The sequence below is a fragment of the Passer domesticus genome, chromosome Z (assembly GCF_036417665.1).
Source record: "Passer domesticus isolate bPasDom1 chromosome Z, bPasDom1.hap1, whole genome shotgun sequence".
NCBI lineage: Eukaryota > Metazoa > Chordata > Aves > Passeriformes > Passeridae > Passer > Passer domesticus.
This window is the reverse complement of record NC_087512.1, coordinates 50,992,635-51,047,558: the sequence shown is the minus strand read 5'-3', so window position 1 is coordinate 51,047,558 and position 54,924 is coordinate 50,992,635. Positions and strand designations below refer to the sequence as shown.

The 54,924-nt window shown below is 44.3% G+C and overlaps 1 protein-coding gene and 2 long non-coding RNA genes across 4 annotated transcripts; 1 reads left to right on the top strand and 2 right to left on the bottom strand.

The window, feature by feature from the left end:
- Positions 1–8,549: 8,549 nt before the first annotated feature.
- On the bottom strand, positions 8,550–27,664 carry LOC135290757 (uncharacterized). Its single transcript, XR_010353549.1, has 3 exons — positions 27,444–27,664; positions 22,580–22,642; positions 8,550–8,871 (listed from the first exon to the last, which is right to left on the bottom strand). It is a non-coding gene; the product is annotated as an uncharacterized LOC135290757 (long non-coding RNA).
- Positions 27,665–28,471: 807 nt separating this feature from the next.
- LOC135290756 (uncharacterized) lies at positions 28,472–29,924 on the bottom strand. Its single transcript, XM_064404708.1, has 2 exons — positions 29,861–29,924; positions 28,472–29,612 (listed from the first exon to the last, which is right to left on the bottom strand). The coding sequence occupies exon 2, from the start codon at positions 29,542–29,544 to the stop codon at positions 28,510–28,512; it is 1,035 nt and encodes a 344-aa protein (XP_064260778.1). The 5' UTR covers positions 29,545–29,612; positions 29,861–29,924; the 3' UTR covers positions 28,472–28,509.
- Positions 29,925–38,841: 8,917 nt separating this feature from the next.
- LOC135290973 (uncharacterized) lies at positions 38,842–43,400 on the top strand. Of its 2 annotated transcripts, XR_010353813.1 has the most exons (4): positions 38,842–39,546; positions 40,387–40,553; positions 41,542–41,662; positions 42,753–43,389. It is a non-coding gene; the product is annotated as an uncharacterized LOC135290973 (long non-coding RNA). The 2 variants fall into 2 exon arrangements; XR_010353812.1 differs by having other exon boundaries at positions 40,387–41,662; positions 42,753–43,400.
- Positions 43,401–54,924: the final 11,524 nt, after the last annotated feature.

Here is a 54,924-nt window from a genome sequence, read left to right as displayed (position 1 = left end):
GCAGCTACATCGTGTGTTTGTCCATCAGCAGTGTGGCAATCTGCAAGAAATGCCATTTGTCAGCTGCGATGGGGGTTTTGTGATTTGTGCTACCCCAAGCCGTGAGCAGATGGAAATGCTGCAGGATTTGGGCCATGGAAATCTCCGGCCACGGCCAGCACATGCCCCACCTGCACTCAGGCTGGGCACGGGAAGGGCAGATTTGGGATGGCAGCAGAGCCACACGTTGGCTCAGCACTGGCTGCCAAGGCCTGCTGAGAAAACTCCGGGACTCCACTGGGAGCAGAGCTCCTGCTCTGTGGATATGCAGATAATTCAGTCCATGTTTGGTTCTTTACAGACATACACACACAGAGAGCTGTAGGCAGCGCTCAGTAACCCGTGACATACTCGATTGTGGGAACTGAAATGGATATTTCTCTGTTTAGAGATAGGGGCAGCAGAGTGGTGCCATTCTGCAGCCATCTTGTATCAGGCAGTGGTCGCTCTGTCTAAGCAGTGCAGTTGCAGCAGTCTGTAATGAATTTCCCTTTTCAACTGACATTGGCTTTGGGGCACTTCTCGTTTCCGTGATGAGCGACCACATCAATGTTTGTCCCTATTTCTTCACTGATCCTGAAGCTTTGACGAGTGTGTGACAGGCCGTGGCACCCAATTCCTCACAGGTGTGTCCAGCTGTGGGTAAGAGACCTGTCTTGTCTGTGAAACATCCGTCTGAGGGTATTTGTCTGAGAGTTGTGGTCCATCTCCAGAACCCCCTCAGGCAGCACCCTGGCTAGGGAGGGGAAAAATGTAAGGGGATTTATGGCATTTCTTCTCTTTTATCATGTATTTGCATGAAGCTGTAGCCTAAACTTAGTAAAGCAAAGGATAGACTTTGTTTGGTCATGCCGTGTGGAGCAAATGGTGCAGGAACAGCCACAAGCCAAACTGCAGGAGCAGCTTCTTCTTGGTCCTAACAGGACATTGTGTACAAGAAAGCACCACAATCTTATTGATTCGATGTTGGGAAGGATGAAAATTTGACAAGAAAGTCTCACAGATACGTATGCTTAGCAGAAAGATTTTTGAATGTAGAAGCTGAGGAAGGAATAGAGATGGAAGCAAGTTTTGATATAGAAGAAAAGAATTGCTGAGCCAGTCTTCCTGGATAACCAAGGAGGCAAAGGATATGTTAGTTAGAAGGGGTTTTTATGACTTAGAACAAAGGATAAGCCCACCTCAAACAAGAAGATGTTTTTACTAAGCAGAAAGATAGCACAGGCAAACAAGTCAGCAAATGTTGCAAGTAGAAAAAAGGTGTCAGAATTTTCCACTGCAAGAAAACTGAAAAACAACTTCTGGCTTAAACTGTAAACACATTTAGTGATTGGAGAATACTAACATGAATATGGTAATTGTAGTAGTTATGATAGGCTATAGATAAAAGTTAAGGTATAGATTGGTTCTACTGTATTAAGATGCTCAGCAAAGAAAAGTATATAATGCGTTTGTAACCTAAAGGAAGGCTCTCCAGGCCTGCCTGCAGATGCAGCTGACAGCTCTAGGCACAGGCTCTGTCGCCCACGACCCTGGACTGCTCTAACGTCTTGCATGTGATAAACTGCGTTTTGGAAGAGCCGCCTGGAGTCCCGCATCTCTCATTTAGGCTCTTACAATTCACCTCTTAGGTAAAACCACAGTGATTCACCGTGTCAAACTAGCTGGGGATGGAAATAACAAACATCCCTGGGCTGGGGCAGAAGCCTGGGAGTCACACGCTTGGAAAAAGAGAGCTGGCAAAGCCAGCCCAAGGCACAGGCACACATTTGGCTCCAGGCAAGAGGGATCTTGTACTGCACGGCTCGGAGGGACTCCAGGCAGAGGAGCCGGCCGGCGGCAGGGAGCAGCTCCCGCTGTCACTGCCAGGGAAGGACTCGCAGGACGCAGGAGGAGCGGGCACATCGCGGATGGACAGCGGAGCCCCTCCTGAGCCCCGAGGTGACCCCTCCTGCTGCTGCAGTCACAGCACAGCCACCTGCCCTGCAGGCTCTCTTTGCCTTCCTAAGCCTCAAGCTGTGTCGGTGTTTTTCCTTTTCATGAACGGGCCGGGGCTGCTCGGGTACAAGACTTGAGCGTTATTGGCGGGATCAGCCTCATTACATGGTTGAGACAATAGGCAGAGGGCAAAGCTCACGTACAGCCAGCAGCAGCCAAAGATTTCTTTCTTACAGAGCATCTTAAAAACTTTTTAGCCAATAGCATGTTGCTAAAGCTTACAGACAGTTGTTTTAACCGATTACTAAAAGTACACGTACACCTGCTTCACACAGTGCTTGCGTGTCTTCTTTTTATTAACAATACACAATGTTCCATTAGTAAGCCTAAAACTTTCTAGTATTTTGCTAAGCGTATTTTCCTGCCATCTAAAAGTCTATCTTAGCCAAGCCTAAGACTCAAGCTCTTGTTTAATATCCTCACTTGCTCTACTATTGTAACATTTTCTACTTTCAGACTTTGCAGCTGCAGATAGCTCTAAGTGTCTTGGCTCTTTCTGTTTCTAAGGCCTGCTTTCCCAGCTTTCTAGAGATCTTCTTAGCTTTACTAATTCCTCCACAACCCACTGCAGGAAGCAAACCTGATTACAAATGATAGCAATTATACCAGATCAAAACTTGTTGGCCCACTGCTAATACTGGATGTTTAATTTTTTAGACTGCATTAAGTACCATCTGTGTTTCCAAAGGTGGTGCTCCAAGTTTAGAACCATGCATTCTCTCCTTCAGCTGATATACACACACACACACACACATATATATATTTATACACACATATATGTTTGTAATTTTCTATGTTTGTAACATCTGTGTGAAGAAAGGGTAAACTTAAGAAAGTGTACTTTTTTCACAGCAGCACAGTTCCATAGAAATTTATTTGAATTTTTTTTCTGAGGTACCCATATTATAAAGACACTTTGGTAAAACTAGTAAGGATGAGAGTTGCAGGGCTGGTTTAAAATCGAATCCAAATTTGATTTCATTCTGTGCAATATTTCCATTAAATCTGAATAATGCCCAAGACTAAAATACTAGAGTTCTATTTTTTTTTCCCATAGGAAACAAGGCATAGGTGTACTTTTGATTTTTCATTTAAATAGAGGAATCCACTGGACTAACGGATACCTTGGAACTTTATCATTTACAACTACCGACAGCTCTCAGGAACAGAAAGATTAAAGGAAGGGAGGAGAGCAAATATTTTAAAGCTATGACCTGAGAGTTATTGTACATCAATCTGGAGTTACTTTACATCACTTGGTTAAATACACCATTACCTAAAAATCATGTATATATGTATTTGGTAAGAAGTATCAACTGAATAAACGCTATACATAAACAAGTTCTCATCTAATTATTTTTTGCTAGCCTCATGTTCTCTTCTTATTTAGTAAAATCAGGAAGAGAAACACTGCTGTTCTTTGAAAAATTAATCTGTTAAAATATTGACAACCCTGATGTTTGATGTAGGAGTGTACAAGCAATAATTTAAATTGTCACCAAAGAAGAACAAAAGGGACACATCATCTGTGGTAAACACCAGACATTGTTGCCAGTAGGGTTGAACAAACTATCTGTATGATGTTGTACAGCAGTTAACGTGAAGATCTCATCAATGATGGAGATAAGAGACACTGACCCTTGAGGATTCAAAGAAGCATTTGATAACAATAAGAAGAGCTTATCTTGCCCATCTTAGTTATACTTAAAATGTATTTTATAGGAATTTGATTTATACTGATTGAAAACTCATCACTTCTTGTATGTTGCTGAATAATTAATGCTGGTTATTTTAGTCTCAGCCCACAGACTTCAAAGATAAACACATTGCTCCAGCTTGCAGTATGGAACCAGTATCACTTGATTTTGTCACTGAAGTATCAGGAAGTGTTGTAAATGACACAGACAGCCAGGGCGAGGTATTCCCAGGATCCGGTCAGCACTGCAAGTAAACATAGGTCTGATTTGCAGTCTGGCAGCAAATTTGCTGAGAGCAAACCAAGTCTCTGAAATTGCCATGGCTATAAAGGAGAAAATGTGCCAGTAGAAAAAAGCTGGATAACAGATTCGGTAAGAAATCATAAAATGACAATTAAGCAACACTATTGCAGAATTGTAAACACAAGTGGCCAGTATCATCATATCCTGTTTAGAAAGGCAGCAAAAGTCATAGTTAATCATTGCATAGTTAATTATTCTCCTCATTCATCTGGGGGTTGCTGAGGCAGCAGCAGCAATGCTGTTCCATATCAAAGATTTGTTATTGTTCAGACCACATTCTAAAATCTCTTGATTATCCACGTGCAGCATGACTTATTCTTTCAGCTAATATTTGTGCTCTTGGTAATAGGATAGTGCAGCCATGGATCGGAAGAGACATTTTAGATCACTGATTTTATGGTTTCCATCTAGGAAAAGTAATACTAAAAAAGCTTTAACATTCTTCACATTTCATTCTTTCAAGCCATCTAAACCAAGAATCACTTTTGCCTAAGTTTTTGTCTTTGCTCTTCTGGGTTGCTCCAAGATTTGCACATGAAGGCTTGCCAAGCCTCTGATAACCAGGCATCTAGAATTTACTCTTGTGGTCTCAGCACAGCCATCTAATACTGTTTTAAATGCAACATGTCCATAAAGAGCCTACAGATACCACCCAAGACCTGCAGAGCACACATGTCCTTTTGGACAGACAAATAAAAAATGGCATCTCCCCTTAAAATTGCTCTCTAACACTCTTAGGCAGCTCCATAAAGTTTCTGTAGTGGGACTGCATGTTCTTTGCGATCCTTATTTCCTCCACTAAAAAGGAGGTGTATTATTGTTGGTATTTAATAATTTTGGGCTGTACTTTAGTTTCCATGTGCCTGTTCCTCCATAGGAGCTGGGTGTCCAAACTGCCTGTAGAGCTGGTGGAGATCTCATCCTCGGTTCAGGTGCCTTCAAGTGGGCATCTTGTTCAATTTAATCTACCCTGTGGGATATGTTGTGCCTCATTGGCTGCTCCAGAAGGAAAAAGGTCTCCCACACACACACACACACCCCCATGCACACCTCTACAGACATGGGGTTCAGGGCAGGGGTCTCAGGTACAGGAGATGAGCTGCTGAGGCTGAAGGTACGCTCATCTTCTTTAAACAGATAAATATTGATTAGATATAGATATAGATATAGATATAGACATAGATATAGATATAGATAGATAGATATAGATATAGATAGATATAAATATAGATATATCGAGATAGATAGATAGATAGATAGATAGATAGATAGATAGATAGATAGATGACAAAGATATATAAAGATATAGATAGATATATGAAAATTCAGCTCAGCTCAGAGGCATGAGGGGCTGCAGGAGATGTTGGCAGCTGCAGATCTGCTCAGCTGGCACTTCTGCTCTTGACTCCCAGGATAAACCCAAGAGGCTTTGTTGAGGAGGTCTCCATTGGTGGGAACACAGCTTCGTGAAGGGCACTGACTTTGGGAGTCTGACTTCTGAAACAAATGAATCCCTTTCCTGAATCACTGTGATATTTGGCAGGTATGAATGGTTATAGTGACACTCACTTAAGGAGAGGGTCACACATGGATGTGATGTAGCAATAAAAACAAAACAACCACACAAGTGGAATGCACTTTCTGACTCTTTCCGGTGAACTGTCAGCACTTTTGTCCCTACTCATGTGACTGCTAGAAGAATAGAAAGGAGAACAGCAAATTCAATCTGAAGAGTGGTGTGAAATACCAAAATAAGATTTCCAGAGAGCAGAGGAATGATTGTGATTTATAAGCATGTATCTCATTTTTATTGGAGGAAACAGAGACTGATTACAAAGGATATCCAGATCACTTTAATGTTCTCTCTGTCATCTTTTCACAAAGCATGCAATTTCCAACCCACTGCAGTCAGTGAGAATCCTTTCACGGACCTGAACAGGACAAACGTTTTTATCATAATAGAAGGCACTTATGCATGGATATTTAGAGATGATAGCCAGATGTGATAGCCAGACTTGTCTTTCTTACATTTGTTCTGGTTTTTCTACCATTCCTTTTGGTCAGCAACTTACTAGCAGACTTCAGAGATTGCTTGACATAGTTTGACACTATTTGATTCTGCCTGTATTTAACAGCACTCTGTGGACAATATTAACTGTACTTCGTGCTTTTCCCTACTTTATTTGTACAGCCTTATTTAAAAATAAATGTGAAAAAAAATACATGAAAATTTGTACAACTTGGAATAAAAGTTACAGAGTCGTAGCCATTCAGTGTATCAAAAGGGTTAATGTTTGCAGTATGCGTTTCTGTGTTTTTATTCTCAACTCTACACTAAGTTTCCTTTTGATCCCTAGATTGCTTCCTTGTCTTCTCTGAAGTGCAACCTTCTCAGGCAGGTCTAGGGAATTCCTCAATGTAAACACTCTTTTTCTCTTTGGAAAACGGACATTGTTCCTTACCTGCAAATCACAGATCAAGTCAGGAGAGGATGTTTTTCCAGTATCCTCTAACTGCTTTATTAAACACCGCTCAGAGTATTTAAGGATTGCCATCTAACACGTGAAATGCAAGTTGGTCCGTCCAGGCTTTACTCATTATGCAGCTCTTGAGGCTTAGAGGGATTATCCACCAGTTCCTGAGGAAAGCAGCTCTTGACCACGCCAATTTCCAGACCAAACAGCACCGTGGAAAATTATGTTCTCCCGTGTGTTTGGTACGTCTGCTTCCCCTGGAAGACACAAAATAAAAACGGATCTTTCAAGAGTTAAGTTTTAATAGAAGTGAAGAGCTGTTCATGTTGGTTATTGCTAATTTTGTCCATCTGTTCAGGATGGTAAGAGGAAGGACTTGGAGCTGCTGAGAGCATTCAGCTGTTTATTGCAACTTGCAGAATGAGCCGTCAGATGGGAGAGCAAATGTTTACGTACGCAGACAGGTACAACAGGCCGTTGCTACATTTTGTAACTTCATAACTCAGCTTACAACTATTTTCTGTTATATATATTTTTAGACTGTGTTTAGTGGAACCTGCAAAAAACCCACGGATTATTAAATGTGGTAATATAACTTGTAAAGTGTTTCCCTATAGAGAAAAGACTTTTGGGAGAGGTTTGTCTCCTCAAAAATTATAATGCAAGAATTCAATTGGGATATAGGCTGGTTGTTGTAACGCAATTGTTTTGACTTCGTACTCTAATTGCTTATTTTTGTAATCCTCGAAAAATATTGATTGATCGATCAATCTATTGACTGGTTGCAGAAACCTTTGAAACGCTTATCAGGCTGGCTTTCACAAGCACACTGCTCTGCAATGTGTGCACAACCACGGCTGCTGAGGCTGCTGTGAATGTGCAGGAGTTTTTCACAGGTGGTGGGCTCCTCCTGTCCGGCACAGCCCTGAGCACAGAGGAATTTGGGAAGGGATGTTGTGATGCCTGTTTGCAGCAGTCTCCAGCCCGGATTAACCCTGCTCTGACGGACAGGTCCCTGCAACGTGCTGGTGCCCGCAGGCGGCAGGAGAGACCCGGGCCCCTTTGGCATCGTTCCCAAAAAGGCCGCGGGACAACGGGAAGGTCGCTGTGCCCCGGGCGGCCTCTGCCGCGGGCTCTGAATTTGGGCATTGCAGGATCTCTCCAGCAGGTCCCCCGCCCTTCTCCGCAGCCGGCACGGAGCTTTGCTGAGAAGGCGGCGCTGCCCGGGGCTGAGCCGAGCCCTGCCCGGCCGCTGCCCCTGCAGCCCCGAGGCCGCCCGGCTGCCGCAGCAGGAGCCGCTCCCCGCGGGCCGGGCCTGCTCCGGCCCTGCAGCAGCTCTCAGGAGCGCCGAGCGCAGCACACGGCATCGAGCCCGAGCTGCTGAGCTTCCATCCCTGCTCCTGACGCTCCGGGGCAGGCTGGGATCCGCGCGCCGGAATGAGCGCAGCAGCTGGGACGCCGCTTTTATCCGCGCTTGGGGCAAACGGGACCGTAGGAAAAGTGTCACTGGCAAAGGACTTTGTCTAAGCACAGTTTCAAGTTGACTCTTGGTATCAGATACTAGATAAAACCCTGTCCCAAGTTCTCCAGTTCCTCTCTCTGCCCTGCCTTGGGCTAAGAAATCTAGCTGGGTACTTTTTATAAATGTAGGAGTGTTGGGTTATTATTACTGAAACCAGGTGCCGTATCACTTGTCTGTGCTTGTGCCCTCACTAGTCTAATCCTGCCTAAGAACCATTCATGAGGATTCAATGAAATAGCATCACTTAGTCACCTATTTAACAAGTGCCGCAAACAGTTAAATTTGGGGTTGATGGGAATGGTTACTGTTATGGCCTATGACAGAAGGTTGCCATTGAGATCCCTTTCTTAAAAATTTGTGCTGAAGCTACCAATAGCATGTTTGGTTTCTTGTCTAAATTCCTCAGGTGTATTCAGGGCAGAAATAAACAAGACATAGCAAAGTAAGGCTCAGAAAGAGTATGTCAGGTTTTTTATTTTTCCTGAACCAAAAGGAAATAAAAGCATGCAGCAATTGTTTATGGAAAGTGAATATTGTTTATAAAATATGTTGGTCTTCTTAGACAGGACCTCTGAATGAGTCCTTAATTTGACAGTCTAACCCAAAATCATCTGTAGAAGTTCCTGTGGAAGCAGCATTTTAGCCTAGGAATTCAGAAGCTGCTAAATAGAGTGATATTTATCACAGACAAAAGAAATATCTGCATCCTGCAGTGCTGCAGCCAAGTTCAACAACTTAGAGTCCCTCTTTCCTTTATTTCCCTGCTCCTTGCTCAGAACTGCTTGCTCATCCTCACAGAAGGCTTGTCTGCATTTGGTCCTCCCAGGTCTCTGCTTTCCTAAAAAAAAAAGCAGCTGTGACCTTTCATGTTCAGTTATGCTTGGCTGTAGAGATCAAGAAATTTGGTAAGAATATTGGAATTTCTACATGACTGAGTTCTTGTGCTCGAAAAGTCATGGTATTTTGAGTCACAACACTTGCAGTGATTAACCACAAATGCTCTCATCCAGCTGAAGGAAATAAAGAGGATTGGTGTGTATTAATCAATAGATAAAAGAGTTCAGAGTTAAATTTTGGTCTGTTTAAGCACTCTAAATCAGCTACATTAGAGAATAATGTATGGGTTTCACTCCTCTTAATTAAAGGAATCCATTGGACTGTAAAGTCTGGATTCTTCTCAATTAGGTAGCTGAGTTGTTTTCAGCAACAATCTCCAGCATTTTACTCAGATAAAGAACAAGGTCATGACAACAAGGGATCCATACTAATTATGAAAAATCAAACTTGTAAAAATGAATGGGATGTAATGTAATGGGATGTAATGGGATTGTTCAGGTTATGTGGTGCAATAAAATACAATGTTGAAGAGATGAAAAGAGAGATTTGACTGTAATTGAAAATGTACCCATACAAATCTTCTGGGATCAAGGAGGTTTTCTCTAAATTGTTTCATGTGTCAAATAAAAAATGCCTTAAGAACAGGTTGATGACTTACTTAATCCTTGCTTAATAATTGTATCATGCCTACAGAACAAAAATCTGGTTTCTGGCTGTTGACAGTAAACTATTTTTTAAACTGGAACTGAGTTGTGCCTAAATTTCTATGTGTAAATTTTCCTTGCTATTTTATTACCATCAGTGAATTTCTGAGCACCCTGGATGAAAGCCTATTACATTTTCAGGTAATTTAAGACATTTTTATCTGTCTTCATTATCTGTCTTATATGCTCCACTAGATCTCCTACAGTTGACCTCAGAAAATTGTGTAAACACAACTGAATTACTGCCTAATTAGCAGAGGAACTATTAAAACTGTTGGAGTATGTGTTGGGGGTTTTTTGGGTTTTTTTGCTTTGTCAATAATGAGCAAGATGTTTGTAAAGCCCTGAGTTAAAACCAAGAAATAATGAACAGCTCATTTTAGGAAAGTTTAAAGTGGAGTACTCTGGAGGATTTATTTTAAATTCTTTTTAAATTAAACCAAAAGCTTCAGCTTTTCAACTATTCAAATTATTTTCACTTTAAATATGTTTTATTGGAAATGTATTTCCATTTATCTAATGTTTCTATGAAAAATTCCAAGAAATTACAATTCATGTTTGCCATCAATTTGAAGCTGCACTGAAGACCCTGGCTAATACAGGTAATTTCAGTCAGCCAGAGGCTGGCTCCAGTGAAAAGAGGAGCATCCACATCAGCTATGAACTCTCTTCTCCCTCATTCAGAGCATGCTAGAAAATGGGTTTCACCAAAAGACAAATGGCATTACCAAAAGTTCAAAGTATCCCTTGACTTACCCAGCTTTGAAAACCATATTGTTAAGCCACAGAAATTTTTGTGATTTACGAATTGACAAAGGTCAATTCATTTATATTTAGGATTTGTAAATTCTGCATTTGTTGCAAGTCTCTAGGAGATCAGGAAAAAAATTGAAAACTTGACTCCATTGTGGATATTATCACACATCAGGAGTCCTGATGAAGTCTAGGCAAAGTGAATAATCATAACTTCCTGTAACATAGCCCAGGCACACTCTGATCAGTTTGGCTGGAAAATAATTTAAGATTCCACAGATGGATAAACAAATGTATTTCATCTGGTTCAAGGTGAAAAAAAATAATCCACTCTTCGTTTCCTGATAGCTGTCTGAACCTCTCCTATCTAATTTAGTATTGTCTGCTCTGCTACATTTCCATTCAGATCTGAGGATATGCCATATGTTTTACCCACTGTTCTCATTACACTTACAAAGCTTGGATACTTTTTACTGAGAAGTGTGTAAGGTTTCTTTGTTCTTTTTTTTTTTTTTTCTTTTTTTTTCTTTTTTTTTTTTTTCTTTAGGCAGCACAGAGCAGCCACTCTCAGAGAATGCAAAACTATTGGGTATATGGTTTACAAGAGCTGCTGGAGCACTTGGAAGAAAGCTGTTGAATAGAGGAAGAACCTAGATTCAGTAAATATTCAAAAATACTTTTTGTCTCCTTTCTTTTCTTCTCTGTCTTCTTCTCTCTCCCCTTTTCTTTTCATTTCCTGAGACCTGAGGACTACAACTATGATTGCTGAGGTGAGGTAAAATATATGAAATTATGGTTCTTCTCCAAAAGAAGGGGACATCAAATATTGTACTGAAACCAAACCCTTTTGCTGGAAAGGCAAGCCTCAGATTTATGTCCCAACAGCTATGCCAGCACCTCCTGGAGCACATCAGCCTCCAGATGCAGGGTGGAGGGAGCCTTTATTGCCTGGGCAGCTCTGACCAGGCTGCAGATCCCTTGGCAGCAGTTGTAGCACTGGGCTGTGAGAAGACAAAAGGTTTCCCTGCTCTACAGCACCTCTAGGGCATTCCTAAACACAGACCTGAGGGTTTTGTTTGTTTCGTTACTGAAAATGCTGTCTTCATCTGGGCTGTGGGCTGAAATGGAAGATTGAGCATAGTCCATACAAAATCTTTTTCCTTATGTCTGTTTCCCTAGCATTAGCGTTTAAAACACATTTTCTCCTCTTGGATGTTCAGCCTCATTTTTTTCTTATCTCAGAGCTGTTATATACACACAGTGACAGCAAGAAATACGTATTTATTAAACTTGATTTTGAAATCTTCATTTTTTCTTCCACAAACCTTAAATCACATATCCCCTATCATTTAAATATATTTTGCTTCACTCTGAAAAGGGTCATTCCTCTCCTTTTGGAATCTTAAACTGTAGTCTGCAAAGTAAAAGAGAGGTTTTCATGAGTCAAAATATTTGAGATGTTTACAGTTCTGCTAAAGGGCACTTCCACAGAAAGGAGGGACTGGGACTTCTTTCCATTTCCTGCATAACTCACGAAGTCTGGCTGGCTGTTGTACAGCCTTGGAAGATTTTCCTCATCCTAAATTGTGTCTGTGTCCTCTGCTGAGTGTGTTGGGAGATCAGGCATGGGGCAGCCAAGCTTCTGATCTTAAAATTGTGTTAATATTTTCCCTGATCCTTAAAGCCTCACACACTTGACAGCACCCATCCTTTGCTACAGGGAAAGGCTTTCCTGATGCCTTTCCCAGACCTTCCAATGAGGTTTCACAGCTACAATATGAAAACAGTGTTTTTACTTCCCTGAATTCCAAAAATGAAGTGGTTCACTCCCATTCCGTTGCCCCAGAGATACCCTTGGCTGTGTAGGTGAGGTGATATCCCAGCTGTGTTCCAAAAGCACACTCAACCTCAGCATCTCAACTCATGCAAGAACACCCACAGTAAAAGCTCTGTGTGCTTTGGCCTGGATCTTTAACTGAATTACCAGCACAATGCTTTAATCACTAATTATAGCCTGCCATGCTTATAGTGTTTTATAATATTCTATATTGTCTACTGCTGACTTGTTAGAAAGCCAGCTTTCTAGAAAGGCAAAGAATCATCCCAAGTGAATGTGGTCCTTCAAAAACTACTTTCAGTGGAGAGGCTCAGAGGCTTCTGCTAAGTCCAGTTAATTGTGTGTTTACTTCTGCTTCTAACTTTTAATCTACTCCTTTCAGCAAAACAGCCTCCAAATTTTCATGTGTTCTGTGGCTCCTTGTTGATTTAAATGAATACTTAATTAAAGTTAAATTAATACTTAATTTAAGAGGCATGATGGCTTTGTTAATGGGATCACTCCAGGTGCATGGCTAATTTGGGAAATGAAAATTACTTTTAAGCTGTTGGGCATATCAGTGGTTTTGAATTTTCTCAGGACGGAAAAAAACAACCCCTTACTTTGTTTAGCTACATAGATATATCGTTTGTGTATGAATATATGTATATTAAATATATTAATATTTTAGGTATATACATACATACATATATATATATATATATATATATATATATATATATATATATATATATATAAAAATACACAGTTATCCACATTTATTCCCACAAGAAAGTCTCTGCTGGATCAGACATTGCCTCATTTTCCTCATTGGAAAATTACATTACATCAAACACTGACCATTGTAATGGGCTTTAAGTCCCTCACTCCTTGGCCTCCCCTGCACTGTCTGGTGGCAGGAAAAGTACAAAAATATGTATGTTCAAGAAAGAGATGAGGCCAGTGAGACAAAGTAGGTGAGAAAAAAATAGCAGAGAAAGGAGCAGAAGCAAATTAAAAAATCTGTTGCAGCCAGCTACATAAGGTCACTAAGAAATGTATTTTCTCTGTCACGGGTACAGCACATGTTTATCTAATCATCCTTTGTTTCAGGATGCTCTTGGATCAGATGACATATTAAAATTCTTGTAGAATATATTTTTTCTTTTATTTCTTTCCTCAATTCAGAGAAAATTTAGCTCTAATGCCTAGAGGCATTGGGCAAGACATGCATAGGACACGGCACAAAGAAAATCACTGTCTGAAATAAATGTAGAGTCTGAATAGCATTTTAAAGAAAACATGCTCTATGTGAAATGCTGTATAAATCACGAAGAGAAGATCGATGTAGAAGTGTCAGAAGACACCCACTTTTTAAGAAGAATTGAAAAGGGTATATATGTAAGGGGAAGATTAGTATGGACTTTACAAAGTTCACAAATTACTACATAGATTTGAAAGATTTCAATTGAGTAATTTCAATTGAGTACTCTGAATTGAGTAATTCCTACCCATCTCTGAATCATGTTCATTCCAAACCAGTTTGGTGCCTGAGGCTTCACACTGCTGGTTTAATGCTCAACAAAATTCATTGGAATACCTGGGAGGTGTTGGCAGCTCCCAATTTAATCACTACCTTTCATTCTAACTTGTTAAAAAAAGCTGCAGTGACTACAGGGCTTTAAAAAAAAAAAAAAAAAAAAAAAAAAAAAAAAAAAAAAAAAAAAGCAAACATGACAACAAACCAAATGGAAAAAAAAAAAAGGCAAATTCAAATCCAACAGTAATATGGGTTAGTAACTGCAAATACCAAATGCTGCAGTGACACCAAGAGGTGAAACACCAGTTTTCACCCTGCGAGTACAAGGCTGAGTCTCAGTTTCAACAATTCTCATTTCTTCCCTGTTTAAAATTTCCTTCCACTACCACGGTACCCAGTGCCAGTATCAATGTTCAAATGTATTTTCAGTAACAGCATATAGCTTTCTCTACATAAACCATAAACAGAAATCTACCAACCTTAAAAAAAAATCCTAATTTTGTTCAGTCAGAAGAGAAAAAAAAACATGTATTCCCCAACAGGTCCATCTGTTCCTGTTTATACCACACGTCAGAAAATGGTGAGAAAATTCATTGAGAGTAAGTCTCTAAATTAAACTGCACAGGATTTAAAAAAAATTGTATGTCATAGAATCACAGAATATTTTGAGTTGGAAGGGACCTAGTGCCACCTCCAATAAGTAGGGAATACAATTTAGAAGTGTCTCTTTCTCCTCCCTTAATTTAAAGACCAATTTTTTAACCAAAAGGGCTGCAAAACATTTTTTAATTAGCTACACTAATTTTATTAAGGGCTTTTCTTCACAGAGACATTCTTTTGGGCAGACACCCAGAAATGTTCAAACACAATGCACATGCACACAACAACACAGGTTCCCACTCCTGTAATAATGCTCTGGTACTCTTCAGATTTTCATTCACTCTAAGTTCCTCCAAAATTCAGTTCATCCATCTCAAGGCTCTTTTTTATTTTCTTTTTTTTTCCTTTTTTTTTGTCTCTGTTTTCAAACTGGTACTAATAGAACATTGATACTGTGAATTTAAAAAAAAAAAAAAAAAACAAAAAAACAAAAAACAAAAACATTGCTTGCTACTCTTACTACGACACAGAATATTTGATTACATGAGATTACTATTTTTTGTTGGCATTATCATTGCACAACCATAACCATTTAGTCACATATTTCTCAGTCTCCTGTGATATATCAGCTATCTTTATAGCAACTAAGTCAGGCCTGATGTAGCCTAATAAAAATCATTCTTATGACCAGGCCTTACACTGGACTGATCCAGAGATATGTTCCCAAGTAAGAACAAGACTCTGCTATATGTTTTAACTCTATACATCCACTGGAAGTACAGATTTGTTATTACTCAGATGTTAACTTCAAAATGCAGCAAGGACTCAGTAGTTCAGAAATTAGCAGAATTAAACAAATACTTTAAAAGTCTTCTTACTGTAAAAAGAAATCCAAAACCAACCCAGAATTACTAATTACAAACACAATGACATATTAACTCTAGAGAAAATATTGTTTCTATAGAAGAAATTCCTCCTTTAATGTACAGGAACTGCAAGGCTACTGATATTGAATTACTAGCCCAAAGGTTCTAATTTATTAAATAAAGTTCTAGGAGATATTGATATGTATGTAAATAAAATGCCATCAGAAATTTTGATTTCTTTTATTGATATGGGAAGTTATTCAGGACAAAAATAGAAGCTGCCAGAGGAATTTTCTTCTGGGAAATAATCAGTCATTCCACACAGGCTGACAATAAAGTGCAGTGCACAGGTCTTCTCTTTGCTTTGTATATTAATTGGGAAAACTGTGTTGTAGTTTTGTCAAGTTCTTCTTGCTCTTGCCATATGAATGAAGAAGAACCTAAGTGAAAAACATCCAACATCTTCAACAGAACTATGTGGCTTTCTAGAGATCTTAATTTCCCTTGCCTGGGGTGCCATCCCATATTTATTCTGCAAGTTAAGAAGGTGACAAACACAACAAAGATCTGGGCAGACACTCATGACACTGACCTAAGAGGTATCAAAGGTCCAAAAAGAGTCATTTCAGAATCCTGAATAATGGATAATTTCTATCCTGGCCCTAAGATTAAAGTCTTGGCAGCTTCAGCATGTATATTTATTCCTTTTTTTCTTTTCTTCTTTTTTTCTTTTTCTCTTTTTTTCTTTTTTTTTTTTTTTTTTTAGTTTAGAAGTTTATTTCCTATGCAGCAGATCTGAATTGGATGGTTGGATGGGACCTAGTGAATATCTGCTGTGGATATTTCTGAATTACACAAGCTGGAATTCAGGTGAGAAATATCCATAGGAGATATTTAAAGGATTATTAACAAAATATTTGAATATCTATATGTATATATGCATACATATACAAATACACACACTTCTATATAGACACCACTTAAGCATTATATATATATATATATATATATATATATATATATATATACACAAGCACAAACACATATACATACATATATAAATACACACACACACCTATGCACACACAACCTTAAGCACTAAGTGAATTTTTGACTATGCAAGGGCAACAAAGGATAACAGCTTGAAATCATAAAGAAACTGCAGCTTCCAGTTGATTTCTTGAATTGTTCCCAAACACTGGAAAGTAAAAAATCCCACTACAGTTGCAGCACTCCACAGCTACAAGACATGTTTCAGCCCAGCTGCAGAAATGGATGAGAACTGAAGTGGAAAGCTCATGAGGTCCAAGCTCAAGCTGCTCTTGCTGGACAGTGCATGGTGATGGAAATAAAACCTAAGGATTTATAAAAGCTTGACCAGCCTGAATGTTCTTCTTATCTTCACCAATCCACAGGAATTTGGCATTGGATAAATTGTCAATTTTCTGATTTCAAAAGTTATCATATTTCAGGGCAAGTCCTTGAGTAGATTTGTTTGTTTCACTGTAGATAAGGAAGATTTGATTAAAGAGAGTCAGAGGTTAACAAACAGATTTAACAAGACTTTACAAAAAGAGCTTAACAAAAGAATGTTCACTCTCCCATGTGCCCAGGCAAACTTCTATTCTGCATTAAAGGAACTTCTAAAAGTTGCTTTGGATACTGCCACGTAGAATTTTAAACCCATTTCCCGATCTTTTCTTGGAAATGAGTAAATATGTTTTATTCTGTTTCCAAAACTTCTAATATTTTTAAGGTAAAATTTGGATTTTGTTACTTCATATGTCATCACAGAATTAGGTAACGCATTTTGCTTTAAAGTTCTTGTAGGGAAGATAAATTCATAGAAGACATTGCAGATTCTAGTTTTTGCTACAGATGAGGGACACCCTTCAGAGAGTGCTAGCAGGATGACAGCAATGAAGAAATGGGAAGACATTACGTGAAATGTAGGGGAAAGGCTCCACTTTTCATGTATACACCTCTGTATGATCAAATGTTAGTCTTTGCAGAGGTAATTGCACAAGATATGGAATTAAGCTGTGAAGAAGCTCGTGGTCTGTTTCTGAAATGGGTAAAGCAAAAGAGACACTGAGCACAGCTTTGGAAAATCCAAGTAACAATGCAATGTCTTTTCAGGTCATTCACTAAAATGAGGAGGACTAAAGGAAAAATCAGAATGAAAGAGTGATTATCTAGATAAAATAGGCAGTAATGTCTGTTTGTTTGTTCTGTGGCAAACCACCACCAGTTTTTAGTAATTTGAAATCATCTTTTCTTTTCTGGAGTTTCGAAGAGTGACTGAACTCAAAACAAGACTAACTGCACTGATGGAGTCACACAGATCTGACAAAAGATTTGTCAGATGCAGCACATCCATCATGATCTGGAAGGGGAAGGGGAAGGAATGTAATTTGTCACAGGCAGCAAAATGAAAATTGGGTACGTGCATTAAGCTGTCTGGGGAAGTTAGTGGTTAATCTAGTGGTGAAGAACTCACAGCAACCACTTTGAAAGTGCCAGATGTCCAGGGACATATGGGTGCAGGCAGCAGAGTACAGAAATCAGAAGGCATAAGATGTGGATGAACCTTAACAGCTCTCAGAAGGAAGTGGAGGTCCAACAAATGAACTTAATTTGACAGAAGAAGGACTCGGTTTATAAGTCAGAACAGAACAACTGAACGTCCATCTGCAAAGGCCTGGTCTAAGCAGGCAGATGCAGAAGAAGTGATCTAACAAAAGCACATTCTGATATATATATTTAGGCAGTGCTTAGCGGTCAAGTATGGAGGAACTCTTGCACATACCAAGACACATAGCTGGTGTGAACAAAATGATCTTTGCCTGTACAAATTGTGATCAAACCCAGCTCCTGTACAGCCAGCCTGATAATATGATAAATGCAAAGGTATTTATTGTCATATATACACATATATTACTTTGGTTTGAGCAGCACAATTGGGAGAGACGGAAAAAAATAGCACTCTGTAAACAGAACTGCTGCTCAAAACTAAATACACTGAAAAAACACCTGCCAGCCTTCCCATCCCAGTGCAAGGAAAAGCATCAGATCTTTTGCATGACAGAGGAGAAATTTTCACAGCTGACAGGATAAAACAGTCTGTTAGGAAGGTTTTCATGTTTATAAAATAAAGACATTCTGAAATGCAGGTTTTGAAGTAGGAACTCAGGGAATTGAAGGGAAAAATTATGTTACAGAAAAGGTGTCTTGTCACGATGTTATGCAATAGAGGCTCTTCAAGGAGCAAAAAATATGAGTGGTTTTGAGTTCTCTTTGACAAAAACCGAAAAGGCATAGAGTCACTGTGGAGTTTTCCAGAATATTCTTAGACAATAACTCACGCAGCTTCAGTTCAAAACTGGGACTATAATAAACACTCAGATTTATGAGAAGTAGTCATTGCATCTGACATCATCACTTAGAGACTTATCCAAGCACTGAAAGAGTATTATTGCAACCACATAGTTTGGCTGTAAAACCTCATCTTAAAAAAAAATCTGAGTAGCATGAAAGCATTCTCTTTTTGATGAAGAATAGTTTATACTGCATATGCTGTTTCTAAAGGAAGAATATAAATGGGATCTCCAGGACTTATTCTACGTCTAGAATCAGTTTTCACAAATAATACTTTTTTTGTACCACGTCTTAGTAATCTGTCCAGTATCCACTAAGAAATATCAATAAAGCTCCTTTGAGATGCAAAGGGTCAAATCAAGCTTTAATATAAGGAATAATGCTTAAGTCACAAAACCAGAGATACTAAAGCTGTGTAAAAATGTCTATAAACCAGATTATTTTGTTTAAAATATAAAAATATATATCACACAGAGAACCTCTTAACTATATATTAGTCCATCTGGGTCAAACTAATAAGAACCCCATCATGTGAAAATCCAAGGTATGAGATGTCCCCGTAAGAAGAGAACAGAAGAGTGAAAGACTCTCGTTTAATTTCAAGTGAAAGACACTGCTGAAAGTACAGAAATCCTTTGCTCAGTTTTGAATTAAGCATTGACTTATTTTGCCCAATATATACAAAAGTTAAATACACACATGGACCTTTGCAAGATTTTTCATGCTTTGTTTTCAGTTTTGGGAGGTTTATTGGGTGGGAGAGAAATTGTTTTGGCGTTTTGTTGTCGTTGGTGTTTTAGTTTTTATTGCTTTTGTTTTCAGGGAAAAACCTGCAAGAAAAGAATATCAAGTGGCCTGGAATTTTGGAACTTTTTTCTCAGCTTGGACTACAATGGATGATGTTACCAAATCATAAAACAAGCACTCATGCCATGCCTATGTCCCAAAAAAAAAAAAAAAAAAAATCAGCCAGGAAGTTGATAAAAAATTATTGTCAACAGAAATCAGGCCAAGCCACCTAGTTCTTTTCTGTGCAAATGTCACATCTCCAAGCACCATGCCTAATAGAAATGGCAAAGAACAAACAAAAATGTGGTACTAAGAAAGTGGATCTAGTAGAGTAGCAGTTTTAAGAAGCTATTTTCACAACACTGGTCACTAAAGTAATTAAACAATCAGAGGATGACGAGATGATGAGAACCAAAACCATTTCATAGCTGTAACTGCCTGAAGTTCACAGAGGTGTTTCTGCTCTGTGGAAGAGAAGAAGAAAAGATTATACGATAAAAAGACAAATGTAGGAAAACATCATCCCAGTGGAACTACAGTAATCATCAAAATATATGACTGACAACCTTACCCATACGAGGCAACATCTATGAAGTATATTTTATTTAGAGCAAGGAAATTAACTATATTTCTTAAGTGTATGAACACTAATATGTTCAGTGAATATATACAGCTATCAGACTGAGCTATCAATCACCCAAGCCCAGAACAGAACCATGTTTCAGTGACCACATTTTTTGCCGGTTCAGGACTTAAGTTCTTACCTTGTTCTCAGTTCCATTAATTACTTCTCCATGTGAACATTTTCACGATGCAAAATGCATGCAGTAACCTTCTAGGAAAAAAACCTTACTACTTCTTTCAAGAGAAACATTATCCCTTAATAATAGAAACTGTCCCTAAATCTTCAGTGCAACCTGGAAAAAGGCTAAAACTGTAATCATTGAAAGAATTCTTTAAAAAAACCCTTGCTTCCACTGGAGCAAACGAGGTTTTGAGTGTTTAGACCAGTGTCCTCTTTAGCACAAGAGACATGAAGCACATTAGAATATTCAAAGACATTTGCCAGCAAATGTCCAACAGGAACAGCAGAGTGTGGTTCTTTTATCCAATAGCGACAGCAGAGTGTGGTTTAAATTCAGACGTAAAAAGGAGAGACAGGAACTTTTTATATGGACAGATAGTGGCAGGACAAGGTGCAATGGTTTTAAACTGAAAGAGGACAGGTTTAGATTAGATATTCAAAAGAAATTCTTTATTGTGAGGGTGGTGAGGCACTGGCACAGGCTGCCCAGAGAAGCTATGGCTGCCCCATCCCTGGAAGTGTTCAAGGCTGGACAGGGCTTGAAGCAATCTGGGACAGTGGAAAGTATCCCTGGAAGAAGATGAGCTTTGAGGTCCCCTCCAACTCAAACAATTTTGATTCCATGCCTCTTAGGAAACAGCACTGCTGCTCTAGTAAAATTATTTTGATCAGCTAAACCAGATAAGAGAAGGGAGTTATCTTTAGCAAACCTAGAAAAAGGAGGAGTGGTTTATTGTCTTTGTTGGGTTTTGGTGGGATTTTTGCAGTTCTGAATAGAATTAAGGAAGATGAGAAGAAAGGAATTAAAGTTTTCATAACTGAAAAAAAATATATATATGAAACCAGTTTGTTTCTCAGCCAGTTTCCTAGCCTTCCCTTGATTGCTAGGAATTAGTTAGGTTTACCTCAGTTTAAATATAATTTTTCAAACAATCTTTACAGTAGCATTTTCCACCTAAAGAGTAATTTTTGAAACGCCTGACCTAGCAGAAAACAACCACATCCTCTGAATTTCCTTTAAGTGCACATGGCATCCTTCCACATATCAGAACTGTGCATGAGAAACAAACCTCCATGAGAATGTTGGCTGACAAAGAAAGGGGTAAACCTAATTTTGTTCAGCTAATTTGTAACCATGAGGGAAGCAAATAGCTCTTGGTGTGCATGCCACAGTCTCTGCTTCTTTTCATCATATAGTATGCTGCTGGGACATCTCTGGAGGTTGATTTCATCACGAAAATCAAGTCTATTGTGCCTGAACAATTTTTACAGAGCCAGAGCAAGTTTTTTTCAGACAGTTTCACCTGTTGAGCAGCAAGCAGAAAAACTGGGAGCATCTGAGACTAACGATCTGTCCCTCACAGCAAAAGATAAGGCTCTTTATTTAATCTCCCCTGCAGCAAGAGAGATAGGACTGAAGCTATCTTGTAAGTAGTAATTTCATCATAACTGTGGTATTACCAACTGTCAAGGAGGTACCTGTGTGCACACTCAATGAGCTTTATATATAAGTTCCTTGAGTGGTGCAGAAACTTGATTTCCAGTTATTTTCACAAATGAGATAGTGAATCTGTTGGAAAAAATGGCCCAGCTCTAAATTATGTGTCTGAGTGACTTCTTTCCACGTTCACAACTTAGATGGGTAAGAGCTCTTTGGACAGAAAGTTCCAGCTGTCCACAGGAATGTCTCCAAGCAGCTCCTGCTCTGACTAGAGCTTGAAAGGTTATTTGACATTCTCAGTAGATAATCTGGCTTTTTAAGTGGTGGTCCTGGTTGCAGAATTGATCTGCTGATACACAGAAAAGACAGCTGTAAACAGCCAGTAGGAGCTGGTACTTCAGAGGCAGAAGTAGGTACCTTGGATGATTGTTTTGGCACAGAAAATATGAATTTTCATCACTTCTTTGGATCTGAGCTTGGAAGCCTGCCAGAAGAGCAGCATCTTTGTATAAACAGATTAGCCATTACATAAATAAAAGCAAAGGCAATCAGTGTCAGTTACATTTTCATTGCCTTGGAACTACTGCCACTCATATTGGGGCACATTCGAACTAATAAACTGCACAATCTTTTGTACTCAATGCTTGGGAAAGAAATTATGCAGCAGCAATGTTCACGAGGGTATGCTCTGCAGCCAAAGTTTGACACAAAGAATGTAGAAAGATCATGAAGATGAGGAAATACCCATAAAATACTGTAAGCATTCCACTGGTGATGACCCATTGCTTTAATTCTCTGCATATATTACAGCCTTATTGAAAAGGGAGGAGCCTTTCAAAGTTTATTTTCTTTGTGGAAGTTTTAGAACTATTGGACAGCTATGGCTGTAGTTTCCAGACTCTATTTTCCCCTTTCATTGTTAACAGCTATAAAATCATTCATATGAATTTTTAATTGTTTTATTTCAGAAAAAAAAAAAAAATAATAAAAGAAACTGAACAGATCAAGTATTCTCACCTTGCTGCAAATGTTCAGTCCCTTTGGTGGACTACTCACAGACATCTTTCTTGACAGCCTCCTCTGGTTATCATGCAAAACAGAAAACAAAGGTGTTTGAGGGGAGCTGGAGGCCTTCAAGAGAAAGATACACAGACACTATTAAAGCTCTTTGAAAAAATGAAGAATAACTTCTCCCCTTGCTAAAAATAAGCAATCCTTGGTGAAAAGAAGAAATAACAAATCAGTTTTCACATGCTGCTGAAACAAAGTTATGTACATAAATGACTGAATATGAATTGAAATGTTAAAAGTGGGAATAAGACCAAACCTAAACTCATCAATAATTTCTTTTCATTCCTTGAAACAACCCTTTGTAAATTACCTTTTCCACTGTAACTTCTCAAGAGTTTTGAGGCATAACTTGCACAGTGATTCCCTGGGCATCTACCCCAGGATTAACCACGCTGGTTATGTAGATTGCAACTGGATTTCATATTGATGATATTCATCTAGAAAGCTGCAGCTCTTTCACTTTTCAAAAATACCTAATTAATTGCTCCCACTGGCATTAGCAGCTTCAAAAATAGCAAGTTTGAAGCAAAAGTTGAAGAATATGAATTCTGCATTCTTAACAGATACTTCAGACAAAACCAGATGATCCTACACTCATTCAGTCAGAAGAGCTCTGTATGATAGCAGTATAGTCAAAAGAAGCTTTCCTTCTCCAACCTCACATACTATTTTTTTACAAAGTCTTTTTAATTAATTTTTAATAGATTATTTTCTTTGCCCAGTTTTGCGACCTGCACAGTATGGTAATGGCAGGTCAAACTACGCAGATTACTTGTGTGTCACCATGAACCAGGTTTGTGACACAGTCCAACTTGACAAAAAAATAAACAACTCAAAATTACCACTGGGAAGATTCCCCTTCTTTCAGTTTTACACCGGAGGATTTCTAATGTGGAACCATAGTTGAAGAGGAAGGACCACTGTTAGTTGCCTTTGGCAGTGGAAACAGCTGAAAATACTTTTTTCTCAAGCTGCTCCTTTTGTGGTGTGCTGAAGGTCACAAGCCTATCTCCTGTGTCACTATAACCTTTTCCAAGACTGTGCTGAAGCTGCCCCAGTGAAAGAAAGGTATAGTGTTTTAGCGCTTCACTCCATATTACACCTCAGGCCCTCTGGGACCTGCACAGCCATGACTTGGAGAAGGGATGGAGAAGGGTAACTTGTGACCAGTGAAGGTAATTGTTCTCTGACTGGCACAGGCCATGACTGCCTAAACCTGACTTAGCTGTGTGCAGCCATGGACTTCCGCCCAGATATGCCACAGCAGGTAGCAGGAAGGGCTGCACCTCTGCATCATCAGGGCTGGCTGTGCATGCATGATAAAATGGCATGTAAATTCTACTTTACATAAGAGGCTGCAGTAGGTTAGTTGTGAAAAGGAGCCGGTTGGGACCCCTCATTCTCTTTCCATCTCTTTCTCTTTCTCTTTCATTCTCATTTTTTATCCAGCTCCAGAGCATCCACAGAACAGGACTAATATGGGATCTAGGAGCTGGTGATATTCTGTTGTTTCTTCTCTGCCTTTATTTCTCTCCTCCCTCACTCTCCTGGGCAAAGCACAGCTGTCCTGTTCTAGTCCATTCTTGGTACCAAACTTTGTTGTGGGAGTGGGCCATGTGTGGCCATGTGTTGTGGCTTCTGAACCAGCACCTTGGAGAAGTTTGTTGTGGGAGCTAGGAACTTATCAGGTGTATGGTAAAAACTTCGGGCTCGTTAGCCAGCACTTTTGAGAAGGGCATTGTAAGATTTAAGAGCTTGTTGAGCAAAACTTTTTGACTCCAAAGAGTGGATTGGTTGCAGGAGCTAGGACAGCTGTACAGTAAAGTAAAGCACAAGAGCTCTCTAACACCTCTTTGGTGTCTTTATTAAGCCTAACAAGAATTTGGAACAAACTTTATCCACGAATCTGGTGTGTTGGGACAATGCCCCCAACACCAAACTCCATAAAACACCTTAGAAAGGGACATCCTAAAAAACCCACTACAGATAGTGCTGCAATCTCTCTAGCAGGTGAAATGCCAGTGTTTTTATACATCAAAAGCAGAAAGTACACCTTCCCAGCCCTTTGAGAAACACAGCAGAGTTAATTTTGAAAAGAAAATAGTGCCAGAGAAATAACTCTGTTTCCATAACTCTGTTTTTAATAAACAACAACTAAAAAAAAAAAAAAAAAAACCAAAAAAACCCCCCAAAAAAACAAAAAAACAAACAAACAAACAACAACAACAACAACAACAACCAAAAAAAGAAGAACAACAACAACCCTGGCAATATTTGAAAATTAAGTTCTCCATTGTCAATGTCATGTCAATCTACACCCCTGGTGGAATTTCTGTTAGACTTAAAATAGTTGCTTCTCTTTGCCTATTATTTAAAAATATTTTTATTTTAAAAAATTGAAATAATTCCCTCTTTTCTTGCATCCTATTCTAAAGTATTATAAAAGGATAATATTTTTAAATTTATTTCCTCCTTCCTGAGAAGGTGGTGTTCTCATCTCTTATTAAAAAGCAATACGGCTTCTAAAACTTCCTCACTATTAAACTGAAAAACAAAAGAGACCTCTCTACTCTTAAACCTCCAGACCCCCATTAGATTTACAGCTCCCATTCAGCACAATTGCATTAATTTCTTTTTTGCAAGTCATTTTTTTCTACTTTCCTGGGGTAGTGTATCTACTTGACATATAATCTCAGTAAATTCCCTCAAACTGGGCAACTCCAGAACTTGTATTATTGGGAAATGAAGGGTATTGCTTTATAACATGTTTTTCCAAGATGTAGTAGCAGCTGGAGAAAAAAAACATTACTTTCTCCTTCAATAATATTCTCTAGAGCAATGAGTCGTTGCTGAAAAGATTTTATTTGATTGGGACATAGAAACAAAATTTTGACTCAGGATCAAGTTCTCACTATACCTTGCTTGCCTGCTAGAAAATTTACCCTCTACAAGTTGCCCTGGTTGGCATCAGGCAGCACAGAGAAAGCAGAGCTGGTGTGCCAGTGGCTGGGCAGAGAGGAGCACCGGAGGCAGGCTGAGGGCATGGTCCTGCATCAAGCCCAGCTGCCTCTGCTGCCTGCTCTGCCTTTGGCTTCTGCTGCCCTGCAGGAAAAAAGCACTGCCCAGGGACTGTGTAAGGGAAGTAACAATTTATTTCCTTTTCCTTCAATGAAGATTTGTGAGAGCCCTGCTGGAGTTGCCAGTGGGTTGGCCTCTTGCAGGGCTGGGGAGAGTCCTGGGGGCTGGGGACCCTTCTCTTAACGGGGTGCAAGGGTCCCCATGGCAATTGGTCCCAGCCCAGGACAGGGGTGGAGGGGCTGAAGCTGCTGCCCTGGGCAGAGGGATCTGCCACTGTCACCACCTCCTGCTGTGGTTCCTCCGGGGGCCGCTCCCGCTCCACGGGGACCGGCACAGGTGGGGGGTGGCTGGGACCCCCAGGGAAAGCAGCCTCCAATGTGCCAGCTTCCTCCTCCACATCATAGACTTTGGGGTCATGGGCAGGAGCCCCCATCCAGGAGATGCTGGTCTGGGAGCTGCTGGGGCTGCTGGAGCTGGAGCTGGCAGTGGCCACAGGGCCGTTGTTCTCATCCCTGGTGGCACCAGAGCGCAGCAGCCTCTGGGCCTCCTCGCTGCACTGGCCCACGATGACGCTGATGATGCCATGAACCAGTGGAGCCGTGTGCTGCTCGAGGACAGGCTGCAGCCCCTGGACCAACACCTCGGCGTTCAGCCCCTTGACGCACAGGTCGTGCAGGATGGAGCTCTCTGCGGCCTCAACCAGCCACCACCAGCGCCGGAATATCCCCTCCAGCCTCCGGCGCAGCCAGGGCCGCACGGGCTCCAGCAGCTGCGGCTGTCCATGGAAAAGTCTGGCCCACACCTCGGGCAGGAGGCCACCCGTGAACTCCAGCCCTGAGGGGCCCTGCTCAGCTGGGGACACTGTCCCCTGTGGAGCAGCGGGACAGGACACCACAGGGCCATGGAGGCTGTTCTCGTCCAGGCGGCCGGGAGCTCTCCCTGCCTGGCCGGTGGCCACTGGCAGCTGCTCGGGGGTGGTGCTGGCCGTGTCCAGATGCTCGTCCACGTGCTCAGAAAGCCTGACGGTCTCTATCGGTGTCCTGCAGAGCGGGCACGAGGGATTTCTGTGTGCCCACTGCAGGATGCAGCCCAGGCAGAAGCGGTGGTGACAGGGCAGAGCAGAAGTCACATCCTTCCGAGAGTCCTGGCAGATGGGGCAGTCGCCGTCTGGCTCTGTGGCCATACCAGCAGTGATGGCTCCGGGACTGGCACCGAGATCTGCCAGGAACAGGCCCTGCCCGGCACCAGAGGGGCCTGGCTTGATCCCCTCGGCCTTGCCCGCTCGCTCAGTAGAGTTCAGGCTGGAGCCAGAGTGGCCCTGCCAGTGTCTGAATGGAAGCAGTGAGGGGCACAATGTCACAATCCATGCCCCTGTCATGTCAAAGTCCACTCCTCTCTGACACCAGTCTCCACCCCCTGTGACAGCACAAAAGGCATTCCAAGTCCTTGGAACCCCAAGATAAGCAGTGAGGGAACGTAAGGTCACAATGCAGTGCTCAGTGGTGTCACCATCTGCATTTCAGACTCTTCCACCCTGTGATGGCACAGCAGGCCTTCCATCCCTGCAGGCCATGTTAGGAGAAAAAAGGAAATCCTGTTTCCTAGTTTCAATTTCTACATCTCCATGATGCTCTCCCTCAGCACCTGCATCACATCTCCCTGGCCCTGTCTCTAATGCCTGCTCCTGACACCTTGCCATGGTTTTCTGGGGACAGTCCTGGTCTCTACTCACAGGGCCTCTGGTCTCTCTCCCTGGGAGAGGCCATCACATCCAGGCCTTCCAGGCCAGGCCCTGTACAAGGTTTTGTCTTTTCAGTTAAAGTGAGAGTTTGTTCCCTCTGCAGCCCTGCTGGATCGAGGGTGATGGGCACAAGGACACTTTGCAGCTGTGTTTAGGGCTGTGGGACTGTTCAGCCTTGCTTGATCAGTAGAGTGGGTCCTGTCCAGGGGGGCTCCAAACCCTGGAAGGAATTCTCTCTGCCTTTTGTTTTGGCAGCAGTTCTTTCATTTGCACAATGACAAGGTCAGGCATCCATCCTGGGAGCACTCCTGAAGTAACAAAGGACAGCATGTAGGCCCCTGAACAAAGGAAATCTGCAAATACACAAATGGTGCCCCAGGGGTGCAGCTCGACTTTTCTCCTCCTGCCTGTGCTGAATTTTCCTCCACACCTGAAGCCTGGGAAAGGCACTGTGCCAGCAAGGTGCTGTCTGACACTTCACTGCTGACCAAACAAGGGCCCCATCCCATTGTTCAAGTTACATAGTTGTGGGAATAAATGAAATTATGTCTGAACTGGTGCAACCAGGCTCCAAGCAGAGAATTAGAGGCCCCTCTGTGGGACAGTTGATGGAAATTGATCAAGTAAGCAAGGGGTGGAAGCTCGGCTGGAGGAGAAGGTTGGGATTTTTCAAAGATTGGGATGCTGCAGTTGAACACCCCATTCCAACACTGGTGCTGATCCCAAAATGGGAAGTGCTATTGAGGGACTAGAGGCCATGCACAGAGGTCCACAGTGGAGCATTTGTAAATCATTCTATGTCAAGACCAGCTGTCCCTGCTGCCCACTCTGCCTTTGGCACCTGCTGCCCTGCAGGTGTTTGGCTGCAGCAGATTTCCTGTGGGAAAAGATGCTGCCCACATGGGTCTGGGCTGTGCCCCTCAGTTCAAGGGTGCAGCCATGGTGGAGGCACAAGGGCAAGGGAAAAGACACCAGAAGGCTGAGGAAGCAGTGCCCAGAGATTGTGTGAGGGAAACAACAGTTTATTTCATTTTTCTTAAATAATTGCAAGGGCCCTTTAGTTTTGTTGGTGGGGGGATTTCTTGCAGGTAGAGGGAGAGTCCTGGGGGTCAGGGGCTCTTCTCTTGGGGGGATGCCAAGGACCAGGGGATCCGGGCCTGCTGCTCTGGGCAGAGGGACCTGCCAACATCACCATCTCCTGCTCTGGCTCCTCCTGGGGCTCATCCTGTCCTGTGGACATGGTGACACTTGGGGGGTGGCTGTGACCCCTGGGCTGGGCAGTGTCTCCTGTGATGGCTTCCTCCTCCACAGAGACTGCAGAGCTGCTGCTGGCTTGAGTCCCCACCTGAGAGCTAGAGGAGCTGGAGCTCAGGTTGTTGGGGCTGGAGGAGCTGGAGGAGGAGCTGGAGCTGGAGGAGCTGGAAGTGCTGCTGGCTGCTGGGCTGTCATTCTCATCTGCGGCAGCGTGAGAGTGCAGCAGCCTCTGGGCCCCTGAGCTGCAGTGTCTCACAATGATGTCGATGATGTCCTGGATCAGTGGCACAGTGTGTTCCTCCAGGATGCCCTGCAAACTCTGGATCATGATTTCCTGGTCTGGCCCATACACACAGAGCACATACCGGATGCAGCTCTCTGCCAGCCACCACCGGTCCCCGAACATGGTCTCCGTCCTTTGGCGCAGCCAAGTCCGCACAGGGTCCAGAAGTTCCCGTCGCCGACGGAAAAGCTGTGCCCAGACCTCGGGCAGGACACCGCCGACAGCTCTGGCTGCTGTCTCCTGAGGAGAAGAGGGATGGGCCTGCACGGGGCCATGGGGGCTGTTCTCGTCCTGGCCACCAGGAGCTCTCCCTGCTGAGCTCCTGGCCACTGGCAGCTGCTCAGGGGCTGTGATGACAATCTCCAGAGACTCTCCTGCATTGTCAGAAAACCCGACAGTCTCTACTGCTCTTCTGCAGAGTGGGCACACAGGATTTATCTGTGCCCACTGCAGGATGCAGCCCCGGCAGAAATGGTGGCCACAGGGCTGAGCAGAAACCACCTCATCCCAGGTGTCCTGGCAGATGGCACAGTTGCCATCGGTCTCTGTGGCCATACTTGGCCTCTGCAGCACATGGGGAGAGCTGAGGATCAGGAACTGTTCTCTGTTGCTGGTGTCAGACCCTGCAAGAGAGGGGAGGAAGGAATGGCCAGGCTGCTGGAGAAGGACACCCGCCATGGCCGCCCTGCAGGGATGTTTCGCTGGGGGGATATTTTCCTGCACAGCTCACACTCTGCTGCGAGCACCCACAGTGCCTGGCTGCCCCTGGCTGGGGAAACCCTACTGGTTGCTCTGGGACTGGCACTGGGACCTGCCAAGAACAGGCACCACCCAGCACCAGAGAAACCTGGATTGATCCTCCACAACTCACAGTCACGCTTGGTAGGAGTTCAGGCCAGAGACTGACTGGCCCCATCTCTGCCCACGTCTGAATATAAGCTGGGAGGGACGAGATGTCACAATCTGCCTCTCGCTGATGTCACCCTCCACCAACAGACAATGTCCTCACCAGTGCATTGTTGAAGATTTTTTTCAGCTTGAGGAGTTTTTGCAAGACAATGGCCATATTCAGCCGATGCACAATCCAGCCTGCTGGTAACAATGGATAATGGACACGTTCACAGACAATGCATAATGGACATATTCAGAAAACAGGGTCAGTACATCCTTGAGAAAGATACAAGAAGTCATCAAGACTCAGCAAGTTTGTCAGAAAGCTTGAGAAAGTGAGAAAAAAGAAGCAAAGAGTGGGCCAGATGACCACAGCAAAACGCGTGAAAAATCAGATTATCCAATCAGCATTCTATTTTAGAGTGAACAGCTAGGATTAACCAATCATGTTAGAGACACATGGACAGTATAAACTTATTATAAATATAGACTTTTTGGGATAATAAATTCGGCTCCAGTAGATCATGTTGATCATGCTGTGATGTCCCATTCCTGATCCTCCATACCACAGTGCATGTTGTCAGGAGAAAGATGGAAATATTTTTTCTTGTTTTCAACTTATCTGTGTTGCTCTGCCTTGGCCACCTGCACCCTGTGTCTCATCCCCGCTGCCAAGGTTTTCTGTGAGGAGGGGAGTGGTGGGACCAGTCAGCATGGACTGCCTGTGGGTGGATGATGCCTCCTCCTGTCACTGCTGTTCCCTGGGCAATGCTGGGATTTGGAGAATCTGGGTGCTGGTGACCAGCCCTGGGTGAGAGTCTCCCACGCCTGTGGGTTGTGTCCCTGCTTCAGGGAGAAGCAGGAAGGAATTACTTATTCCAGCCCCATCCACTCCCGCTGGCATTTACCCACAGTGCCAGGTCCCTCTCCACTTCCCAAGAGCCCATGTTTCTGGAATCCAGTGCCTTTGTGCTCCTCTCCAGCAGGAGGAAGGAACCTCAGGAAGGAGCTGGAGTTGCTGTCCCAGCAGAGTGGGGTACAAGGGCCAGAGGAACCCTGTCATGGCTCTGGACAGCCCAGGACCCATCACCACGTGGGCCATGCTGTGCCATCATCCCCTCTTGCCTCTGGCTGTTGACATCCCTGAGAGTCATCAGCCCAAGCAGTTCTTTCTTCACTTGGAACTAATTTCTCCTGGTTTGAGGCTTGGCTGGTGTGAGGCAAGGATGCTGTGTGCAACCACCACGTGGCTCTGCCTCAGGGTGCAGAGATCTCTCTTCAAACCTGTGCACAGGGAGGATGTCCACTGACATACTTTGGTGCTTCACAGTCCATGTGGAAGAAGATGAATGTTTGTTCATCAGGACTTCTTTGTGTTGTTATGGGGAGGGGTGTTTTCTCCTTGCTTGAGTAAGTACCTCTTAAAAAATGCAGTTATATTCCATTTCATTTGGAATTGGGCTTGTAACGGTGTAAATATGCAGGCAACAGCTGGAATTCCAGAGTACCAAGATATTCCCTCCTTCCTGGGGAAACTAAGCCCACAGATACTCCAGGAGATGCATTTCATGCTTTAAGAGGACTCTTGCCCAAGGTATGATTTCATCTGGAGTTCCTTGCACATCTGTGGCCCAGAATATCCCCCCATTAACTCGCTGCCATGATCACATTTCATTTCTTTTTCTCTCCTGTCCCATGTGCCCTGAAATGATGAAATGACAGAAAGGGTGAGGATGGAAGAGACCTTTAGAGATCATCTAGTCCAAGCCCCCTGCCATGGTCAGGGACACTTTCCACTAGACCAGGTTCCTCAGACCTTTATCCAACCTGACCCTGAACACTGCCAATGATGTAACATCCTCAACATTCACAGGCATCCTGTTCCTGGCTCTCACTCGAGCTGAGGGGCAGAATTCCCTCCCTTGACTTCTTGGACATCCCTGTTTAGGCACAGGTACAGAGGGGTGTCAGGGCTGCAAGCACACAGTGCCAGCTCATATCCAGTGTTTCCTTCTCAAGGATGGCCCAGTTCTTCTCCACAGGGCTGCTCTCAATCCATCCATCACCTCTGTTGTTTTGCCAAGTTCTGGAATATGCCTTTCTAAAGAGGAGGAATTTCACACACTGGGAAAAAAAGTTACAGGTCTAAGGAAAGGAGGCTGAGCCAAGTGGTGGCATTGAAATACAGGTGGGCTAGACATTCCTCCTTGATGAAAGGAATGGTTTGCAGGTTTGGGGTGCAGAATGTAACATTTGGGAAGGAGAAAAGAGCACAGAAATTGAGGCTTTCAGCAGCTGCGAGGTGGCAGTGTTAGAACACGCAGCAGCTGGGGGAAGCCATCTCTCTCTCATTCAGGTTCTTGCTGTGTGGGAAGGTGCTGCGAGCTGTGGTGGCTGCACTCAGCCTTGGCTGGGAGGATGATCTGCACCAGGGGAGAGCAGAAAGCTGCCACGGTGAGCAAAACATGCTCAGAACACTGCAATGCAGAGAATGATACTGCCCCTGAAGTGCAAAAAGCTTGAAAGCATATAATTCCATGCAAATGCACTGTGGTACAAATTTTCTCTTCTAGAACATGCCCTTTTTGTATTCTGCAGATTAATTGTCTGGTTTTTTATAGAATACATGGGGATTTTTCTTGAGGTTTGTGGGAGAACTCTCAAGTTTATTTTTATTTGCATTTATACAGATTTTTTTATTACTCTTTTTTGAAATATTTAGGGAACAAATATCCAATAATTTTTTTACTCCTTTGGAATATTGTGATTAATATTCTTAGGAAAAAAAAACTTGTTGAACAAGTGTGAAAACACAGAGAGGGGGAAAATAGCATAGAAGTCTTTTAAAACAGGGCATATAACAAGGACTGCAGAAATTAGTAATTCCTCCGAGGGTGAGTTCTTCAAGAACTGTCAAGATACTTCCTTAAATCAAGTGAAATGTGACCTGCAGCCATGCAAAGTACAGCCAAAGCAAATGAAAACCCTTTGGAAAAGAGGGAATTTTGCCAGTGATATCAATTGCCGGTATAATTAAGGGATACCCATCCTCCTTGCACTGCATTCCTCAGTATCTACAGTGTGCTTTCTTCCAATTTCTGTGATGTGAACAAGCACCTGCAGTTGCTTTGCCATCAACTTAAGCTCTTAGAGAAACACCAAACACCATAAATGTTTTTTGTAGCTAAGCATGTCTTGAGTTTCCCCAATCTTCTACCAAGCAGAAAGGAACCACACAGTTACTTCTGCTGATGTTAATGAAGGGTTTCATGAAAGCAGGTGTATGAGAGCATTGCATCCTAAAACTTCCACATTCAAGAAAACACAAGTGCACTTAGAATAAAACATGAAAATAGCAAAGCATCAGAACAGGATAAAAAGAAATTACTAGATAGGAAGTGATGTAGGAAAAAAAAAAAAGACATTTTTGATACATCTGCATGTATTTGTAAGCTAAAACAGAAAAAAAAAAAGGGAATGAAGATTTTTAAATTGCACTGTGCAGAAGAGACACACGGACACCACTGTAAACACAGCTGAGAGATTCAGCTTAGAGTTGTATTAGAGTGGAATCCATTCACTGAAGGTTTCTGGTGCAAAGATTGAGGAAAAAAGGAGAAAAGTTTAATTTCTGAAAGCCATTTAGAGTCCTGGAAGCCTTGTCTAGAGATCTATAAAGCTAAAGCCTCAGAAAACCTGAACCTATAACATCCCCAAATGGATTGATAAGGTATGGTGGGCACACCTCTGCTGTTTTCAGAGTCAATGAAACTGACAATGAATGTCTGGGAATTAGGAATGCCAACCCAGATTTTATCTCCATTACTCTAAGAACACCTTAATGAGGCACTTCAGGAACTGAGCACTAACATTTTCACTCTGCTCTATTTACTTTGCATTTGAATACAGGCTGGTAGGAGAAGAGATCTGACTTTAATTTCTCCCCAAGTTACCTGTTGCACTTTCAGGTTAGGAGTACATGTAAAATGCAGCTAATCACTCCATCTATCCATGAATGTTCCACTGCTGAACTGACACACAGAAACATCCTTTTTCCTCTTTGTACCTTCCCAAGTGGTGTCTTAACTAGCAGGAGATTTGTGTAAATCACACAGAAAATCACCAAAACTTTTGAAATTAACACTCAATTCCATGATAAAAGCTTCTGAGAAAACGCTTGACAGGATCACTGAACAAACTGAAACTCGGAAGAGAAACATGCATTTTAGCACTGATCAAAGGGAAAGAAAAAGAAATGCTGTAAAATTTCCAAGTGGAAGATAAGGAGAAAGCCAGGAAGCACAGGAAGAACAAGGCCCTGTCAGATGAGCTGTGGAAGGTAACTTTGTGCCCCAGCTCTGTCAGAGGACGTTCCCCGTCATTGGTGCAAGCAGCTGGAGACAGAAATACTGCTTGATTTGGGGGCCACAGTCTTGGGAAGTGCAGAGGTGGTTCAATAACGTGACATGAGGGAGTTCCCCCAGAGCAACTGGGATGCCTGAAAGAAGTGAACAGCTCACCACAGCCTGGCCCCTCGGCTGCTTTTCCTTCTGACCCTCCTGGGGAGGCTCTGACATTTCCTCTTCCCTGATGGAAGTGCAGCTGCTGCCAAGGGAAACGTCCCCATACTGACTCAGTGTTCCCTTTGCTTCCCAATGTCCCATCTGCTGTCCCTGTCCAGGAGAGCTGCTCTGCACGGGAGGAAGAGACCGAGGGAGAGCCTGGGAACATGGGAGGCTGCAATCCCTCCTGATCTAGTTCTGTTTGTGGATGGGTACAATTAGACTTGGATAGTTACAAGTGTAGGGATATTTACATACATTGACTGATATTTGTATAGACATCTGTCTATGTGTATTGTTATATTGATGCATGTAAGTTGATCTGTTTACATCTGTAGTTATATTTACATACTTGTACAGTTGTGTAGCTGTGTAGTTTTATTGCTGGGGTTGTATGGATTTTTTTATTGGTCCACTGATATTTGTATATTTATAGATAGGTTTGATATGTGTATATTATATATGTCACATATGTAATGAAATATGTAATACATATCTGCATCTATATATTCTTATGGATATATATGTATTTACTTCTACTTAAATATATATGGAGTTGCATAGTTCTAAAATTGTATTTATTTAGTTCTGGATCTGAAATTCTTTAGAGAGGGATATTGATGTTTCTGTATTTGTATATGGGTTGTACAATTGTAGTAATAGGTAAAAAATTTAATTGTTATACTTCAATTCATATTTGTGTACAGTGAGTTGTACAGAGTTGCAATAAAATATTTTTTTTAACTGAAGTTGGTATTTGTATATATTTACAAAGCACAATTCTCGCAAAAAATTACATTTTAAACTTAAATTGATATTTGCATGTTTATACATTGGCAGCACAAGTGTAGCAATTTAAAACAAATTTCATTTTTAAACTTAAGGTTTTTTGCATACTTGTACATTACTAGTGCAGGTGTAACTATTTGCAAGAAATGCAGTGTTTCTATTGAAAGAAGTGTAGATTTGTGCTGCCCAAAGCCATGAGCAGATGGAAATGCTGCAGGATTGGGCCATGGCCAGCACATGCCCCACCTGCACTCAGGCTGGGCACGGGCAGCGCAGGTTTGGGATGGCAGCAGAGGCACACGTTGGCTCAGCACTGGCTGCCAAGGCCTGCTGAGAAAACTCCGGGACTCCACTGAGAGAAGAACTCCAAGCAGGAGCCACCTGGAGAGGACAAATCCACCCCCCATCCCACGGGCAGCTCTTTAGGAAGAGCTCCAAGTGTCCCCCTGAAGCTCATCCCAGAGCCCAGAAGCCAACAGGGATCCTGAGCCAGCTCCGCTGCCTTTGGCAGCACTTGGGCAAATGAGCTGCAGCAAGGGGGAGGCAGCAGTGACTGTGACTGCTGCAGGCTGGGGATGAGGGAAGGGCCATGGACACAAGTGCTGAGATGCTCCAAAATCCAGAAGGAGGCTGGAGAACTGGGAAGGAACAAGTTCTGAAGGCACTGAAACGATGGAAACCCCTTGTGTGAAGTTCCCTGAAGGAACTCCCAAGGACATGGATGCTATAATAAGTAGTACCAGAAGACACAAATGCAGTAACACCAGGAGATGGTCTGTATGACCCACAGGCAATGGCTTAGAAAAAGACCAAGCCTATATTTTATATCTTCTGTTTATTATAGTATCTATATTAAAATATATAATATGTAGTATATAGATGATGAATTACATTTATCATAAATTCATATGTGTTGTGTGATACATTTTGATATGTTTTGATAAATATTTTTATTTCATATAGTTTTGATATATTCCTCCAGCCTGGAGAGTGAAGATGTACAGCAGTCCAAAACCTTCTGCCCACACAGCAGTCAGCCCCGGCTGTGTGCATGCACACCCACCCACTGTCCTTGCTCTCCTCAGCACCTCAGGGCTGCTGTTTGCACAGAACTGGGATGAATTTAACTCGACAGAGCCACAAGTGGGCTGTCCAGCTTGTCATGAACACTCATGTGGCAAGGAACAACACAGAGCTCTTAAATCACATTATCACATGTCCTTTCATTCCTGCTGGGCACTGAGGAACTCTCAAAAGCACCAAAGACACAGAGAAGAGGTGAAAAAACTGGTATCATGCTACTGCTGGTATCCTCATGGAGGAAAATCTGTTGGGTTTCTTAAGGTTGTAGTTTTCCAAAAACTAGGAAAAAATCCTACTGCTCAGCACCAGTAGCTCAATTGTGAATGATTTTCTTGACTTGGCAAAGCTAGGATGTCAACAGTGGACTCCGTCCTTGGTTCAAATCACCTGCCCTCACCTGCAGACAAAAGCACCACCACCAGCAGAAGCTACATCACTCAATTTTCTCAAAAAGCTGGGTAACATTTTTGAGAAGAAAGAAAAACATGTCAGACTCTGTGGATTCATGACAGGACTCTGTGAAACAGTTGCAAAGCAAAGGGCAGCAGCTTCTCTCTGGGACACTCCTTGTGCTCCAGGGCAGCCGGGGCTGTCCCAGCTGCCCAGGACCCGGCGCTGCGTGGGCTCTGCAGAGCTGCACAGCGGGGAGGCAGCTTCGGGCACCTCAGCCCCTGGCCAGGAGTGGCTTCTTGCTCTGGAGGGCTCCCTGGGGGCAAATGCAGACTGCTGGCCTTCTGCTCTTGGCCCTAGCCTGGCCTTGCAGGGCTAATCCTGTTCCCTGTGTCACAAAAGTTCCCAGACTGAAATTTGTGCTCCAACATGACAGCCCCAAAGTCTGTGGCGTGTCAGGAAGCTCAGGAATGAACCTGCAGGGCTTGGAAAAGCTGTGCGTCCCCCAGAGCACAAGCAGTTCTCCAACAAGACTTCAAGGCTGAGGGACAAAGCTTCCCCCTTCAGCTCTCCACAGCAGCTCTAGGGAGTCTCTCTCCATTGTGAAATCTCCTTTGTCAGTCTACAGTGACAAGAGCTGGCTGCAGGAGGCATTTGCATTGGAACTCTCCCCAGATGGGGGGAAGAAGAGGGGATTCCTGAGGAAAGAAAAAGGCAACACTGTTTGGGAAAACACCAGCATGAGTTCACTACAACTCCAGGCCAGAAATCCCTTGAATAAAGCAGCATCCATCCATGGGGCAGCACTTTAGCTTTGAAATCAATCTGACAAAACTGCTGCCCCTTCCTGCTGCTGTAGCTGACTCTAAAGCACGAGAAATGTGCCAACTCTGCCAAAGACAGGCAGACATGGTGAGATAAAAAGAGCCAGTCTGCTGAAAAGGAGACCAAATGAATGTTTTCTAATGCCCCCTTCTCATCCCTTCCCCAGCCAAGCCAGAGCAATGTCCTTCCTCTCTGTCACCGATGGTGACCCAGGCACGGGATGCACAGTGGGGACAGAGCCCGCAACTGCTCCCAGTGCCTTCGCCACGGGCTTCCATTGCCCTGAAATGCCGTGCCGGGCGCTGCCCTTCCGTGCCGTGCCGTGCCGTGCGGAGCCCGGCCAGCGCCGGGAGCCGCCCCGCCCGCGCTGTGCCCGCGGCCCCGGCTCTGCCGCGCTCGTCCCCGCCAAGTCCGGCCCGCGCCGGGGCCGCGCTGGGCGCGAGCGCAGCGCCCCCCTCCGGCCGCGCGCCGCCGGCGCAGCCGCGGCCGTTGCGCCGCGGGCGTTGCGGCCACAGGCGGCGATCGGAGCCATGGCGGAGCTGCCGCTGCCCGCCGGGCTCAGCGCCAGCGCCTTCCCCGCCAAGCTGTGGCGCCTGGTGAACAGCCCCCGCGTCCGCTCCGTGCGCTGGGACAGCCGCGCCCAGGGGCTGCTCGTCGACCGCTCGCTCTTCGAGCGGGAGCTGCTCAGCCCGGGCGACGCCCACGGGGGCGGCGAGGGGGTGGGGCCGACGCCGGACTCCTTCCAAGCCACGCACTTCGGTAGTTTCGTGCGGCAGCTCAACCTCTACGGCTTCCACAAGGTGCCGAGCCGGGTTGGCTCATCTGAGCCCGGCGATGCCGGGGGCTGGCTCCACTTCAGGAACCCCAACTTTCGCCGCGACCGCCCCGACCTCCTGCTCCATATCAAGCGCCTGACCAGGGCCAACAGGCAGCGGCTGGCAGCGGGGCTGGAGGTGCGCAGCCGCCAGCCCAGCCGCTTCCAGCAGCTCCGCACGGAGCGGCCGCTGGCGTCCTTCCCTGCCGGGGAGCCGCCCAGAGCCGGTGAGAAAGAGTGGGAGCTGTGGGCGCGGAGGCTGGCGTGGGCTGTGGCCGTGGGCCCTGCCCGTGCTGGGGCTGCTCAGCGCAGCTGCCCTGGCGGCACAGGGGCTGTCCTTGGGCAAGGCAGCTGTGCCGGCAGGGCCCGGGCGCTGTGCCGGCTCTGCCGGGCTGCCGGGGCTGCGGGACGGTCCCGCCGCGGCTGCGCTCACCACAGCCCGGCCCGCTCGGCTGCAGCTGGCCCAGCCGTGCGCCGTGGCTGGCGCTGCTCCTTGCCTGGCCCAGAGCCCTGTCCCGGTCAAGCGCAGCTGGAGGGAGCCTCCTGTCCCTGTAGAGCAGAGGAGAAAGCACCGGGCAGTTGGGTTTCTGGCAGTTGCCTTCTGCCAAGGAGCAGCAGTGGGACAGTTTTCCCAGACAGTTGAACGAATAGGGCAGAGCTAATTAGACAAGGAATTGTTAGTTGAATAGCCCCAGAACATGTGGGGATTTTTTTCTTTCTCACCCTGTTTGGGAGGATGGGAGCTTTTGTCTTTCCTGATAGAAGTACAGTTGCTGCCAAAGGAAACACACCCAAAGACCAATAGTGACGCGGCCTTCTCTTTGCTTCCTTTCTTCTTCCCTCACTGCTACACAGTGCTCTCATACCAGGACCTCACTGCTGCCTCACCTGAGGGTTTACAGCTGCCTCCAGGCCCTTCCAGGCTAAGCGCAGGTGCTCAGGAGTCTGACCTTTTCCTGACATCTCCCAAGAAAGTCTTTGCCTCATCTGGATTTCTTGGGGTTTCATCAGAGGAACCAGGCACCAGCAAATTTCATCTCAAGCGTGAGCTCATCATTCCGCTGGTTCCCATAGACTGCAGATGCCGCCCTGGGCTCACGGTTTCTCTGCGTCCCATAGACCATCACAACCCTTCCATGGCCTCTCCAGAGGGAAGCAGCTGCACATCTTCAGAGCAGTATTTGCCAGCCTGCAGTTCATCAGGTAGGGAAAGAGTTTCTACCCTTGCTTTCCAAGCAGGTCCTGGTTAGTGACCCTTTAAAGAGTTTTCCTGCAGTGCTCTATCATGGGTAGATCTCAAGCGAGAATCGGGTAGAAAGTGTCAAGTCGCCTAGGAAGAGGGATCTTGAAAACAGAAGGATTTTCTGCCAGCTTTTCCTGTCCTTGCTGCAGATTTGGAGGGTGTTCTGGGCATTTTCCAGACAGCCCTTCTGTAGGGGTACAAGGGCAAGGCAAAAGATATTGCCTAACAAGTCATCAGTGTTAGGTGCACTCCCCTCTTTCTTTGAATGAAGCCAGACTAGGATGGTGAGAGGATATTGCAGAGGTTTAAGACTGTCTGCCCTGAAAATCAAGGCAAACCACTGAAATGAGCTCTGCCTGCCCTAGAAGAGTTGGAGCTGCAGAATACAGCCTCACCCACAAGGCTGGTTTTAGAAAAAACTCACAGTTTAATTTCAGCATGTGTGTCTGAAGATCTGGGCTCTTCCTGGGTGAATCCACTTTCTGTGGTCTTTTGTGATGAGAAACCAAATGTAGCCAAATCCCAAAGCTGCTGGGAAGATGCAAAAGGCTGTGATTATAAAATGTGTGTGTGTGTCTATATCCCTTTTACAATCCATGCTTTAATCTGTGTACATGTGAATTAGGATAAATATTTTTTAAGAGGAGAACTCACTCCCCCAATCCCCTGGCAAGTCTGAATACATTTCTGGAACTGAGGTTGCTCTGTGCTTCCTGTGATGTTTGATCCAAGGCAGCACTAGAGCTCTGTGTCCCAAAGCCACATTGTGGAGCCTGACCAATGTGTTTGGATTCTTGCAGCCACCCCAGGCACTTCAGGCCCCAGCGCTCCAGCTGGCAGTGCTGGTTTTGCACCATGGACAGCCCCCAGCTGGCTGTGGAATACTCCTGGGGAAGAGGAATTGCCACCACCGGATCTGGACATGGTGCTTGAGACGCTGGAGGAGATGTTTTCTCCCTCTGCTCAGGTAACTGCATTGGACAGGGAAGAAAAGGGCTGGGAGCTGAGAGCTTGTGAATGTTGTTGCATGGCTGAGAAGCAAAGGCTTCTTGAGTTCAGCTCAGTGAATGGACAGGAAAAGATTTGCTTGGTGAAACAAGACTTCCTAAAGAAGAGGGAATGAAAAAGTCTCCCCCTGAATAAGGATGAAGAGGTGTGAGCCTGTGTTGGTCAGGTTTGGGTGCCTGTTTTCCTGGGAAGAATCCCTCGTGCAGGGGTGTTTGTGGTGAGGAAGTGGAAGCTTTGTAGGTTCTAAGAGGCTTTGTTTGGTGGGAAAGAAGAGAAGAGTGTTTGGAGAATTGCCAAGTGTCCCGTGCAGGGAGGGACATGCCAGAGGTGCCTGTTCCAGCAGCAGATGTGGGCTGTGCCTCTTTTGGGTGGGAAGGCCAAGGCAAAGCAGGGCTGGGCTGCAGCTGCTGCTGCTGTGTGAGCCCTGCCGGGCGTGTGGGCGCTCCCAGAGCCGTGTGTGGGGCTGGGCTGGAGCTGCAGCTTTCTTGTCCTCTGGGTAACCTGGTGCCTGCAGCCCAGTCTCCATCTGGGAAATCCTCAGCTGGGCAAACTGGCCAGTCTTGCTGTCCATGTTGCAGAGCTCAGTCACCTTGCTCTTGGGCAGCTCTGTGGGAAGAGATGTGTGTTCCCACGCAGTCCCTGCCAAGCTGCAGCCTGGATGAGACTGCTTTGCTCAGGGTTGTGGAGGAGGAGCAAATCTCTGTGCCAGGACTCCTTCCTTAGCAGCCATTCCATGTGTTCAGTGTCACCCCCACGTTCAACACTGTCAGCTTTGACAGCTTTTGGACTGTGTTTGAGAAGTGAAATTGTTTTGACTCTTGAATGGCTTTGGGGCCCAGAGTTCTTGTTAGGAACAAGGGATTAAGAGTGTGAGGCATGGAGTTGTTGGACCAGGTGTTTGGTGTAACTGGTGAGAAGGGTTTCTTCCTTTCTGTTTCTCTTTCAAGGGGAATATTAATGTTGCCCCAGAGTCTTCAGGAGGGCAGCCTGTGGACAGAGCTGAAGCAGAAGGAGCTTTGCCTGGCACCAGGAGGTGCGGGAACAATTCCCAGGAGCCCGAAGAGCTTGGTAAGGACAGAGTCCCCCTTGGTTTAGAGAGGTGTGAGATGGCTGCTCCGAGCCTGCCTCTGGCAGCAAGGGAGATGAGCAGAGTTGAGCTCCTGTCTGCAGGGCTGGTGCTTCCTGGTGCCTTTAGTTCAAATCCTGCACTGGCACAATCTCCCCGAGCCCTGCCCTCCACGCTTCTCCAGAGGCTCTGACACTGAGTCCTCTGCTGTGGCAAGGGAGGAGGGAATAAAGCTGACCTTGTGGAGTTGTGTCACCAACTCGGGTGTCCCAGTTTTGTGCTGATGTCCGTGGATAAATTTGCTGTAGGGTGTCAGTGCTCTGGAGGCAACACTGAGTGACTCTTGAAGGGAGAGAAAAAAACCACAAGAAAAGGTCAGTGTAGAAGTCTGAGCTGTTTGTCTCCAAGCATTAAATCAATGTTGTACCAGTCTGCTGGTAGGTGTAGTGAGATACATTAAAAATACAAGCAGCAGAAGCTCTGAGGCCAAGCAAATCATCAGTCACAAATCCAGTAGCTCAAGGAAAACCTGAAATTACCCCAAATTAGTGAGAACTAAAGGAGAGATAGAGCACTTTGGATCTGCATGCTTGAGCAAAGCTGCTGCAGCCTGCAGGCCTGCTAGGAAGTTCTTTCCCTCCCAGCTGTTCATCCCAGAGCTGGTGGTTGTTTTGGAGGAGCTGTTGCTCACTGCAGAGGGCAGGTTGCAGACGGCAGGGAACGGTGCTGATTCATAGCTCAGCTTCCAGCAGCCCTGAGCTTCAGCCATTTCAGTGGGGACTGAGGTCTCTCTGTCAGCACAGAGAAAGAACAAGGCTGGGCTTCTTTGTGGCAGCTGGGGCTGCCTGTGTTTCCAGCTCTCATGGGTGCCCTTTGCACTGCAAGGGTTTTGACTTAATTGGGATTCTTCAAAACTTCAGAAATTTTCAATGCTTGGATGGATTCTGACTCTTTAAAGAGCAGGCTTCAAATTGCCAAGTGAGACTCTGCCTTTCAGGCCATCTTTTACAGTCTTTGACACAAGGACAGTGACTTCCAAGAGGAAAGATGCACAGAGGCCAATATTGACCCAGTGTTCCCTTTGCTTCTCAGATTTCCACCTAATCTACCTTGCCAGGAGGGCTGCCCTGCGTGAGAAAAAGGATCGGAGGGAGAGCCTGTGACCATCGGGCAGGTGGAATCCCTCCATTTATACATAGATTTATAGATTTCCATAGTTCTATTTATATATCCTTGTAGTTACATTTATTGATTTATACAATCCTATTTATATATCCACATAGTTATATTTGTAGGTTTATAGAGAACATATATATATATATATATACATCTATACAGTTAAATCTATATATAGTTTTTGATGTGATAGAATTATATTTATGTGCATGTAGTTACATTTATAGATTTTAAAATTTACATTTATATACATAGAGAGTAATAATATATTTTTAATATTTTTATATTTATAAATCTGCATCGATATGTAGTTAGAGTTATATGGATTTTTAGATGGATAGATTGATGTTAGTGTAGGTCTAGGCAGTATTTTTACCTCTTTCCCCCTCGGCTGCCTTTTTCACCTCTGGCTTTTCCCCCTGTGCCCCCTGTGTCCCCTCTCCCTGGGCTGGGTCCGAGCTGGCGGCCGGGCCGGGCGCAGCAGCAGTTCCAGCCCCGGATGTCCCTGGAGCGCTGGGAGCTGCCGGTGGCCCCAGGCACTGTCCCCTGAGGAGCTGCTGAAGGACGGTGAGACTGAGGGGCCTGAGGGGGCTGAGGGGGCGGTGGCGCTGAAGGGACGGTGACCCTGAGCTGCTGCTGGGGCTGAGGGCTGTGGGGCAGCCCAGGGCCATGGTGGCACTGAGGTGACAGGCAAGTGGCACAGGCTGAGGGGGTGGCGGGTCTAAGGGGACGGGATGGGTCAGAAGGGACTGAGGGAGGTGAGAGGACTGTGAGGGGCTGGAGAAGCTGAAGGGGGCTGGGGGTTTGGCGAGAGCATGGCGGGGCTGAGGGGATGGAGGGGCCAGCAGGGAGCACAGAGGGCTCCGGGACTGCAGCTCTGCCAGGCCTTGGAACCAATTCCAGAACCTCCACTTTTGCCACAGCTGCAATGAAGACCACGAGGACCGCCGGAGACTGCCGGGAGCCAGCAGGGAGAAGCCGAGGGCCAGCAGCAGGAGCAGGGAGCGAGGCCCTGCTGCTGCCAGCCTGGAGAGAGCCCGGGTGAGGCCCCAGGGCCGGGGAGGCAGGGTGGGGCTGAGGCTGGCGTGGGCTGTGGCCGTGGGCCCTGCCTGTGCTGGGGCTGCTCAGCGCAGCTGCCCCGGCTGGCACAGGGGCTGTCCTTGGGCAAGGCTGCTGTGCCGGCAGGGCCCGGGAGCTGTGCCGGCTCTGCCGGGCTGCCGGGGCTGCGGGACGGTCCCGCCGCGGCTGCGCTCACCACAGCCCGGCCCGCTCGGCTGCTTTCTCTTTCTGACCCTCCTGGGGAGGCTCTGACATTTCCTCTTCCCTGATGGAAGTGCAGCTGCTGCCAAGGGAAACGTGCCCCTACTGACTGAGTGTTCCCTTTGCTTCCCAGATGTCCTATCTGCTGTCCCTGTGCAGGAGAGCTGCTCTGCCCGGGGGGAAGAGGCCGCAGGAGAGGCTTTGAAGATGGGGCAGCTGGGGTCTCTTTTCTTTCTGTTATATATCTGTTCATATATATAGTGTATATTATGTAATATTTAATTTCTGTTTACATATGTAGATTGTTATATAGGTATTTATAACAATATATATTTTTTATATATATAAATATTTCTGTGTGTGTGTGTTTAGTACTATTTAAACATGTATGGAGTCATATAGTTGTACAGTTGTATCGATAAGGTTCTTGGTACAAGGTTCCTTGGGGAGGGAATGCAGCGGCGACAGCTAGCCTGTAAGACTCTGACTCCCGGGCACGCTCCGGCCGCGCCGCCGGCAGCACTGAGGGGGGAAGGGCACTCTCCCCCTGGGAGACTTCCTAGGGAGAGTGCTTAAGGCTGAATGCCTTCAGAAGGGCGAGAACCCCCAGAGCCGTTGGAAGAGGAGCTGGGCTGCGACCCACAGGAGAAAGACCGGACCGCGCCGACAGGGAAAACGGGAGGGTTTATTGAAAGTGCGTCGGGCGCGGACAAAAATGCTTGCCCGGCAGGGCCTTATAAACAGAATACAATGACCAATCTAAATTTTTGAGAGGAGGGAATAACGCGTAACAAACATCTCGGATCTCCAGTGGGAATAAACTGAGGGTTGAACCCTGACCTCTGGTCCAATCACTCAGTGTCCAAGACAGAAGGTTCTGGATGGAAGGGTATGGACACTGAATAACAGACAGGCAGCCAGGGAGGGATTAGGAGAGATAACTCGTAACTGACGGGACAATCAAGGAGAGGGAGAGAGAGAGAGCCCGGGCAAAACCATAAACAGGAATGGGGGGTACAGGAATAAACCAACTTAAAACTAATGCACCCCTACAAGGGAATGCATATTTTTGTATTTCTATATGGGCTGTACACTTGTAGTAATATGTAATAAATTAGGTTGTTAAAGTCCTAATTGATCTTTGTATCTAGTGAGTTGTAGAGGCTGGCAATAAATTAGGTTTTGTTAACTGAAGTTGGTATTTTTATATTTTTACATAGACTGGTTGTAGTAATCTAATAAATTCTTGTTCTTAATCCAAATGGAGATTTGTGTAGTTCTGTATTGTCAGCACGGGTGCAGCAATTTGAAATAAATGATGTTTTTCAATGGAAATTGATTCTCGTGAGTTGTAGCCGCAGCTCTCTTCACAGAGAGCAGCAGCTACATCGTGTGTTTGTCCATCAGCAGTGTGGCAATCTGCAAGAAATGCCATTTGTCAGCTGCGATGGGGGTTTTGTGATTTGTGCTACCCCAAGCCGTGAGCAGATGGAAATGCTGCAGGATTTGGGCCATGGAAATCTCCGGCCATGGCCAGCACATGCCCCACCTGCACTCAGGCTGGGCACGGGAAGGGCAGATTTGGGATGGCAGCAGAGCCACACGTTGGCTCAGCACTGGCTGCCAAGGCCTGCTGAGAAAACTCCGGGACTCCACTGGGAGCAGAGCTCCTGCTCTGTGGATATGCAGATAATTCAGTCCATGTTTGGTTCTTTACAGACAGACACACACAGAGAGCTGTAGGCAGCGCTCAGTAACCCGTGACATACTCGATTGTGGGAACTGAAATGGATATTTCTCTGTTTAGAGATAGGGGCAGCAGAGTGGTGCCATTCTGCAGCCATCTTGTATCAGGCAGTGGTCGCTCTGTCTAAGCAGTGCAGTTGCAGCAGTCTGTAATGAATTTCCCTTTTCAACTGACATTGGCTTTGGGGCACTTCTCATTTTCGTGATGAGCGACCACATCAATGTTTGTCCCTATTTCTTCACTGATCCTGAAGCTTTGACGAGTGTGTGACAGGCCGTGGCACCCAATTCCTCACAGGTGTGTCCAGCTGTGGGTAAGAGGCCTGTCTTGTCTGTGAAACATCCGTCTGAGGGTATTTGTCTGAGAGTTGTGGTCCATCTCCAGAACCCCCTCAGGCAGCACCCTGGCTAGGGAGGGGAAAAATGTAAGGGGATTTATGGCATTTCTTCTCTTTTATCATGTATTTGCATGAAGCTGTAGCCTAAACTTAGTAAAGCAAAGGATAGACTTTGTTTGGTCATGCCGTGTGGAGCAAATGGTGCAGGAACAGCCACAAGCCAAACTGCAGGAGCAGCTTCTTCTTGGTCCTAACAGGACATTGTGTACAAGAAAGCACCACAATCTTATTGATTCGATGTTGGGAAGGATGAAAATTTGACAAGAAAGTCTCACAGATACGTATGCTTAGCAGAAAGATTTTTGAATGTAGAAGCTGAGGAAGGAATAGAGATGGAAGCAAGTTTTGATATAGAAGAAAAGAATTGCTGAGCCAGTCTTACTGGATAACCAAGGAGGCAAAGGATATGTTAGTTAGAAGGGGTTTTTATGACTTAGAACAAAGGATAAGCCCACCTCAAACAAGAAGATGTTTTTACTAAGCAGAAAGATAGCACAGGCAAACAAGTCAGCAAATGTTGCAAGTAGAAAAAAGGTGTCAGAATTTTCCACTGCAAGAAAACTGAAAAACAACTTCTGGCTTAAACTGTAAACACATTTAGTGATTGGAGAATACTAACATGAATATGGTAATTGTAGTAGTTATGATAGGCTATAGATAAAAGTTAAGGTATAGATTGGTTCTACTGTATTAAGATGCTCAGCAAAGAAAAGTATATAATGCGTTTGTAACCTAAAGGAAGGGTCTCCAGGCCTGCCTGCAGATGCAGCTGACAGCTCTAGGCACAGGCTCTGTCGCCCACGACCCTGGACTGCTCTAACGTCTTGCATGTGATAAACTGCGTTTTGGAAGAGCCGCCTGGAGTCCCGCATCTCTCATTTAGGCTCTTACAATTCACCTCTTAGGTAAAACCACAGTGATTCACCGTGTCAAACTAGCTGGGGATGGAAATAACAAACATCCCTGGGCTGGGGCAGAAGCCTGGGAGTCACACGCTTGGAAAAAGAGAGCTGGCAAAGCCAGCCCAAGGCACAGGCACACATTTGGCTCCAGGCAAGAGGGATCTTGTACTGCACAGCTCGGAGGGACTCCAGGCAGAGGAGCCGGCCGGCGGCAGGGAGCAGCTCCCGCTGTCACTGCCAGGGAAGGACTCGCAGGACGCAGGAGGAGCGGGCACATCGCGGATGGACAGCGGAGCCCCTCCTGAGCCCCGAGGTGACCCCTCCTGCTGCTGCAGTCACAGCACAGCCACCTGCCCTGCAGGCTCTCTTTGCCTTCCTAAGCCTCAAGCTGTGTCGGTGTTTTTCCTTTTCATGAACGGGCCGGGGCTGCTCGGGTACAAGACTTGAGCGTTATTGGCGGGATCAGCCTCGTTACATGGTTGAGACAATAGGCAGAGGGCAAAGCTCACGTACAGCCAGCAGCAGCCAAAGATTTCTTTCTTACAGAGCATCTTAAAAACTTTTTAGCCAATAGCATGTTGCTAAAGCTTACAGACAGTTGTTTTAACCGATTACTAAAAGTACACGTACACCTGCTTCACACAGTGCTTGCGTGTCTTCTTTTTATTAACAATACACAATGTTCCATTAGTAAGCTTAAAACTTTCTAGTATTTTGCTAAGCATATTTTCCTGCCATCTAAAAGTCTATCTTAGCCAAGCCTAAGACTCAAGCTCTTGTTTAATATCCTCACTTGCTCTACTATTGTAACATTTTCTACTTTCAGACTTTGCAGCTGCAGATAGCTCTAAGTGTCTTGGCTCTTTCTGTTTCTAAGGCCTGCTTTCCTGCTTTCTAAAGATCTTCTTAGCTTTACTAATTCCTCCACAACCCACTGCAGGAAGCAAACCTGATTACAAATGAAAGCAATTATACCAGATCAAAACTTGTTGGCCCACTGCTAATACTGGATGTTTAATTTTTTAGACTGCATTAAGTACCATCTGTGTTTCCAAAGGTGGTGCTCCAAATTTAGAACCATGCATTCTCTCCTTCAGCTGATATACACACACACACACACACATATATATATTTATACACACATATATGTTTGTAATTTTCTATGTTTGTAACATCTGTGTGAAGAAAGGGTAAACTTAAGAAAGTGTACTTTTTTCACAGCAGCACAGTTCCATAGAAATTTATTTGAATTTTTTTTCTGAGGTACCCATATTATAAAGACACTTTGGTAAAACTAGTAAGGATGAGAGTTGCAGGGCTGGTTTAAAATCGAATCCAAATTTGATTTCATTCTGTGCAATATTTCCATTAAATCTGAATAATGCCCAAGACTAAAATACTAGAGTTCTATTTTTTTTTCCCATAGGAAACAAGGCATAGGTGTACTTTTGATTTTTCATTTAAATAGAGGAATCCACTGGACTAACGGATACCTTGGAACTTCTTTATCATTTACAACTACCGACAGCTCTCAGGAACAGAAAGATTAAAGGAAGGGAGGAGAGCAAATATTTTAAAGCTATGACCTGAGAGTTATTGTACATCAATCTGGAGTTACTTTACATCACTTGGTTAAATACACCATTACCTAAAAATCATGTATATATGTATTTGGTAAGAAGTATCAACTGAATAAACGCTATACATAAACAAGTTCTCATCTAATTATTTTTTGCTAGCCTCATGTTCTCTTCTTATTTAGTAAAATCAGGAAGAGAAACACTGCTGTTCTTTGAAAAATTAATCTCTTAAAATATTGACAACCTTGATGTTTGATGTAGGAGTCTACAAGCAATAATTTTAATTGTCACCAAAGAAGAGCAAAAGGGACACATCATCTGTGGTAAACACCAGACATTGTTGCCAGTAGGGTTGAACAAACTATCTGTATGATGTTGTACAGCAGTTAACGTGAAGATCTCATCAATGATGGAGATAAGAGACACTGACCCTTGAGGATTCAAAGAAGCATTTGATAACAATAAGAAGAGCTTATCTTGCCCATCTTAGTTATACTTAAAATGTATTTTATAGGAATTTGATTTATACTGATTGAAAACTCATCACTTCTTGTATGTTGCTGAATAACTAATGCTGATTATTTTAGTCTCAGCCCACAGACTTCAAAGATAAACACATTGCTCCAGCTTGCAGTATGGAACCAGTATCACTTGATTTTGTCACTGAAGTATCAGGAAGTGTTGTAAATGACACAGACAGCCAGGGCGAGGTATTCCCAGGATCCGGTCAGCACTGCAAGTAAACATAGGTCTGATTTGCAGTCTGGCAGCAAATTTGCTGAGAGCAAACCAAATCTCTGAAATTGCCATGGCTATAAAGGAGAAAATGTGCCAGTAGAAAAAAGCTGGATAACAGATTCGGTAAGAAATCATAAAATGACAATTAAGCAACACTATTGCAGAATTGTAAACACAAGTGGCCAGTATCATCATATCCTGTTTAGAAAGGCAGCAAAAGTCATAGTTAATCATTGCATAGTTAATTATTCTCCTCATTCATCTGGGGGTTGCTGAGGCAGCAGCAGCAATGCTGTTCCATATCAAAGATTTGTTATTGTTCAGACCACATTCTAAAATCTCTTGATTATCCACGTGCAGCATGACTTATTCTTTCAGCTAATATTTGTGCTCTTGGTAATAGGATAGTGCAGCCATGGATCGGAAGAGGCATTTTAGATCACTGATTTTATGGTTTCCATCTAGGAAAAGTAATACTAAAAAAGCTTTAACATTCTTCACATTTCATTCTTTCAAGCCATCTAAACCAAGAATCACTTTTGCCTAAGTTTTTGTCTTTGCTCTTCTGGGTTGCTCCAAGATTTGCACATGAAGGCTTGCCAAGCCTCTGATAACCAGGCATCTAGAATTTACTCTTGTGGTCTCAGCACAGCCATCTAATACTGTTTTAAATGCAACATGTCCATAAAGAGCCTACAGATACCACCCAAGACCTGCAGAGCACACATGTCCTTTTGGACAGACAAATAAAAAATGGCATCTCCCCTTAAAATTGCTCTCTAACACTCTTAGGCAGCTCCATAAAGTTTCTGTAGTGGGACTGCATGTTCTTTGCGATCCTTATTTCCTCCACTAAAAAGGAGGTGTATTATTGTTGGTATTTAATAATTTTGGGCTGTACTTTAGTTTCCATGTGCCTGTTCCTCCATAGGAGCTGGGTGTCCAAACTGCCTGTAGAGCTGGTGGAGATCTCATCCTCGGTTCAGGTGCCTTCAAGTGGGCATCTTGTTCAATTTAATCTACCCTGTGGGATATGTTGTGCCTCATTTGCTGCTCCAGAAGGAAAAAGGTCTCCCACACACACACACACCCCCATGCACACCTCTACAGACATGGGGTTCAGGGCAGGGGTCTCAGGTACAGGAGATGAGCTGCTGAGGCTGAAGGTACACTCATCTTCTTTAAACAGATAAATATTGATTAGATATAGATATAGATATAGATAGATAGATAGATATAGATATAGATAGATAGATAGATAGATAGATAGATAGATAGATAGATATAGATATAGATAGATAGATATAGATATAGATAGATAGATATAAATATAGATATATCGAGATAGATAGATAGATAGATAGATAGATAGATAGATAGATAGATGACAAAGATATATAAAGATATAGATAGATATATGAAAATTCAGCTCAGCTCAGAGGCATGAGGGGCTGCAGGAGATGTTGGCAGCTGCAGATCTGCTCAGCTGGCACTTCTGCTCTTGACTCCCAGGATAAACCCAAGAGGCTTTGTTGAGGAGGTCTCCATTGGTGGGAACACAGCTTCGTGAAGGGCACTGACTTTGGGAGTCTGACTTCTGAAACAAATGAATCCCTTTCCTGAATCACTGTGATATTTGGCAGGTATGAATGGTTATAGTGACACTCACTTAAGGAGAGGGTCACACATGGATGTGATGTAGCAATAAAAACAAAACAACCACACAAGTGGAATGCACTTTCTGACTCTTTCCGGTGAACTGTCAGCACTTTTGTCCCTACTCATGTGACTGCTAGAAGAATAGAAAGGAGAACAGCAAATTCAATCTGAAGAGTGGTGTGAAATACCAAAATAAGATTTCCAGAGAGCAGAGGAATGATTGTGATTTATAAGCATGTATCTCATTTTTATTGGAGGAAACAGAGACTGATTACAAAGGATATCCAGATCACTTTAATGTTCTCTCTGTCATCTTTTCACAAAGCATGCAATTTCCAACCCACTGCAGTCAGTGAGAATCCTTTCACGGACCTGAACAGGACAAACGTTTTTATCATAATAGAAGGCACTTATGCATGGATATTTAGAGATGATAGCCAGATGTGATAGCCAGTCTTGTCTTTCTTACATTTGTTCTGGTTTTCCTACCATTCCTTTTGGTCAGCAACTTACTAGCAGACTTCAGAGATTGCTTGACATAGTTTGACACTATTTGATTCTGCCTGTATTTAACAGCACTCTGCGGACAATATTAACTGTACTTCGTGCTTTTCCCTACTTTATTTGTACAGCCTTATTTAAAAATAAATGTGAAAAAAAATACATGAAAATTTGTACAACTTGGAATAAAAGTTACAGAGTCGTAGCCATTCAGTGTATCAAAAGGGTTAATGTTTGTAGTATGTGTTTCTGTGTTTTTATTCTCAACTTACTCTAAGTTTCCTTTTGATCCCTAGATTGCTTCCTTGTCTTCTTGAAGTGCAACCTTCTCAGGCAGGTCTAGGGAATTCCTCAATGTAAACACTCTTTTTCTATTTGGAAAATGGACATTTTTCCTTACCTGCAAATCACAGATCAAGTCAGGAGAGGATGTTTTTCCAGTATCCTCTAACTGCTTTATTAAACACCGCTCAGAGTATTTAAGGATTGCCATCTAACACGTGAAATGCAAGTTGGTCCGTCCAGGCTTTACTCATTATGCAGCTCTTGAGGCTTAGAGGGATTATCCACCAGTTCCTGAGGAAAGCAGCTCTTGACCACGCCAATTTCCAGACCAAACAGCACCGTGGAAAATTATGTTCTCCCGTGTGTTTGGTATGTCTGCTTCCCCTGGAAGACACAAAATAAAAACGGATCTTTCAAGAGTTAAGTTTTAATAGAAGTGAAGAGCTGTTCATGTTGGTTATTGCTAATTTTGTCCATCTGTTCAGGATGGTAAGAGGAAGGACTTGGAGCTGCTGAGAGCATTCAGCTGTTTATTGCAACTTGCAGAATGAGCCGTCAGATGGGAGAGCAAATGTTTACGTATGCAGACAGGTACAACAGGCCGTTGCTACATTTTGTAACTTCATAACTCAGCTTACAACTATTTTCTGTTATATATATTTTTAGACTGTGTTTAGTGGAACCTGCAAAAAACCCACGGATTATTAAATGTGGTAATATTACTTGTAATGTGTTTCCCTATAGAGAAAAGACTTTTGTACTAGATTGGGAGAGGTTTGTCTCCTCAAAAATTATAATGCAAGAATTCAATTGGGATATAGGCAGGTTGTTGTAACGCAATTGTTTTGACTTCGTACTCTAATTTCTTATTTTTGTAATCCTTGAAAAATATTGATTGATCGATCAATCTATTGACTGGTTGCAGAAACCTTTGAAACACTTATCAGGCTGGCTTTCACAAGCACACTGCTCTGCAATGCGTGCACAACCACGGCTGCTGAGGCTGCTGTGAATGTGCAGGAGTTTTTCACAGGTGGTGGGCTCCTCCTGTCCGGCACAGCCCTGAGCACAGAGGAATTTGGGAAGGGATGTTGTGATGCCTGTTTGCAGCAGTCTCCAGCCCGGATTAACCCTGCTCTGACGGACAGGTCCCTGCAACGTGCTGGTGCCCGCAGGCGGCAGGAGAGACCCGGGCCCCTTTGGCATCGTTCCCAAAAAGGCCGCGGGACAACGGGAAGGTCGCTGTGCCCCGGGCGGCCTCTGCCGCGGGCTCTGAATTTGGGCATTGCAGGATCTCTCCAGCAGGTCCCCCGCCCTTCTCCGCAGCCGGCACGGAGCTTTGCTGAGAAGGCGGCGCTGCCCGGGGCTGAGCCGAGCCCTGCCCGGCCGCTGCCCCTGCAGCCCCGAGGCCGCCCGGCTGCCGCAGCAGGAGCCGCTCCCCGCGGGCCGGGCCTGCTCCGGCCCTGCAGCAGCTCTCAGGAGCGCCGAGCGCAGCACACGGCATCGAGCCCGAGCTGCTGAGTTTCCATCCCTGCTCCTGACACTCCGGGGCAGGCTGGGATCCGCGGGCCGGAATGAGCGCAGCAGCTGGGACGCCGCTTTTATCCGCGCTTGGGGCAAACGGGACCGTAGGAAAAGTGTCACTGGCAGCTGTCATTTGTTTGGCCGTTTGGACCGTGAGGAACGCATTTGTTTCTAAGCGCAACCTCATTTGGCTGCGCCGTTTCTGGGAGATACAAAAAGTATTTTACATGAACCTAAGAAAATGGCTTGGGTGTTATCTGATGTGGACATGATGCTACATGTATGCAGTCCTTATTTTACATACCAGTGGCCTGCCTCAAAGAACCTATGACGTTGCAGATATTGTTTCCATAATTTTGTATCTTTCAGATGCAAAAGAGGAAGCAGCACAGTTCATCTAAACTAAGTCCTTCCTTACACTTAAGAGAAAAAACAGGTTGAGTGAGAGCTCTGCTAGCTGGGAATGTGTGAAGGGAAGCATTTTAGGACACTGCTATGGAAAGTGCAGGCTGTTTAAGCACACTTTAGGGAAAAGAGCTAGTATATATGCTCATTTATGAAGATAAGTACCAAAATCTGAATTTTTCCTGTATTATACTCAGCCCCCAATACGTTTTGTAATTGTACTTTTCTCTGTATCCTTTCATGCAGGCGTCACTGGCAGTGACATGTTCTGTGCTCAGTGCTGCTTTGGCTGGTTGGTTCGGGGAGATGCCTTTAGTTTTATGGCACACAGGGGTCTAAGGAGGGTGTGCGGGTGTCCCTGTGCTCTGGCACCAGCTGAGGTGCAGGAGCACTTCCAGGGCTGCCTCCAGGTGTGATGAGCTGGAGTTAAAGCTGTGCCTTCTGCTGAGCAGCTGATACGACCTCTGACCATGAACAGCTGGGCCTGATATAATAAATAGAGGTCTCTTCCTTTCTTACTAAGACCCAGAGTCTGATAAAATGGGTTCTTCATCCTTCTGAGACCAGTGAATACCAGGGTTCATTTCCACAAATTCCCTGCTTTATCTGCTTTATACCTGCCAGCTACATGAGCCGTAATATCCTGCTGCTCAGCTTCCTCCAGAGACATGGTTGCTGCTTTGTGTGAGGAGCTGCGAATCTTGACTCCATGTTTCAGAAGGTTGATTTACTATGTTATGATACATATTACATTAAAATGATATACTAAAACTATACGAAAAGAATAGAGAGAAAAGGATTCATCAGAAGGCTAGAACGGACAGCAATGGAATGAATAACAAAAGCTCACGACTCTCAGAGAGTACGAGCCAGCTGCACCTGTGACTGGCCATTAATTAGAAACAACCAACATGCACCAATCACAGATGCACCTGTTGGTAAACAATGTCCAGACCACATTCCACAGACATCAGATAGTTAATTGTTTACATTTCTTTTCTGAGGCTTCTCAGCTAGAATAGGAGAAAAATCCTAGCAAAGGGTTTTTCATAAAATATCATGGCTACAGAGAGAAGCTCTCATTTCTTTG

Excerpts from the sequence above, each read along its gene's own strand:
- LOC135290756 (XM_064404708.1), bottom strand. The coding sequence starts at position 29,544 with ATGGCCACAGAGACCGATGGCAACTGTGCCATCTGCCAGGACACCTGG.